At 32.3% G+C, this 72,089-nt stretch overlaps 4 protein-coding genes and 1 pseudogene across 10 annotated transcripts; 2 read left to right on the top strand and 3 right to left on the bottom strand.

Annotated features, from left to right (window-relative positions):
• The first annotated feature begins 8,707 nt into the window (after positions 1-8,707).
• Positions 8,708-11,063, top strand: LOC110655867 (transcription factor HHO5). Its single transcript, XM_021812339.2, has 5 exons — positions 8,708-9,141; positions 9,252-9,469; positions 9,557-9,911; positions 10,238-10,314; positions 10,419-11,063. The coding sequence occupies exons 1-5, from the start codon at positions 8,943-8,945 to the stop codon at positions 10,641-10,643; spliced, it is 1,074 nt and encodes a 357-aa protein (XP_021668031.2). The 5' UTR covers positions 8,708-8,942; the 3' UTR covers positions 10,644-11,063.
• Positions 11,064-16,912: 5,849 nt separating this feature from the next.
• Positions 16,913-35,733, top strand: LOC131181387 (uncharacterized; annotated as a pseudogene).
• Positions 35,566-37,732, bottom strand: LOC131181388 (uncharacterized). The gene is made up of 4 exons (XM_058149435.1): positions 37,027-37,732; positions 36,256-36,345; positions 36,040-36,168; positions 35,566-35,777 (listed from the first exon to the last, which is right to left on the bottom strand). The coding sequence occupies exons 1-4, from the start codon at positions 37,730-37,732 to the stop codon at positions 35,566-35,568; spliced, it is 1,137 nt and encodes a 378-aa protein (XP_058005418.1).
• Positions 37,733-41,645: 3,913 nt separating this feature from the next.
• On the bottom strand, positions 41,646-45,061 carry LOC110655868 (LOB domain-containing protein 36). 5 transcript variants are annotated; one of them, XM_021812343.2, is made up of 6 exons: positions 44,915-45,061; positions 44,684-44,791; positions 44,426-44,534; positions 44,173-44,282; positions 43,042-44,054; positions 41,646-41,975 (listed from the first exon to the last, which is right to left on the bottom strand). In XM_021812343.2, exon 5 carries the CDS (start codon positions 44,042-44,044, stop codon positions 43,103-43,105), a length of 942 nt encoding a protein of 313 aa, XP_021668035.2. In that variant the 5' UTR covers positions 44,045-44,054; positions 44,173-44,282; positions 44,426-44,534; positions 44,684-44,791; positions 44,915-45,061; the 3' UTR covers positions 41,646-41,975; positions 43,042-43,102. The 5 variants fall into 5 exon arrangements, with proteins under 5 accessions (XP_021668035.2, XP_058006144.1, XP_021668036.2 ...); XM_058150161.1 differs by lacking the exon at positions 44,173-44,282; XM_021812344.2 differs by lacking the exons at positions 44,173-44,282; positions 44,426-44,534.
• Positions 45,062-52,220: 7,159 nt separating this feature from the next.
• On the bottom strand, positions 52,221-55,979 carry LOC110655852 (LOB domain-containing protein 36-like). 3 transcript variants are annotated; one of them, XM_058150163.1, is made up of 3 exons: positions 55,270-55,423; positions 53,955-54,925; positions 52,221-52,589 (listed from the first exon to the last, which is right to left on the bottom strand). In XM_058150163.1, the coding sequence occupies exon 2, from the start codon at positions 54,913-54,915 to the stop codon at positions 54,016-54,018; it is 900 nt and encodes a 299-aa protein (XP_058006146.1). In that variant the 5' UTR covers positions 54,916-54,925; positions 55,270-55,423; the 3' UTR covers positions 52,221-52,589; positions 53,955-54,015. The 3 variants fall into 3 exon arrangements, with proteins under 3 accessions (XP_058006146.1, XP_058006145.1, XP_021668010.2); XM_058150162.1 differs by lacking the exon at positions 55,270-55,423 and adding an exon at positions 55,089-55,262; XM_021812318.2 differs by lacking the exon at positions 55,270-55,423 and adding an exon at positions 55,433-55,979 and having other exon boundaries at positions 52,224-52,589.
• Positions 55,980-72,089: the final 16,110 nt, after the last annotated feature.

The following is a 72,089-nucleotide window of genomic DNA, read 5'->3' on the forward strand; positions in this document are numbered from 1 at the left end:
TAGAATTTTTTTATATTACATTTTAGTCTCTAATTTTACACTATATTATATTTTAATTCTTGAATTTTGATGAATTAATTATTTAGTCCATTTAAGTTTACTATATAAAATAATTTATTCATTACAATTTTAATATTCACAATAATTTCATATATCGACAGAATGATTAAATTATTCTATATATTAAAATTATAGAGACTAAAGTATGATATAGTATAAAATTAAGGAACTAAATAATTAATTTCTCAAAATTCAGTAACTAAAATATAATATAGAGCGAAATCAGAGATCAAATTATAAGTTTCCAATTTTTTAAAAAGATAAGAAATGATAAAATATTTGTATTATCTTTAAAATGTAAATATCTAAAAAATATATAATGTCACGACCCAACCTATGAGCCAGACCGGTATTAGGACTTGGGCCAGCCTAAAGCCCTCGAGGCCCGTAGTAAGCCTAACTATTCATTAACCCAATTCTAAGGCCCATTTGGGCCCAATTTCAAGAAACCAACCGGACAGAGTCCGGCCATAAAGTGGACCTTTCAACGGGGAGTTTTTGACTCACCCGACCTGTAAACACAATAAACAATCAATTGGGGAGCTCAGCTCACCCTCCACATACTCATATCATCATAAAGATAAATGGGAGCTCAGCTCCCTCATCCAGTCCATCAAACATGCATATAATAATTTTACAGGTCTACATGACAATTTATATTACAGACCCGAATCATTTAAATATCTCTAACACATGCGGAAAGTCTAGGAGTAAATAAAATTACATAAATATTGATAAAACAACCTGCGAAGGAGAAAAGCAAGTTAACCACAATAAAATCCTCCTGTAGCCTGAAAAAATATTGAACAGGAGTGAGCGTTCGACTCAGAGAGTAAAATATCAATTTTAACCATAATCTCTATAACTATCTAAAACTAATGCACCCTGTAGAGTGAAATGCAACATCAACAACATTTTCACATCATAACATCAAAAAGGTAGTTTGGAGCACTCACACACCCTGTAATATCAATCATAATATATGGGAGCTGATCCCCTATACAGCTCTCTTAAATCCAACCTGGTGCAAGCGAAGAACTCAGCTCGGACTTCCACTTAATAACCAAATCAGGGTCCCAGCGAAGAACTCAAGCCGTGTCTACCCCGAAAGACCGGGTCCCAGCAAAGATCTCAAGCCGTGTCTACCCGTCCTATCCATAGTCCACACCTCATCACACGCACGCCAACGCACGCACACTACTCCAAATTACCACAACAACATACATGGCACTTTCACAGTTATGAATGCAACATAAATCGTGCCTAAAGTTTATCTACATAGATATATGCATATAAGTGATGCATGGGCATGCTTGAACATATAATAATAGTGAAATTACAATTAAAATTAATATTTTACTCACAGACTTAACAACGGTCACTGTGGCGGCTGGGCGGAGGAAGAAGGCTGTCCCGGCTCACCTGACAATTACATTACAATTATTTAATACAAATGACTCAATACAAATCAAGAAAAGACCAAGTACGTCCTAAGTCGTGCCGAAAATCCGGCAGAGTCTCCCCTATACCTAGGACCTACCCAACCTGCAAAATGGCTCAAAACACACTTCTATATTTACAATCCATATATCCACAGCTCAATCATATCACACAGCCCCTCCTGGGCCCATCAAATCAGTCATCCATCACAATATGTATAATTTCAATTTAGTCCTTATAATTAATCATTATTGCAAAAACTGCCCAAACAAGCTCTAAAAATTTTAAAACTTTGCCCCGCTGTCCTTAGCAATATTACTAGGCTATTGCAAAAAGAATAATAATTTTCTGAGCTACCACGAATATTTTATGGATTTTTAATCCTATTTAAGCACTAGAAAATTACGAAAAAGCAAGGTTCGGATTTACCTTTGCCGATTCCGACTTCGGGAACGCGCTCGTAACGTCTGACAATAGGAGGATAGCCAAAACCTTGATCCAATTCGGAGACTTTTCTAATAACGGGTCTGTCTGGCCGGAAATTCACAGACCCGGTCAACTGTCGAATTTCCGCGAATTGAGGATACCTACACGAAGCCCACAACACGGGGGTTAGTACATAAATTTTTCAGAATTTTCTAAGCTCATTTAATGCTAGGAAAAACACTGCGAAGTTCCGTGGGACCCATCGAAAAATGGTGTCGGAAAAATTCGAAATTTATGTCGCCGCGAAGCTCTCGACGAATGGAGCGCTCTGGTACTCTCGGTTTTCTTGTGGGATTCACGGTTTGTGAGAAATCTAGCCCAAAAGTCAAAATGGGCTAAAAACTTCCCGAGCAAAAATCGGACAAACCGCTCAATGGATTTCGGTGTTCTTGGTGTCTATGGAAAGCTTTCGTCGAGTAGATGAGTTTAGACACAAGACCCCGGTCCGATTGATGGCCGGATCGGCCGGATTTTGGCCGGGAAAGTCGAAAAGTCGCGCGCGCAGGGGAGGACGTCATGCGCGTTTCCGGGCATTTGAAATGGCCTACCGGGACTACCGGGAGAGGCGCCGCGAGCCGGGAGGCAGGGGAGGTGGCGGCGCGGCAAGGGGAGGAGGGAGGAGAGAGAAAAGAGAGAGAGAAGGGGGAGGAGGTCGACGAGCGCAGGAGGAAGAAAAAGGGAAGGGAGCCGGTCAGATTCGACCTGTCCGATCCGGTCCGGTTCGATTCGGCCGGTCCAATTCAAGATACAAAATTTTAAATTTTTACTCTGCCTCGGGACCGAAAACGAGGTCCAAAAATTTCGAAAAAATTTCAGAAAACTCAGAAAAATTCGTAGACTCCAAATATATTTTTAGTTTTGCCACGTGGTCTTTAAATTAATTTTTAAAAATCATCAAAGTTTATATTTTCGGAAAATCGGACCCGATTTTTAAAATCCGAAAAATCTCAAAAAAATTCCTAAAATTTAAATAAAATTAAAATACCAAAAATACTCATAAAATAATAAAATTTAAAATTTTGGGGTGTTACATATAATATTAATTTGGTTCATCACTTTTATTGTCAAACTATAATTATATTTAGTTCATACATTATCTTCAAAACTTTAAAATTTATTATTTGAGTTTCAATCACAATTAAGTAAATTATAAAATATATTAAACATTATAAATTACTTATCACAACCACTGAATTAAAATATTTCTTTTAAGAAAAATGAAAATATTATTATTTATGTTAATGAGTTTTAATTTTATTTAGAAGATATTTAACTTATAAAAATTAACTTACAAGAATTAATTTTAATTTATAAACATTTAAAATTTTAAATAGTTACGTGTTTGATTAAAGTGTTTATAAGTAATTAATAAATAATTAATGTGTTTATAAGTGATTGATAAACAGTTAATGTGTTTCGTAAAAAATAGTTTATAAGTATATTTATTATTATAATAACTAAAAAAGATATTAAATAAGATTTTTAATGAAATTTTAAAAATTAAATAAAGATAATATAATAAAAAATTTAATTAAATTAACTTATAAACATAAAAATAAAAAAATTAAGTTTTAATTTTTTTAACTTATAAATATAATTTATAAATTTAAAAATCATTTTAAATAAATAAATTAATTTATTATGAGTCAGCTTATAAGTTAAGAGAAATATTATTCTAATGGCTATGAAATCAGTAGAAGTCCCCATCAGAATTAAATTGTACAAAGGAAAAAAAGAATCCCTTGCTTATCTAAGCTGTTTTATTACCTTAATTTTGACCGTTGCTTTTCCTAACAATGGATGTCCACTTAAATTGTAATCATACTATAGGCCTATATTGTAATGTGGAGTGATAACGTGGAAACATAGTGATAATTTTTTTTTTTTTATAATTGTGTCTGACTAAAATTTAAATTTAAAATTTTAAAATTTTAAAAATAATTTTAATTAATTTAATAATATTAAAATCATCTTCATTTATTTAGATAATTTCAAGAAAATATGAAAAGAAAATCATCTTTTTCTATTTGGAAATAAAAGGCAGAAAGAAATTAAGTGTTATTTTCTTTTTATTAATTTTTTCCATTAATGAAAAAAATAATAAAAACCAAAAAATTTATTTTGTCATAAAAAAAAATTATAAAATTACCCTTTTATTTAATTTTTTAAAATATATATGATAAAATTATAAACTCTTCTTTGCTTTATTTAAATCAATTTTTTAAATAATAAAAAATGAAAAGAAACCAATGGTTAGAAATGAAAAGAAATTTGAAAACCATCCCAAAAAGAATCCTTATCTCCATCTCCATCCAAGATGGATACATACATCACTCTCTCTCTCTCTCTGTGTCACGTGTGAGAAAAAGATACGTGTCAGTTTCATAGGAAAGGGAATCTGGCAACAGGAAATCAAAACCCAGAATCCTAGCCTATTATGCTTGGTCTGTGTCGTGTGGTTTCTGGAAGAAACTATTCTCCAGTAACGGACGAGTTTTGCAGAGAAGAATCGAACCGTTGATTGCGAAGTTCAACTTTGCCGTGTGCTGATATTTGATTGGTGATTACATTAACATCTCTCTCTCTCTCTCTCCTTGGAGATTCTGATTTTTAATTTTTTTTTGGGGACAGTACAAAAGGTAACCACCATAGAAATAAAGGAATCTTTCACATGACTAAACATAGCTTGCCGTTTTGTTTTGACTATTTTGCCACTGTTCTTAGTGGAGCGCTTGAATTGACCCATTGGGGCAGCAGAGGATTCGTTAATGATTATATATATATATATATATATATATATATATATATATATTGATAATATTAAAAAATAATATATATTTTTTATAAAAAAATTAATTTTTTTATAAAAAAATAAATATTATTTTTTAATATTATCAATAAATAAATAAATATATATATATATTAAATATATCTAATAATTTATCTTAAAAAATTTTGAATTCATTGGTCAATTGGATAAAAATTCAAGCAACTTAACTTTCTTGCTATTAAAAAATCCACCCAATAATAAAAATGTTACTTCTGAAGTGAGGGTGTGAATAATTTTCCTTCTGATAGGCTGCCCAATGGATTGTTGATCTCTTCACACAAAAATCATCATCTATTTTTGTTGGCAAGTATGATTATTATTGAATTTATTTAACTTTATGAGTATTTTATATATATTTTTATAAAAATTATTAATTTTAAATTTATAATACTTATGAAATTAAATTAAAATTTAATATATTTTATAAAAAAAATTAAAATTTAATAATTTTTGTTAAAACACTCAAATGGCATCATGATAATTACACTTACTTTGCTTAAAGTATAAAATATCCATTGTGGCAGCTAGCACATCAATATTATATTATATTAGTTGTTTAAGAATTTGACATCTGCAAAGTTCAGATAAACATAAGCAATAAGCTGACTCAAATTTTCTTCCACAAGAATCTCCATCTTGTACCCTGTCTATCAAGTTAGCTATGGTATAATTTTTTCAAAAAATAATTTTTAAAAAATGAATAAGAATAGTTTAAAATTATAATTATATCATTAAACTTTAATCAATAACCACTAATATTTAATTATTAAGATTTCATTTATTTCACAAAAAAAATTTTTCAGAAAATAATTTTTCATATTTTTTAATATTTGTGATATTCAGAAAAATTAAGTACAGAAAATATTTTTTTAATCAAAAGAAAAACTAAGTTATTTTTAAGAAAAATAATTTTTACTTTTTAAAAATTTTTTTTTATATTTTTTAAATTTTGATAATATTATAAAAATGTGAATACAAGTTATTTTTTATAAAACAAATAGAACCCAGTAATTAATTATAATGGCTAAATTAAATTGCCCTCTAATTTTTTAAAAGGGTTAAGTTTGATCTTATATAAAAATAAATTTACTAGTTCTTGAATTAAATATTTATATTGAGATATATATTTTAAATATTAATTTTTAATATAAATATTTAATTTAAGGGATTTTAAATTCATTATTATGGAAAGTCTAAGTTTTGCATACATTATTTATGTGTTTGCCATTAAATTCACATAAAAATGTTTTAATTGATATTAATTTAAAAATAATAAAAAAGGAAGAAGGGTAGAATCGGAAAAGGGAGAAAAAGATGGGCACTAGCTTTGCAACCAAGGTGTCCATGAGTCAAACTGAGCTGTGATTCCTTTCTCACTTTGATACCTCATACCTCAACCTCACTTATTATTTTTTTTTAGAGATAGACACACATGCCTCAATAACGAAAATAGAGGCTTGTTAAAATTATTATAATTTTAAAAAGGTCCCTATTTTTATATATATACGCACATACGCACGCTGTCCACAACCAATATGGAATCCCGAAGGATCAACCTCTGAGCAAGCTCGATTCACTCGCGGACCTCAACCAAGGCTACATCAGGACACTTAGTCTTACCTTTTGTTTTCATACAAGGTCACATCTTTTTTTTTTTCTTTTGTCGAGAGATAGGCACACATATATACGGTTCAGTGACGAGAATGAACGCTTATTAAAATCATGACAATTTTAACTAGATAATTACTCTTATATAAGTCACACATATACGCTGTCCACAATCGATATGAGATTCCAAAGGACTATACCTCAACCTCACCTAATCAAAGGAATCTTGGAAAGCACATAAGTTTTGCTTTTTCTTTTTTAATTTAATTTCTTTTTTTTCCTTAACTCTTAAGGAGAAATTCTTACTACAATCCATAATTAATGGTAACCAACAGGAGTGTAAAAGAATCGATCAATCTAATTAATTTAAATAAATTTAAATTAAAATTAATAATTTATAAATTTAAAAAAATTATTTTTTATTCCAATTAATTATTTTAAATTTATATTTTTAAAAATATATTATTTAATTTTTATATTTTATTTCTATTAAACTATTTAATTTTTTTATAAAAATTTTTGTTATTCTTACTATTCAAACTATTATTTAATCTCTCTATTTTAAAGAAATTAATTAGTTAATTATGTATTTTAAAAAATACTATTATTTAGTATCTCTATTTTAGTAAAATTAATTATTTAGTTCATATATTTTAAAAATACAATATTTTAAAAAATATATCCTTGGATAAAAATAAAAATTTTTCTATGTAGAAATTAAATTTGAAATTTCTTCAAATATCTTTTTTTGTGTTTTTTTACTGAAAAATAATTTTCTTGATTATTTAAAAATTTAAGGAAATTAATTAACTTTTTTTAAACACTTTGCACCACTTTTATCAATAAATAAAAACAGAGAAAGAATGAGAGAAAAAAGAGTGTGAACGTAGAGGAGATAAACATGGAGAGAGAGAAATAAGAGAAGATAAGAGAGAAATAATAGAGAGGATTAGGATAGTTTATGTATAAAAGTAATTATGAGACTAAATAGTTAATATAATCAAATTATAGTCATTAGTTATTTTTTTTTTCAAAATATAGTGATTAACTAATAAGTTTCATTAAAATAAAAATACTAAGTAGTAGTTTGATTAGTATTAACTAACGGAAAAATTAACGAATAGACTAAACAGTTTAATAGAAAAAAAATGCAATGATTAAATAATATTTTTTTAAAATATAGAGATTAAATAATTAGTTTCGTAAAAATATAGAAATTAAATAATAATTTATCTAAATTTAAATATTAATTATAATTTAAAAATTATTATAAATTGAATTTTCAAATTGAGTTTTTAATTAACATCATTGAGAGAAAATATATATAAAAATAAAATAAAATAAAAATAAAAGCTGTTCAAATTGAATCTAATTTAGTTAATATCACTTAAGCTTTTGGGTCTAACTCAAAAGCCTACTTATGAGTTAGAAGTGCTCAGTTAGTATATAAGTCAGACTGACATAAGGTATTCAAGCTGTGTGAAATATTACTCTACATGCCCTTCACTCTCCCCGAGGAAAGAACTTGGGCTCTGACACCACTTAAGCCTTTGGGCGTAACCCAAAAGTCGAATTGTGAGTTATAAGTGCTTAGTTAGTATATAAGCCAGATTGGCATCAAGTGCAACTCATGGTTAATTGATTCTCCTTACTAAATTGGTATCAGGTATTAAAGCAATGTGAGATATTGCTCCACATGCTCTTCACCCTCCCCTCGAAAAGAACCTCTCAGAGCATTGGTTCAATCCAATCCTTAATGGTGCAATGACTTAAAGAAAATCAACAATCACTATGGTCTATGATACAGATCATCAGATATTTAAATATCAAGTCAAGTATGAAATTCTATCATTTTGTTCATCTATTGGGCTGGAGGAATATCAACATATCTCTACTCACCTCTCTTTAAACATTCTTTATGACAGACTCATCTAGCTCCTCTAAAACTCAAATTTCATAATTTTTTAACAAAAATATTTCTATCTAAATATACACTAACAATAATCCTGTCTCAAATTATTAAATTTATAAAAAATTATCTGTTTGATTTCCAAATCTTATCAATGTCTTATAATTTAATTAATTAATTTCGATTTAAATATTATAAAAATTGACCTTATCAATTTATTTTGCCAAAATACTTCCGTCCAAAATTGACCAATGTATAGCCCTGGTAACCAGTGCCACAATTCGCCGCGTGTATACGGTATCCAAAGATTCCCAAGCTATTAAACCCGGTAACTCGCCGATTCACACTGAAATTTTTAGTATTTTTTTACTCTTCTACGAGTCACCTATTCATCCGAGTTACACTCAAATATGCGACGACCCGAAATGTGAGAACCGAATCTTCGCGTCCCTGAATCTGAATTTTATCTTCTTTCCTCTATCTCTATATATGGACAGCTGTCTTCTCTTTCTTTATTCATTTCCTTGTTCATCTGGGCAATGTTAGAAACCAAAATAGGCAATAATTTAGGAGGAAATAAGAGATAGAAACAAAAAGGAAGGAAAGAAAATGGAGTTGAGCTTGGATTTGAGCTTGGTCTATGTACCCAAAACGATTAGTGAGTATCTTAGAGAGGTTTCCAAGGTTGAAGATAATAATCAGAAATTATCAAAGCTTGATGATTATGTGAAGAAATTAGAAGAGGAGATGAGAAAGATTGATGCTTTTAAACGTGAGCTGCCTCTTTGCATGCTTCTCTTGAACGATGGTATATGGTTTTTCTTTTAGCTTTTCTTTTTTTGTTTTTGTTTTGATTTTGCGTTCTCGGATATGGATTTTCTAGTTCTTATTTTTGGTGTTTGATTTGTGGGTTTGTAGCTATTGTGAGGTTGAAGGAGGAGGCAATGCAGTGTAGGGAATTAGAGGATCGAGCTGGGACAGTGGTGGTTGTACAGAATTCTGGAGCAGATACAGGGAGAAACATAGGAAATGATATGAGTGATAAGAAGAACTGGATGAGCTCTGTTCAACTTTGGAGTACTAACGATATTAACTCTGATTCTAAGCAGCATGACTCAAAATCAGAAACTAAACAGGTAAATCGAAATTATTGATTTTTTTTTTTTCTATAGTTGCCATTTTCTAATGATTTTGAAAGATGGGATTTTTTTTTTGGACGACAGAGAAGTGAAGAAGAAGATGATCGCTCGACTTGTGAGAACCCAATTCAGTTGTGTAATTACAGAAGCAAAGGAGGGGCATTTATGCCGTTTAAGTCACTTTCTGTGTTTGAAGGGACAGGAAGGAAGGAGGAGAAGGAGGTTGTCTCGCAAGGTACCGGACTCTCTATTCTGACTCCAGTATCTGAATTGGGTTCCGGTAATTTGATGTCAAAAAGCAACGGCAATATTCAAATGAAGATACAGAATAAACCCCAACCGCAGCAGCAGCCTTCTTACAAGAAACAGAGGCGGTGCTGGTCGCCGGAGCTTCACCGGCGCTTTGTTGATGCCCTTCAACAACTTGGTGGATCTCAAGGTTAGAAGCCTGTCGAAATTTTGTTTCTTTTGGCAATATAACAAAATTGATCCTCGAAAAATTGATATTTGGGTAGTTCCCGGAAATCTGTGAATTATAGGGGAAAACAATGAAATTGCCTGAAAGCTGCAATCTTTTTGTGTAAATTAAAATTATAGAGATCTGCTGATGTAAGAAGAGGAAGTGATTTGGATTTTCAGTTAAATTGATTCACTGGCTTGTGTCTTTATATGCTAAAATACTGGGTTTGAATAATTTTGTTGCTTTTATGTACTTAAATGTAGTTCTTTTTATGTTATCATTGTCTCACTCTGATTGGATTGCAGTGGCCACTCCCAAACAGATAAGAGAGCTTATGCAAGTGGATGGCCTCACCAATGACGAAGTTAAGAGTCACTTGCAAGTATGTTTTCCCATTCGGTTTCGGAAACCTCTTTTCTGTGCACTTCTTCTACTATGAAGAAATAATATGTAGTATAGTACTGATTATGTTTTGTTCTTGAGCAGAAATACAGGCTTCATATCCGTAAACTTCCTGCTTCTTCAGCTCCTCAAGCAAATGACTTATGGATGGCTCAAGATCAATGCAAAGATCCATCAAAATCAACTATTTCAGAGTCTAATTCTCCTAAAGGACCCTTCCATGGATCTGGATCTGCCAAAGATATCTCTAGTACTGGAGGCAACAGCATAGAAGTGGAAGATGATGACGAATCGGAGAGCCATAGTTGAACCGGTAGGCTGCAAAATGCAGGAGAAGTTGATGTATAGCAGTAACTAAACTGATTCTGATACCCATGAATTTTGCAGCTACAAGTATACATGGGCAATCAGGTTGTAAAAATAAGAATAATGAAGTTGACAGGTATAAGATTCAAGATTGGAGTTAAATTTTTTCTTCTTTAACTAAGAGATGATAGACTAAATCTCGAAAAAGGATCATGTAGTCGACCCCAACTAGGTTGGGATTAAGACTTCTTGTTGTTTTTTAACTAAGAGATGCTATATACATCAAAGAGGATATAATAGATTCTGCGGATATTTATGGGTGGGGTTTAGATTTTCTCCAATCTTGAGTTCTGTCTTCCTATCTGATCTTTGTTGTTCATCAGTTCATGTAATGCATATTAATGGATTCTAGGATGTTTCATCTTTGCTTATAAAATCACCATGTACTCTATACTAATTATTTACTAATGTAGCTAGGAAAATCAATTTAGAAGTTTTCTATTAAATTTGTTGAATTTGCTTCATTTTGCCAATGAACTTTCTGAAGAAGGCTTGTTAGCTACAAAATCACTTAGCAAGATTGCTAACATTTCTGGATTTGTTGTTCTGTCTATCTTCTTGCAAATTTTCATGCTTTTAATAACTGCTAACTGCTGCTAGTCTACATTTAAAGCATTCTTGTTCTTCTACTTAATTTCATAAGGCAAGAGGTGGAGGATGGCTCTATAAAAATCAAATTTGTCAGGATCTTGTACATAATAGTGACAGCTGAACTGCTTGAAACATTGTCTTCTCCATTTTTGTTTCCTTCTTTGCAACTTTTTTTTGTCCAGTGTAGAGGTTGATTCTTGAAGTAACTCATCTTCTTTCATTTTTACTCTCAAGTTTACATCTTCTCCCATGAAGTAGGATAGGTATCTTTAATTGCTCAGTCCTCTGCGTAGGATATGATCTGCTATGTTTTTTTTTTTTTTTTTCTGGTCCCCCATCTCTCTTTGAAGGAATCCCGGTAAACCCGAAGAACTATCACCAAGCAAGACCCAAATCTCAGATAACCCTGGATTTGCATAGAAAGCTTTAATCACAGTGAACTGTATCTGGTTTGTTATTGTATATTAACATATTGGCAATAGAGATTGGAGGTATACATGTGTGTGTGTGTGTGTTTGCAATCTTAACTGTTTCCCTTGTTTGGAAAGCAGTTCATGTACAATATATCATTGGAGGCTCAAGCAAAGCTTCTCTTGGTTGTTTCTAGTTACCGGAGATCTTATTTTCGTATTAACTCAAGATATGCTATGCATGAAATACGAACTAATGGGGAATAAAGGGAATTTTATACTCAAGTTAGAATTTACAACTAAAAGAGAATTGAGAAATTTCACCTAATGCAAACTTAAAAAATTTCGTTTAAAATAGCAAAACAAAGGATGACTTAATTAAGATAAAATATTTTTTAGGAGAAAGAATAATTTAATAATATTGTATTCTTTGAATGAAAGGTATGAAAACGTAAAATAAAATACAAAAATTATTTAAATATTCTTATCATATAAAAAGATGTTTATTTATTTAAATAAATTCTGAAATTTTTTAAATGTATATCTTCAATATACCTTCTCAACTCAAGAGTTAAGAAAGTGAAAGTTTTGAAGGTTTAAAAATTAAAAATTTTATTTATTTTAAATCTTACTCTTAAATAAATTATTCATATTACTTTAAAAATTCATATATTTTACCTTTCAAAAAAATTCTTCTCAAAATAGAATTTTATTGATTTGTTAAAATTATTCATAAGATTTGTTTAATTTGAACTTATAAGCATTTAAAATTTGAAGTAATTACGTATTTGATTAGAGTGTTTATAAATGAACAAAAAGATAAACCGTTGATGCATTTAGTTAAAAATAGTTTATAAGCACATTTATTATTAAAATGATAAAAAAGAATATTAAATGACATTTATGATGAAATTTTAAAATTTAAATGAAGATAATATAGTAAAATATTTAGTCAAACTAGTTTATAAACAGATAATTTATAAGCACCAAAATAAAAAATTGCATCACCGACTTTTTTTTTTTAGCTAATAAGTCTAAAAATTGTTATAAATAAATATATCAACTTATCTTTAGGCTTATAAGTTGGTTTGATCAATTTATAAATTAAGACAAACACTCTTTAATGCTTTTTAAAATTTTAAGTAGTTATATATTTAGTTAAAATATTTACAAGTGACTAATAGACAATTAATGTATTTAGTAAAACCTAGCTTATAAATGTATTTATTATTAAAATGACTAAAAATATTAAATGAGATTTATAATAAAATTTTAAAAATTAAATAAAAATAACGTAATAAAATATTTAGTCAAATTAACTTATAAGTATAAAACTTATAATTATCAAAATAAAAAAATTAAATCCTAACTTTTTTTAATTTATAAGTTTAATTTATATATTTAAAAATTATTATAAAAAAACAAATTAATCTATTTTTTTAAAATTTATAAATTAATTTAATTAATTTTTAAATTAAAACAAACACCCTCCTAAACACATATTTAGGCTTTTGTCAACTTCCACTCACAGGCAAGCCTTTGTGTGGAATGAAGGACAAAGGTGTCAATTTCAAGAGAAAATAACAAAATTATAGGAATCTAATTGAGGGGATATGGTGAGCCCACCCCAAGATTTTGCCTTTAACAATGAATGACTCAAAATGACGGTAATACCTTTGTTTTGTTGGAATCTTTTATGGTCATGAAACTATTTTCTTTTAATCTTATTTCCTCCTTTTCCTTGCTTGGAATACTTTCTTGGAATATTAAATATATTTTCTCCTCTATTTTCTTTTCTTGTTGGCACTATCAATGGCAGTAATATCACACATTTTATCATATGGAACAGTACAAAAAATTCTACACAAAATCAAAGATGATCTGACCAGCAGCCAGCCAAATCATTAGATTAATTGTTAATAATTGACTTTGTTATTCAAAATTAAATTATAATATTCTTATGATTATTTGACTGTCTTTTTTTATTTAATATTTCCTTCATTCATATTGAAAATTTTGTAATCAGAATATTCGTTCAAAATTTTTAAAAAATATCGATGGAGGATGAATAGGAAATAGACCTTCTTAATTTTTGTAAGAGATTTTTTCAAATATTATTATCTTTAAAGATTTTTTTGAGATCAATTCTGTAAGTGGATAATGGAGAGAATCACTCAAAGAAGTGTCAAATTAATAACTTTTGATTTTGTCCATCATCCTAAGAAAACCCCACTCTAATCGCTTGCTCTAAGCCAATAAGAAAATCCAACCCATTAAACACTTTTGCCTTCTTTTCCGACCTCATTCTTCTCCTAAAAACGGTACCTTTTTTTTTTTTTCAATTTGTTCATTTGCTTTGGTATGTTGGGTTTGGTATGTGTCTTAATTTCATTTTTAAAGGTTGCATCTGTGTTTGGTTTTTGAGAAAATCTGAAGAACTGGAAAAGAAAATTGATTTTCAGCAACCTAACACAATGAGGGTGGGGGGATAATCGTTTGGTTTTGGGGAGGAGAGAGAAAGAGGGTGAGAGTGGGGAGAGAGGAAACAATTTTTAAAAACTTAATTTTTATTTGATTTAATAAGAAAATTTTATTTTTACCCGATCTTATAACTACAAATAATTTTGCAATCTTGTAAAAAATTTACCCAAATTAAGTATTTGAGTAACATTGAGAAAGGGCAAAAAGTTGATGTTTTCATTAAGATTTTTATTATTCGGTTATAATTGAACAGATTCGATAATGGTAAATTTGGTTTGATTTGATTTTAAATTAATAATTTTAAATATTTTTAATTATTAATTCAGTTATTTTAAATTTGATAATTGAAAAAACGAATTTATACTAATTATAATTTTATTAATAATATATTTTTTTGTAGTTATTATTTTAATAATTTTATTTATTAATATTTAATTTATAATTATTTTTTATTCATAATAAATCATATTTATTATTTTTAATATTTTCAATTGTGGTTATTTTTTCTCAATTTCAGTTAGAATGATTATTATTTTTAGAGTCAATTAAAATTTTGACTAGCTTGAAATTTGATTTTGTTAACAGAATACTCATCTCTATTAAATATATTTATTAGATGTTATTAAAAATTAATTTGAAGTTAAATTTAATATATTTTAATAATAATAATAATTTTAAGGTAGTTAAATATTTCAATAACATTTAAAATAATATATTTTCAAAAAGCATAGATGAATCATAATCCTAAACAGACTTTGCTTTACTCTGTGGGGTAAATTACACTTTGCCTTAGGTTTGCTAAAAATTAAGAATTACTTACTTAAGTTCCTGAAATTTATTTCGTGAACTAAATAGTTTCTTCATTTAATTTTAATCAAAATTATCATCGTACACACAATTAGGTAAAAACAACTAAAAAAAATAAAATTTTAATTTTTAAAACATCCTTCTCCCACTGAATCTACTAAGGGTGTAAATGAACTGTTCATTTGTGAGTTACTCAAGGTTTGGATCGACTCGTTTGTTAAGGAGTTGAATTCAAACTTGATTTTTATACTTATTTAATAAATGAGATATATTTGAACTTAACACTACTTAGCTTGTTTCCACTCACAAGCTAACTCATTTATAGGCTTGTAAACCAACTCATTTATATATTAATTTTGTTTTATATATATATATATATATATATATATATATATATATATATATATATATATATATATATGATTATTACGTAACTTGAATTTTGGATATGTCTTTATGGACTCAAATTATGGCACGACTTAAAAGCTTCATGCTGCGACCTGATTAAAATAAAAAGTGAGGGTTGTGGTGGTAGCGAAGAGCACATGCCAATAGAGTTGTGAAATATTTAGAAACACACTTGGGGTTAGGGTTTGAGAGTTCTGAGTGATTATATCTTGCTCTTTTCATTTTCGTAAAACTTTTTCTCTTGTCTTGTATATGGACGTAAACCTTATGATCGAATCACGTAAATCCTATGCTATTCTTCTTCTCCTCTTTTCTTATGTTATATGATTGTATGATTTTGTTTATGCCTTAAATCTGCGTGCTTGCTATAACAGTGACTAATCACGAGATAATTAAATTATAAATAATATAATTATGAAATAAAAGTATAATTAAAATATAAAACTATATAAAATACATATAATTTATTATCATTATAATTTAATTATAACATCATTATAATTATCAATTGATTATTATGATTTATTAAACCTATAATTAAATGAGTTTTTAGATAATAATTAATGAAAATTATAATTTTTTTAATAATTTGGTTAATTAACTTGAAGAACCAAACTCAAACTCACAAACAATTTAAATACGAGTTAAATATGAGCTGAGCTTAAAATTTAATAAAATTTAGACAGTTGAGTTTGAGCATTGAAAATATAACAAGTAGGGTTGAGCTCTCAAAGATCGGCTTGTTTACAATTCGACCCCCTCATGGAATAATTGTATAGTATAACAGTGATTCCGTGTAAAATATATCCTACATGAAATGGCAAACAAATAAAAATTAGTTATATATAAATAAGTAAACCCTATAAAATTATAAGTAAGTATTTTTTTTTCAAATTTAATAACTGAAATTGCTTACATGTTTAACTCTTATTAACTTGTCATTTCATATAAACTGCCTACATGAAATCATAGTTTCATAATACAATTTCTCCCCCTCTTGACCTAACACTCTCTCCTTTGTAACTCGCGACCAACACCCACCTTACCCCTACCTTGCCCGCTATTCCTTATTTGTATATTTTTCTTTATTTGTATATTTTGTGAGATTGGTGAACAAAATCTCAGAAATTTCTATTTGAGAAACATAGGGTTATTGTTGTACAAGTGTTGGGATTAAAGGTTGGAAGTTGGTATGATTATATCAATAAGACTACAAAGAGAGAGAGAGAGAGAGAGAGAGAGAGAGAGAGAGCAGAACAAAGAGAGAAAAAGAATGAAATGAGAGGGAGATCGAGAGAGGAGAGGAGATATGGAGCAGAACAAGAGAGAGATGGAGTAGAATAATGCATTTAGTTTGTTATAATTATTATTCTATGAACGATTACATTTTCCTTGGTGTCATAGCATGCTAGACTTCCATGAATTCTACTTGCAACCACTTTACTTTCTATAATCATGGTTGACTTGCATACTTGCAATGGGGATACAATGCCTACATAAGTGGTACTTAACTATATGCAAGGCATCCTTACCAATACTCCTCACTTAGTTTTTATAGACAGTCAAGGTACTTGATTCATGGTCAACTAGATCTATTTGATATACTCATTTAGTTCAACTATGATCAAAATATGCGTGTTCTCCTGGAAGATTTTATATATGCTTATTCTTGTTTGAAGAATACTTACTAGCATTGTAGAAGATATGTTTTATTGTGGGTATTTTAATGGTTAATGTGAGAATTATCCATATGATATGTAGTGTTTGGGAGTTCATTGCCCAAGGACTATAGATGATTCCTTTCTGAAGAGATCATAGGCTTTACTTGGATCACAATTCTAACCAATTAATTAAAAGGATGTGTGCTACCTTCAAGCCTCCTTATTAGGAAACTTGGCAATGGATAAATTTATTAGGTGGATTCTCTTACATTGCAGGGTCCCTTGAATCTATGAGTTCACTTGGTACACTATATGATGAGGTTTCATGATGCGGAGTGCAAATAAAGACCAGACCCAAATACTTGTATTTTTCATATTTCACAAGGACTTCTAGTTTTAGATGGATTCTTTACTTTATTAGATAAGTTTTATTTATATTTTCTAGTTTATTTAGGACACTAAATATTAATTCTATTTGATTTACATTTTTAAATATGTTTTCTATTTAGATTAGGATTCTCTAACTCATTCCTATCTAGATTAAGATTTAGAATTCTATAAATACCCATTGTATTTTCATTATGTAAAACTTTTCTGAATTATATCAATAAAGTTTTCTTCTTCATAAAGCTGTTTTACTTTATTTTATCTTTAAACTTTGGATTAAGTCTTGTTTATTTTAAGATCTTGGATTAGATCTTATTTACTTTCAAAGGTTTGATCGTGTGTCGATCCTTTTTTGTGCTACACACTATGTCAGGTGGTATCATAGTAGGGATTTCACCCTCATTACAATGGGCAATACTGGTGGTGGTAGCAACAATCAACTTCCTCATAGGGATCAGAGGTTGCCAATTGTGTGGAGAGCAATCGAGGAATAGCGAAACAATATGGAACAATTTAGAACAAATTTGGAACACCAATTTCAGGAGCTTCGAGAACAATGGTGTGCCATGTTGAATATTGGTGAAAATAAGAATAAAAAACCTATTCAAGCTGGTGGAGCTAACCCTAGTAGAGTTGATCTTGATCTTGTTCTCTTCAACCCTAGAATAAGAGCTATGATGGAGGATGATACAAGTGATGATGAGGAGATGAACATTGGGTATGTTGCATGCCAAGGACAAGGAAGAGGTGGTTGAAATTTCCAACAACACCATAGGAGGGATGACGAGCTCAAATTGAAGATGGATATCCCTACCTTTAGTGGAGATCTTGACATTGAAGGTTTTCTTGATTGGTTGACCGAGGTGGACCATTTCTTCGAGTATGCTAAAATTCCGAAGGAACAAAAGCTAAAATTGGTGGCCTATAGATTAAAAGGAGGAGCTTTTGTATGAGGATCATTTGAAAGAGACAAGGAGGCGAGAAGGGTGCAATCCAGTCACCACATGGAGGAGGATGCATCAATTATTAAGAGGTAGATTTTTACCTCCTGATTATGAATAATATTTATTTGAAGCTTTCCAAAATTGTTTGTAGTAAGAATGTCAATGAATATACCGTTAAATTCTTGAGATTAGCAGTAAGAAATCACTTGTCTGAAAGTGATAATCAACCAGCAGCATGATATTTGAAGGGATTAAAACATTTAATTCGTGATAAAATTGGAACTCAGATGGTGATGAGTGCACAATAGTGTCATGACCCGATTCTACAGGCCAGATCGGCATTAGGACTTGGGTCGGTATAAAGCCTCCGAGGCCCGTAGTAAGCCTTATTATTCCCAAACTCATAACCATGGCCAAAATTAAGGCCCAACATGCAAATAAAATAAAATATTATATATTTTTTTTAGTCAACCCAACCCGATAACCATCAGAAACCAAAACTAGAAAGGCCCAGGTTAACCCTAATACCCATTATGTACAAACTATTTAATATCATAAAAATTTTCATTAATTAGTACTATAAATACATAATCTAATGTCATATCGGAGTTCTAATTATTAAACAAATAAATAAATAAATAGATACTAGAAACTATTAAACTAAACAACACAACCTGTGAAGGAAAAATGCAGGTTAGACTTGAAGAAATAAACTTGCTCCTCCTGCAACCTGGAAAAAAAATATTTGAACAGGAATGAGTGTTTGACTCAGAGAGTTTAGATATTAATTATAGATGCAATTTCTATAACTATCTAAAACTAGTGTAATCCTACCATGAAATGCACATCTATCACATATAACAAATAATTCACCCAATATTTACACGAGAAGTTAATTTGGAGCTACTCACACACCCAATTTATCACATTAATATATATATATATATATCTATGGGAGCTAATTCCTTATACAGCTTTCTTAATTCAATACATGCCAGTGAGGTCAACTCAAGTCGGATTTTCGCTTAATAATTCAAGCACGGGGCTTAGCGAGATCAACTTAAAGCCGTACTCACCCCGAATTATCCATATATAAGGATCAAGTCCCAGCGAGTCAAGCTTCAGCCATGACTACCCATCCTATCTATATCTATATCCACACCATACTCACACCAACACACCCACACAGCTCCAAATTATCCTCAGGGTGGCAATCACAAATAAGTAACAATAATTAATTATGTAGCAGCTAAAATGCCTATAATATATTAACTATACATGTGAATAATTAAACATTTATAAAATGCATGAGCATGTCATATATATAATTAATATTGAAATTGCAAAGATAATCAATATCTAACTCACAGATTGGTCGACCCGATTACAGCTGATCCGATTGGAAGGAGAAGAAAGACTAGCCGATACCAATTACCTAAATAGACACATTGACCTATATCAAATTTACTGACAGAATTAATTAATTAATTAAATCAAAGAAGCAAGAATAATTTTTTAAGGTCTTATTGAAATTTCGGCAGAGTTTTCCCTATAACTGGACCTAATCCCCTGCAAGAAAACTTAGCAACAACAACACACAGGGCCTCAAGCCCACCACAATAATTATAATGCCCATCCGGCCTATAAGAATTCTAATCTAGGTCTAATCCTTTATGCTCTGGCTCGAGTCTCTAACTCCTCTACAGTCTAAATAATTATTTTTAGCACTTTAAAAATTATAAAAATATTCTCAGAGGTCCTCTATATTGTCCTTATATCAATTAAAGTCATTTTACTTAATTTTACTAAGTCAATAATATTTTACAGATTTATTAGCTAGTTTAAATAAGGAACAAATTACACAATTTGAGTTAGCGACTACTTTTATAAATTCTACTACCTGGAATGTAATATTCTCAAATTTAATCTAAAAGTATTCATATAAATTATAAAATTAATTGTGTGTGAAATTGCCTTTATTCATGCCTAGAAATTTGGCCACTAAGAGTTAGAGGACCAAATAGAATTAATTGATAAGTTACGGGGCAAGCAAGGGATTGGAGAACTAACTTGAAGTAATTATTAAATTGAGGGGAAGATTTAGAAATGATAATAATATATATAAAAAAATGACCAATAGCAAATAGAAAGCACATCATGGACCGATGGGTAAAGGGTGAAGGACCAATGGGTAAAAACTAACAAGAATCACTTCATCTCTCTCTCCATGGAGTCGACCACTTATCCCATTTTCTCTCTCTTTTCTTTTTGCATTCAATAGCAAAATTCTCTCAAATTAGAGGAAGAGACACCAAGCAAAAAACTCTAGATCATACCATTTTTAGAGACCTAAGCAAAGGGAGCAAAAAGACTTCGTGATTCAAGCTTTAAGAAGCCTAATTCTTTGAAGGGTTTGGTAGAAACTTGAAGGAAGAGGGGCAGCAGCTAGTACTCAAGTAAGGTTAGTGCTATAACTTATATTTTTAATCATGTTTGAGTGGGGACTCCACTTGGCATAAGGGAGAAATACAAAGTAAGGAAAATAATAGTTTGTGTGTGTCTTGGAAGTTGGAAGTGCTAGTAGGCTGCAGGATCAGTCATATTTAAAAATTCATAACTTAAACTAAGAATGTTGGATTGCTGTGATCTTTATGTCTATGGAAACTTTAATGAATGTGCCAGACCTAATTCCCTTATTAAGATAGTGTTTGAAGGTAAAAACTTTTTACTGCTTAGATTTGGAAATTGACTTGATGATTTCTAGAAGCAGGGCAATCAACTTTAAAAAATTCATATCTTGTGTTAAAGCACTTGAAATAAGGTGATTCTTAAACCGTTGAAAAGCTCAATGAATGCCCTAAAACTTTGTAGTTATGGCCGAAAATTGATTTTGCTAGCTACATAGTGATATTTTTACATTTCCTGTTATTGCTCTGAATGTGATTGAAGTCTAAAACAGGTTGCACATTTTTATTCATAACTTGAAATATAGACCTGATTTTGATATGATTCAAATTGGAGATTTAAATAAACATATGAAAGTTGAGTTTTGAAAAATATGACAATAAAACCCTGTTTTTATGATTTTTGGTAGAATTTTAAATTACTACACTTGTTTACCTAAATTGACTGGAAAATGCAATTGTGTGATATTAGTGATATTGATTATGAATGAGTTGTGAATAAAGGGGAAATTGGTAAGCATGTCTTAATTGAATAAATTATATGTAATCTTGATAGTTTGTATACCCATTACAAGTCTAGAAATAGGTGGCATGAGGAAATTGACTAGTTAATAACTGAAATTGTGCATAATAACTTGGCTTATGCCATGATAAGGATACTTGGCTTATGCCATAATGAGGATATTTGGCACTTGAGTTATCTAGACATTGTAATTGGGCTAAGGAAATAAATAAAAAGGGGCAAATGAAAAAAGGTTATTCATGAAATGCTATGTACCTTGATTATAATTGTTATTAATCTGAACATTACAAAAATTGATGTAATTAAAAGCTATATCATGTCATGTTAAAATTGTATGGGATTATACGTTGTACTAATGAAATAAAATTGTTAGAAACATGTCTCATGAGATTATGCATAATTTGCTCACATACATATTTATGACATAATATCATTAAGTTATAGCACCACTAAGCAAGTTTATTTAGCGGAGAGTTGTTTGAACTTTTCGTACGCAATAAAAGTAAGGATAAAGAGCCGGTATGGGAGTGAAGGTGAATGGGGGACATTTTGCTCAAGACTTGAGAAAACACCATATTATTTTATACACATTAGGAGATTACATTGTATTAAACATTTATGTTATGAAATGTAATCCTTTAATATGTAACTATTTAAATTTTACAACTACATGGATGTTGAAGCAAGTTTTGTATTTTGTAAACGCTTTCATATGTATATATTGTAAATTTTCAAGTATTCAAATTTATTTTAATTAATGAGATGGTTGTATAATCATGGTTATTATGAGATGGGCTGTGAATGAAACCACATAGGTTTCATATATATCTTGGAGTAATGTGATAAATGTTGATAGGTATTTTAATAGGTTACTCCAAAATTTTAAGGGAAACTCCATCAGATTTATGCCTTGAATTTAAAACTAAATTTCATTATTTGAGAAATTCCAAATAGATAGAAAAATTATAAATTTTATTTCTTATGACTAAAATAGGTTTAAAATTTTTAAATCTTCGCTGTTTTTCCCTAAAATTAAGCATAATTAGAAATAAAGAAATCAATACTTGTAGGAGGAATTGTTAACCCTTGAGATATACTCTTAGGAGTGTCTCAAGGGCATGTACATACTACTCTAGCTGCAAATAGGATTTAAGTATTACATGGAATGCGTCTAAAACGTCTAAAAATGCTAAGAATGACTGTAAACACGACCCTTTTTCGGGACAGCCCACCTGACACCTAGACCAGGTTAAAAACTTAGTTTCAAGTGCCGATAAGCTGTCACCGATCCTATTGTATCTAAACAAAGTCCAAAAATTATTAATAATTATCATATAATTATATTTAATTTACAGGCATCCAAAAAGGTTGAAAATCTCACCAAGCAATTTGAATCATCTGATGATCGTCTTTTTTAAATAGTATCTAATCGAAGCAGGGTCAGTCTCATCTCGAAGGTTTCATTGTGCTGAGTTCATCGGTGGTCTCGGATTGTCGATCCAATGGTTGGATCATTCTAGATCTGATCGAAAAGCTTGAAAAACTCAAAACTTTTCTCTTTCATACTTTTTTCTCCAATCACCATTTGCTATAAAATTGGTATCAAAAGAAACCTCTCAGAATAAGCTTTCTAATGCCACCAAGAATGCCTTAATCGGACATTTGATGAAGTCAAAATTACGCTTGGAAATCGCTACCCTTGCTCACCCGTTGAAGGGGAAATTCCTCCATTCGCGCCACTACTGGCGTTGCTCCGACTGGCTGGTGGCTCGTCGGCATCGTGGGGTGGTGGGGCTCCCCTGTCAACCACTGCTAGTGGCCAGACTCTCACCAGTAACTACAAAAAAGGGTGGAGGGGGCGGGGACGGGCAAGGGGGAAGAGAGTGACGAGAGGGAGAGGGAGGTATGTGGGAGGGAGAAAGAGAGAGAGAGAAAAATGTAGCTGGAAAATTTTTTTTTTCTATTTCCTACACACACACTTCCCAAGGTCCTAACTTGTCACTATCACTACTTTTTCATTTCATTTCATTCATTTATCTCTTTTACATATATATATATATATATATATATATATATATATATATATATTAACATACTAATAAATTTAAAAATATCTCAATTAAATTTGTCAAGAAAATATATTTTTAATAATAATAATAATAATAATAATAATAATAATGCAAATAACAAATAAAATAATAATAGTAATAATAAAACATGTAAAAATGATGTTCATTTAACAAAAATACCATTGTGAAAATATTAATTTAAAACAATGAATAAAATATTAATAAATTATTAGCTTAATAAAAGAAAATATTTATTAAAAAAAATTAAGTTGTTACATTCTTCTCCCCTTAAGAAAATTCATTCCCGAATTTTAAATAAACAGGGGATATTGAAAAGAAGGTGATTGGAACAAGCCCGAGCATTTGTTCTTTGAGCTCTGCACAGATGATTGAAAACACTTTACTTGTATCTGCCCCTGCTGTAGCATGCTAGATATCATCCTCTGTCTAAAACTAAGCCATCACATCTAACTACTTGCAAATATTTTCTTGACATCTAAGGTACTCACTATGCTTCTATTGCACTCTGATGTGGTATCTTGCAACACTAGCCTTTGTTCTCTTCTATTACCAATCTCTGTGATGCAAAGATGTGACCCATGCTACTTGTTTTGCAAAGCCTCACCAAGTGTCTTTCTAAAATAACTACTTATACATGTACCTTACTTGAGATCATTTCTTATCCTATTTGGCCATTGGAGCTTTAGCAAGACTTTTCTCCGTGCTAAAAGCATCTGTACTTCTTAATTCCATGACATTGTGAACCTCCTAATTATTTTGTGCCACTAACAAGGTCCTTGTACCAACTCCTACCTATCTCATAGGTAATTAGATGTGTAGAGTTCCATCCAAAGCCAAACATTCCTTACACCATCTATTGATATCAGAAAGTGAACTGGTCTCTCCTTTGACATAACAAAAGTTTGTGTATTCTCGAGCCACCCAGTCAACACAATTTATCATATCCTTGTCCTTTCCTGAAAAAGGAGTTCCTTGACTTTTGCTTTAAATTTCTTACTATCTGACATACTTCCTGACACATTGGCACTTCGATAGAGGCTCCACCTCTCCCTGAACTTGTCATTTTACCATAACTTATCCTAAACATCTCTTAGGGTCCCTCTCATACCATTCCTTTTTATCTTTTCTCACTTTGTGCCTTTTCTTTAAAGATATCCATCCCATCAACGTTAACTTTAACCTTTTTATTATTTCTTAATCCTAACTTGATTGGTAACTCCATTACTTCTAAAATTCTAACTTTGCGATTGGTTTTTACTGGCACATACAACATATAGTATCACACGACAACACTAACCTACAACTCATTTTATGGAACTCAGGCAATCCACCATGGATGATCCTTCTTGTACCTCCTTCCTAACTTGACTATTAAAATATTATCGTTCCCTACTATCCTTTATAGGGAATTGCTCTTCATGGTTAGATAGGTATCCTTGTACCTGTAAGTTCCACCTAAGCTATCATGGTAGTAAGAAATGTGTATTGTACCACAATCCTAGAAGATACTTTATGCATTCATTTTTCTTGATATAGCCACATCTATGGCCTATAGCCTTTCAGACTTCAACCTCGAATCTACCCATGTCTCTTGATCCTCCTTTTCAATTTTTTTCATCATCTCTTCACAACTAATGTGTTTTATTGTAAGATATCAGCTGTACCTACACTTTGCTGTACTATTGTCCTACCTGACATATCATCTTAGAATTTATAGTCTCTTCTTATTCTCCATTTATCCTTTATACTTATAATCACTTGTCTAGTGCCCCATATACTCTGCTATATTCTGGAAGATAAAGCATTGATAGATTCTTTTAGAACTAACTCTAGTCTTGCCAACAATCACTCCTCTGATCCTTGTACTTTTTAATAACCTGTAATTACATCTATTCTATCTTGTCCTGTCCTATCCTCTACTAGTGTTCTGTTACATATTATCATGTTAGTCATATTTTCTTACAAAATTATCTTGTTGGTCACACTAAAAATACTTGCCTAATCCTATATTACAGAATCTAAGTCTCACCATTTGAATTCTAACATCAAATCTTTGTGCCATTATCCCTTTTTCTTTTCTCTCATTGTGCATGCTTGAATCCATTAGGTTGAGTTATATTCAATTTACAATCTACTGGCTTCGCTTTTTTGTCTAATAAGACAGTTTGAGTTACCGTTGCACACTTTCAGGTTACTACCCACTTTGGTTGCCTACATCACCTAACCTTCCTCATATTAATAACAATCTAAAAAGTCCTTGTCCCATTGCCACTCATTCTACCTTAGGGACAGAAAATAGATAAAGCTTATTCCAGATCTTACAACTCTAAGTTCTATGTTCTGGCTCCTAACACTACACTAATTATGACATGTTTTGAGTTCTGCATCTCTAGGTTCTATACCATGACAAATGTTCTCCCTAATGTCATCCTTTTCTATTTTATTCTTTGACCAACTCCTTTTATCTTACCCAAATCTGAACTTTGACTATTTATTCTTTAGCTCTATTCTCTTTCTTAACCTGACTGTCATGTTAGAAACTTATATCCCTTCACTATCTCTATCAAGTCATCAACACCTTGATGTTAATAAGAATTAGTCCTTAGACCACTCTAGCTAGCACTTTTACTGGCATTCAGGTCATACTGCATCAGTAACCAACTATCTAAATTTTTATTTCTATACTTCCTCTATTTACTGGCATTCTGTAATTTATCTTTACTGACTTACTGCCCTTAATATTATTCTATTCAGAGTATACTCTTGCCTTAAGCAATAAGAAGTTGAAAAGGAGCTTAGGGAATTGTAGCCATGCATTCATTGTGTGATCTCTATTTTTGTCCTTTAGAATGCATAATCCTCTACTACCTCGAGGAAGGGATCTGCAGGAATTCTATTTTCCCACTTCCACTTAAAAAGCCAAAACTTAAGATACTAAGTATCCAAACCTGTCATTAAATTGAAAGGCTTTATGTCCATCATGATCTGATTACTTATAATTTCTATAGTGGAAGTTGTATCCTCTCTAGGGAACCTGAGCCAACAACTCTCTACCACACTCCATAATCTCATTTGGGACACTATTCTGTAGGTTACCCTCAATAGTAGTAACCTTCTATCTCTCCTGAAAAGATAAAATCATACCTTACATCACAACTGACTACAACAGAGGTACTGCATCTGCCATCTTGTCATAACCATGTTAGGCTATTTGTTCTCTTATCATACTCCAAACCCCTCAAAGCATCGTTTCACAGGCTATGAACATTATTCATAGCATCCGGTCTCCTTTTAAGGAAGCAAAGTCGTACTCTGTGCTTTGCTGTCATATAAGGAAGAAACTATTTTACTAAACTTTAGGCAAATGTCCATTGTAATGCTAAAACTATCTAAGACCCCATATCAAAGACTAGATGGTCTCACTTTGTAAGTGTTATCTTTACTTTGTGACTATACTAAAACCTCTAGTCTTATGGCAACTCCTGATATAACTCTAGCTCATGCTAGGATAACCAAGCCACTGACTATAATTACTGCCCAACTGTGACCTTCGATATTCTAGCACAAGGGTATAAACCCCCAACTAGGAGTTCCAAACTCTTCTACAAAAATAGAACTCTGTTCTAGGATAACTATACTAAAACAGAAGCTGTCTGCAACCACCCTCATCATGGTGCACCACAGGGAAACAAGCAGCCCTACACAATAGTCCCATGCCAATACTGTAATCTACAACTTATAGCACAAGCATCGAGAATAGTATATAGTTACTACGGTATGTCCCAACAGACCAGGTTTCCAATCTTTTATCTCTCTTGAACCCACTAATATCATAAACTTACTCTGACTGGGCTATCCACTAGTGACTGCCAGTAGTGTTACCCTCACCCCTATCTAGGGCAACTATACTGCCATAACTCACCTTTATGTACTCATGCCTTGTGCTGGATAGGCACGCCACCTAGCCCCATACTAATAACAACACAGAACTTCTTGGAGAATGTATTCCCATGGAAGACCTCATTACGTCTGTTAACTCTAGTTCACATCACCATGTACTCTACGAAAATCAAGACACTAAACTAAAGCACTCTTATACTATCCAAGGAATAACGCAAAGTTTAAAAATAAGGAATTACATGAGAAAACAAAACAGGATCCTATAATCCACCTGTGACAACTCTAGGTACACACTTCCCATGAATTTAAAGTCTAAGCTCTGATACCAACTTTGTCACGATCCAATTTCATGGGCCAAATTAGCACTAGGACCTAGGCCGACATAAAGCCCCTGAGACTCGTAGTAAGTCTCACTATTTCCAAACCTATAACCAGGGCCAAAATTAAGACCAAATATGCATATAAAATATTATATTTTTATTTGGGCCAACCCAATCCGATAACCATCAGAAACTAAAGCTAGGGGAGCCCAGCTCAACCTTGAACCTATCATGTATAAACTATTTAATATCATAAAAATTTTTTATTAATTAATACCATAAATACATAACCTAATGTCATAGTGGAGTTTTAATTATTAAACAAATAAATAAGTAAATAAATAAATAAATAGATACTAGAAATTATTAAACTAAACAGCACAACCTATGGAAGAAAAATATAGGCTAGACTCAAAGAAATAAACTCGCCTCTCCTGTAACCTAGAAAAAATATTTGAACAGGAATGAGCATTCGACTCAGAAAGTTTAGATATTGATTATAGATGTAATTTCTATAACTATCTAAAACTAGTGCAATCCTACTATGAAATGCGCATCCATCACATATAACAAATAATTCACCCAATATTCGTATGAGAAGTTAATTTGGAGCTACTCATACACCCAGTTTATCACATCAATATATATATATGGGAGTTGATCCTCTATATAGCTATCTTAATCCAATACCGGCCAGCAAGGTCAACTCAAGCTAGACTTTCGCTTAATAATCCAAGTGCGGGAGTCAGCGAGATTAACTCAATGTCGTACTCACCCCGACTTATCCATATATGAGGATCGAGTCCCAGCGAGTCAAGCTCTACCCGCAACTACCCGTCCTACCCATACTCATGCTAACACACCCACACAGCTCCAAATTATCCTCAGGTCAGCAATCACAAATAAATAACAATAATTAAATATGGACCAACCAAAATGCCTCTAATATATTAACTATACATGTGCATAATTAAATATTTATAAAATGCATGAGCATGCTAGATATATAATTAATATTGAGATTGCAAAAATAATTAATATCCAACGCACAGATTGGTCGACCGGATTGTAGCTGGTTCGGTTGGAAGGAGAAGAAAGGTTAGCCAGTAACGATTACCTAAATAGACACATTGACCTTTATCAAATTTACTGACAAAATTAATTAATTAATTAATTTAATAAAAAAAGCAAGAATAATTTCCTAAGATCTAGCCTAAATTTTGGTACAGTTTTCCCTATATCTTGACCTTACCCCCCGTAAAAAAACTCAGCAATAGCAACACATAGTGCCTCAAGCTCACTACAATAATTATAATGCCCATCTGGGGCCTACAACAATTCTAATCTAGGTCTAATTCTCCACACTCTAGCTCGAATTTCTAACTCCTCTAAAGTCCAAATAATTATTTTTAGCACTTTAAAAATTATAAAAATATTTTTGGAGGTCCTCTACATCGTCCTTATATTAATAAAAGTCATTTTACTTAATTTTACTAAGCCAAGAATATTTTATAGATTTATTAGCTAGCTTAAATAAGGAATAAACTACACAATTTGAGTTAGGGACTATCTTTACAAATTCTGCTACCTGGAATGCTTTCAGAATGTGTGAAAATGTTAGGAATGAATGTAAACATGACACATTCCTTGTCACTATCACTTTTTTAGGACAGCCCGTCGGACACGTAGACCGGGTTAAAAACTCGGTCACAAGTGTCAGTGAGCTATCAATGATCCGATTGCACCTAAATAAAGCCCAAAAATTATTAATAATTATCATATAATTATATTTAATTTACAGGCATTGAAAAAAGTAAAAAATCTCACCAAGTAATCTAGACCGTTCGATGATCGTCTTTTTCAAACAGTGTCCGATCAGAGCGGAGTTAGTCCCATCTCGAAGGTTTCACCGTGCTGAGTTTATCTCGGATCATCGATCCAACAGTTGGATCGTCTTAGACCTGATCATAAATATTGAAAAATCTGAAATTTCTCTCTTTCATAACTTTTTCCTTCGACCACCATTTGCTACAAAAATTGTATCAAAAGAAAGCTCTTAGAATAAGCATTCCAATGCCACCAAGAATGCCTCGATCGGACATTGGATGAAGCCAAAATCATGGCTGAAAGTTGCTACCCCTGTACACGCGTTGAAGGAGGAAATTCCTCCATTTGTGCCATTGCTGGCATTGCTCCGGCTAGCTAGTGGCTCATTGGAGTCGTGGGGTGGTGGGGCTCCCCTGCCTACCGCTGCTAGTGGCGGGAGTCTCACCGGCAGCTGCAAAAAGAAGGAGGAGGGAAGAGTGACGAGAGGAGAGGGAGGTGTGTGGGAGGGAGAAAGAGAGAGAGAAAGAGAGAAAAAGGCAGCTAGATTTTTTTTTTCTATTTCCTGCACATACACACTTTCCAAGGTCCTCACTTGTCACTATCACTACTTTTTCATTTAATTAATTTAACTCTTATATATATATATATATTAACATACTAATAAATTTAAAATATCTTAATTAAATTTATCAAGGAAATATATTTTCAAAAATAATAATAATAATACAAATAACAAATAAAATAATAATAGTAGTAATAATAATACGTGTAAAAATAATATTCATTGAACAAAAATATCACTGTGAAAATATTAATTTAAGACAATGAATAAAATATCAATAAATTATTAGCTTAATAAAAAAAAATATTTATTAAAAAAAATTTAGGTTGTTACAACGAGGCAAGAAACTTAGCCTTGAAAGCTGAGATGATGTTACGAGAGAAAACTCGCCAGATTTATCATCCCACATATGATAAAAATGACCACCAAGCTAAAATTGAAAAGGAGGAAACATCACAAGATGTTTCTTTGGGTGGTAATGTGGAGATATCTAAGAATCCTGCAAGTGTCAACAATAAAGCCAGCAGTTCTAATCCTCCAAAGAGCAATAATCCTTATGCTAAGCCCGTTCCAATCAATTGTTATAGGTGTAATGAGATGGAGCACAGGTCTAATGAATGCCCAAAGAGGAAATTTGTCAACATCATTGAAAAACATGATGATGATGGTGCAATCTATTGTGGACTTGATGGAGATGATGAAGAGGAAGATTGTGAACAAGATGAATCAGCATGCTTAATGAGGAGGTCAATATTCATATAGAAGATTGAAAACAAGTCATTAAAAGATTTTGTAAAACAAAGGGATCATCTTGAATTTGAATTTGACACTCTTGCAATGCCTTTTGCTATGGTGGATAATGAAGAGTTTAAAGAGAGTATTATAGGGAAAGAAAAGCATCAAGCTATGGAGGTTCCAATGAAGATTGAAATTTTCTCTAACAATTTCCGTAGTGTTTTTAGTGATTTTATTTGTCTAAGTGAGTTTAAGCATACCAAGGAAGATGCAAAATTACTCAAATTAATTTTATTCAAGGTAATCTTATTGACACCATTCAAGAAGAAGATATCGTATAATCTTCCAATGAAAATTTGATTCATTAATACTTTAAAATTCGAGGCCAAATTTATCTCAGGTGGAGGAGAATGGTGTGGTAGACAGTCATTTAATTATTGTTCGGTCCAGAAATTAAAATTTGAGGTTGAATTTTCTCAAAAGTGTAGGTTAATGACGCGGTGCGCAGATCAAGACCAGATCCAAATACTTGCATTTTTCATATTTCGCAAGTACTTCTAGTTTTAGATGGATTTTTTTATTTTATTATATAAGTTTTATTTATATTTTCTAGTTTATTTAGGACACTAAACTATTAATTCTATTTAATTTGTATCTTTAAATATTTTTTCTATTTAGATTAGGATTCTCTAATTCATTTCTACCTAGATTAGGATTTAGAACTCTATAAATACCCATTGTATTTTCATTATATAAAAGTTTTCAGAATTATATTAATAAAGTTTTCTTATTCATAAAACTGTTTTGCTTTATTTTATCCTTAGACTTTGGATTAAATCATGTTTATTTTAATATCTTAGATTAGATCTTGTTTATTTTCAAAGATTTGATTATGTGTCGATTCTTTTCTGCACTACACATTGTGTCATTTCATCGGCACCATCAGAAATTACCAAATGGTCGGATGCTGACACCTCTAATATCAACTTGTACGTTAGCTGCTTCAATATAGACCCCAATGATTGAATATGAATGATCTTCCATGATAAGTTCAATGATGGTTCTCTATTAATTATAACGTACATTGTGCATGAGTTATTTCTAAACATTATGTACTTTGAACTGCTAAATTTGAATTTCTTGAAAATATGGTGTAAATATAAGTATAAAAGGGGGAAATTAAACAAAATGGAAGGAAGCATGTTTTAAATTGAGGTTGTGGCCATCATCCAATTTGAATTTCCCTAAGGAGAGCTTATTGGCGCTTGTTTATGATTCTTCTCCATGACCAGTAGTTTATAAAGCATTATTTATGACTGGATTCTCTCCCTCTCTTTCTCCCCCTCTCTCTTAATACTTCAACTGAAATTTGTTGTTTTGTTACTTGAGTTTTATCTACCTTTACTTATAATCTATTGTTTTTATGGTTTCTTACCGTTTGTCAAAACTGCAGCTGGAAAAATGAGTTTACATTTTTCTGTAGCTTAAAAACAAGTAAATTTTAGTCATCAACCCCCATGTTGCCTCTTTAATATGTTAGTGTAATAGACACATTTGTTTATCTAGTTATCTTATGTCGTCTTAGTTTGTGGTGGTGTCATAACGGCTTAATATCCAAGACCAATGCACAAGACAGGCAACATTTACCCATATGCATCTGCACCTCATAAGAAGAATTTGTTCTTGCAAAGTTTGCATGAAGAAGGTTTAGAGGATTTGAAGCTTACTGGGATCAACAAGAGGGATACTCAAAGAAATATTGGATCAGGACATAGTTGAATGTTTAGAAAATAGTGTCCAGGTTTGGACAGACTTCTCAAAAGTGCACCATTATTCGTAGAGTTTATATGAGCTATGTGGATTATAGATGGACACTGAGAAATTTGACAATTATTGATCTGGAAGGGATATCTTCTCGGGGGTTTACAAGGGGAAGAAATAAGTGAGAAGCTTTGTTTCTTCGTAGAAGAGTGGGGCTGTATTCAGGTATACTTGTAAGAAACTTTGATTGTTGGCAAGGGTTTGAAATTGAAAGTGCCTTTCTTTTTATAAAAAAAATTCTTTTCTTTTTTTGATGGTTGATTGTTGCTTCTTCTATCTCCATTGCAGTTTGTGTTGGCTGCTGAGTTTGTCAACCTGTCATGTGTAAGAAGGGTGAAGACAAGTGGAGAATTTGCTAATCATTTAATTAGTGAACTTTTATATTTTGATATCCATGACATGTTGATATAGAACTACTCGCTCTGTGGTAAGGTACTAGGCTAATTCTATGTTCTCCCTTTAATGGGGACAAAAAGCGAGAGTATGTGTGTTTTGATTTGATCCCTTGGTTCTGAGTTAGAGTCTCCAAATATACTTCTTTTGATTCTGATCCTCAATATGAAGTTTAATTGATCTTTGCATTTTCTTTGACACTGAATTATTGTTGAATTGGGTAGGGTTTTCAATTCATTGTTGATTTGCTTTGGCTGCAGATTTTTTTTGGATAGTATTGCATATGAGTACATGGTACACCAATTTTGCTCTATTCTGTGAGAGCTTCATGTTCTCACATGAACCTAAGAAGCCAGAAGCAAGCAATTTGTAGGCAATTTCATTTTTCAAAACTATCATCTTTCTGTAAATTAATCGTGTCAACTGGTTTATCCCTCCCGAGGCAAAAGTAGGCAGATTTGCATTTAGATGATTCTTTACGCTAACTCTAAATTTTATTTAATGCATTGTTGCTGTACATCTTCTGTTGAAAGAACTCTGTAAACTGGGTTGCTTTACCTGTTTCACTACATTTTACATGCTTCTGCTGAAGAAACAATTTACTCAATTTTCTTGACCGATAGCAGTGTTATTATTTGAAGTTCTTTTTTTTCCCTTAACTATTTTCTTGCCTGGTCATCTTCCCTTGATGTTGAAGGTAAAACTTCTACGTACATATGCAATGAAGATTAGAAGCCTTATCACAGTAGTTCAGTTTATACTGTGGCTTTACACTCCATTAGTCTCCCTTTCCACATGGAACCCACTTCGACCCACTGCAGACTCTTGTTATGTGTTACGATAATAAGGAGAATAGGAGTTGAGAGAATATAAGATAATATATTGTAGAAATAGGGAGCATTATAACTGATTTCAGTAGTCAAGAATTCAATAATACAACAATTCTCTCTCTCTACTTCTTTCTCCTTCTTTCTCTTTTCTTCCCTGTTCTTCTTTCTTTCCCCTGTTCCTCATCCTCTCGCTCCTTCTTCTTCTTCAATTCAGAATTTTGGAGACATTATAAACCTGCTACATAACATTATGTTTCTGGTGCTATTGATGTTCATGAGCTTGTGCAGGTTTTAACAGGGCATGATAGAATATGATCTGCAATGCTGACACATTATTTTATCAAGTATTTATGTAACTTTTTTTTTTCAATTAATCCCAGACCCTTATTATTGTCATTTTGATTGATTATTTGGCATGATAAAACCAAGGGAAACATGTTGATCAATCCTGTTCCTTGCTAAGGAATTTGCAGCCATCAACACCAGAGATAACAGAAGGGGAAAATTTACGGGCGATGGAGTCCATGAGCGTTCATGGAGCCCTTGGGTCAGGTATTGGTTATAATTTGTAAATATACTGCACAAAATGCTTTAAATTCTTTCTTGCAATGGCTAGATTTGGTTTGCATGCCGTGGTAAATTACAACATTTCTCTTCCTACTGACTTGGGCATGACCTCATATGCTTATTATGTACAGTTTTATGATGCACTAAATATAGAAATGGCATTGTCTTAATGATATTGTACTAATGATTTCTCATTGATGGAGTGGTTGATCTGTTGATGTTACGGTGTACAACTACAAGTTTGTTTTTATGTAAACGTGAGTTTACACAGGAGAAAGATTAAAGACAGGATTTTTTAGTATTACGGTCAAGATCTAAACACAAAGAAGAATAAACAAAGGGTTTAAAAAAATTCAGTAGCTTTCAGGTAAGAGGCTCCCTGGTAGTCTTTTTATCTGAGAGAAGCTTGTTAGCAAGCTGCATGACAATATTTTGTTCTCGTCCCATTCTACCACTCAATGAGGTCCATGTGAATTATGCTCTCTTTTTTTTTTTTTACCCCTGTACAGGAGGTTGCAAAGCTTCAGTGTCTAAAGTGACGGATACAGTTAATAAGTCTTATGAACATTCATTAGCACAGCCAAAGTTCTGCTTTCTATGGATTGCTGTTTGCCCTCTTCCCTTAACCTTGCCATTTCCTTCAATATTTGGGAATCTGGCTGGCCAACATGGTGAGATTTGAGCAGCCCAATTGATATGAACGAGTAGAAACAAACGCAGAGTAGTCCAAACTCAAAACAGAATGAAGGGAAGATTGTGCGGCGAAGGTCTGAGGCTTGAACATGCGTATGGGCATTTGAACTTCGTCGGCCAATCCAGATAGGAAGAAACTCAAGCCTTGATCCTTCCTAATACCCGTTTTTAGATAGAAAACGTCAAATGCATCCAAATATTCCTGCAGCAAACCCACCTGCTTCAGTTTTTTCAAGTAAGCCAATGGATCATCAAAGATATGTGATCCAAATTTTGCTCTAAACCCCTGCACACAACCTTCCCAATCCACGCAAGCCCTGCACCCTTGATCCTTACATACCCTTGATGCCACTGAACTACCTTCTCCTTTAAGTATAGTGCAGCCACTTTAACCCTATTCTCTAGTGGTGTATCAGTTACCTCAAAACAATATTCCGCTTTAACTAACCAGGATGTTAAAGCATCTCCATTAAAACGTAGAAAATCAACCCTAGGAAATGGATTTCACGCAATGACGGAGCCAAGAATTCAAATGAGAGGGCACAATTAAAATATATAATTTGTAAAAATAATATAAATAAACCAATATAAATTGACAAGAAGATTGTTTAGAAAATATTAATAAACTGTTATAATTAAATTACAATAATCCTCATCTATTTTTCATTGACTAAAATCTATTCATAGTAACTTCATTGTCAATACTTGCAAATAGATCCCTTTCAATGTAAGCCACCAAACAATCATTTAGTAGCTCGTCTCCCATTCTATTACGAAGTGAACTTTTAATGATATTCATTGCAGAAAAAGCTCTTTCCACTGTGGCTGTAGCAACTGGCAAGATTAATAATAATTTGATTAACAAATATACCAAAGGAAAAATAATATGCTTTTTTGTAGCAACTATCTTCTCAGCAAGACCTTCAATTCCACTAACTTTAGAAAATTTCTCATCCATACACATATCAAAGACAAAGTTCTGAAGTTGAGATTCAAGTTCAATTAGAGCAACTGTAGAAAATTCACATGGATAAAATATTGTGAGTTGAATCAATTTGCTCGTATCGAATGCAGAAAATGAGTCCTTAGGATCGAGACATGCCATGCATATAAGCAAATTTGTATTCACTTCATCAAATCAATTATTAAGTTCTTGAAAATGCATATCAATCATAGAATAAAACAACTCAACACGATAGTGATGAAGATTTGTCATTTCTTCACTTCTACGCCTTGATCTCCCTCTAGCTACATAGACATCCTCCATATCTAATACAGCTATATCATATTTATCACAAAATTCTAATACCTCAAGTAACAAAGCTTCCCAACCATTTTCTCTTATCACTTGCAAATGACATTTTGAGACTTTAACTAGATTCATAGCACTTACAATATCTTGATCCCTCTTCTGTAAAACTTGTGATAACTCATATATGATTCACAAAATGTTTTTCATAAGATGCAACACAAAGATAAATTCAAATCGATTCATAATATCTAGCAAATCAATTGCTTCAGCCTTTTGTGGATCATCACTATCATTTTCTCCAATATACTCAAGAACATCAATGACAGAAGGAAATAAATGTATCAAATTAATAAGCGTACCATAATGAAAACTCCAACAAGTATCTCTCGGTCTCTTCAATGCCATTTATTGATTTAGACCTTATCTAGTTTTAATTTCACCTTTTGCAATTCCTTTAAACACTTTCTCTAGTTGCTTTTCTCGAAGCATATCCCTGCATTTATAAGAACCTCCAATAATATGAACCAAACGAGTAACAGTATTGAAAAAAGAACCAATACTTGAATGCTTTTTAGCAACAGCAACAAGTGTGAGTTGGAGTTGATGAGCAAAACAATAGATATAATAAGCACTAGAATTATTCTTCAAAATCAAACTTTTAAGGCTATTAAATTCACTTCGCATATTACTAGCTCCATCACAACCTTGACCTCTCAAACTAAATATACTCAAGCCATAAGTAGAAAGCAAAGACTCAATACCTTTTTTAAGAGATGCTGCACTTGTATTATGGACATACACAAGACCAATAAATCTTTCAATGACACATCCAGATCCATTGACATATCTTATGGCAACTCTCATTTGCTCTTTAACTGATATATCTCGACATTCATCAACTAAAATAGAAAATAAATCATCTCCCAAGTCTGTAATGATAGCCTTTGTTGTCTCAGTTGCAACTGCATTAATGATATCTTTTTGAATATCAGGAGATGTGAGTCTGAGATTGTCAAGAGCATTCTTCAATATAACATTATTAATTTCTTCATTACATGAAGCTAGAACTTTTAATAATTCAAGAAAATTTCCTTGATTTAATGAATTTTTAGACTCATCATTCCCTTGAAAAGCCAATCTTTGCATCAAGAGATAACGAAGACATATAATGGATGCATTTAACCTGCAACGATACTTAATTTTTTACTGTTCTGATTGTTTTGAAAAAGAAACTTCAATGTATTGAGCTTGATTCATCAAATCTTCACAAGCTAACCGATATTTATTATAATCACTATTATGGTATCCTACATGTTCTCTCAATCTTTCTTTCTTTCGCTAATTAGTAAAACCTTCAGATACAAAAGCATCATTACCTCTTTCACTACGCCCAGTTGCAAAAAGATAACAATATAAACAATATACAACATATTTTTCAATACTATATTCCAACCAACTACTGAATTCATCAAACCAAGATGCAATAAATCTCTATTTTCGAGTTCCATCTACCTTTTGAGGAAATTTATGATGGTGTGGTTGACATGAACCTTTAAGTAAGTAAGCTTTACGTACCTGATTCCTAATATTAGGCGGATAGCTTATTATGTTAGGCCGCAGTCCTGGATCAGAAGGAATGTTTTTTATATTGACCTTAGCTTCCTCAACAATTACTTGCTTAGGTGGTGCTAGTTGAATAGGTTGATTTATTGATGATGATGATTCTACAGTGTTTGATTTTTTTCTTTAAAAAATCGCTCCATATCTATAAAAATTAAAAAACAGTTAATATTTATATAAAATTAAGATAACAATGTCAATGCAACTATGAAATAAATTTTATCAAATAAAATATATAAAAGATTTATATAGAAAAGATATAACAATATCAACAAATACAATGAGTAATTTTTATTATTAAAAAAAAATCAAATCAAATAATTATCAACAGCAAATCAAACAGATAATCTATGCAGAAAATCAAATAATTTTATATTTTTCTTAGTGAAGGAAAAGAAAATATGTGCAAATAGACTGTAAATTCTAAAATATTCTAGCATGATTGATTCCATTCATATCAAAATTCAGCTTCATACAATTTATTTATTGTGCAATATTTGGATACAATAATTTCAAATAAGATATTTGGATTTAATTTTAATCTCAAATTGTTTGGATGAAAGTTAATTTATTATAAAATGAGTTAGATTCATGAATAGCTCATTTGAAATAGATTTCAAATTTCAGATGATATATCCTCCAAAAAAATTATATGATATTTTAAATTCATATTAAAATAAAGTTTTTCTACATTCATCAACCTAACAAAGATTTTCAAATCAAATCAATCAAAAAAAGAAGAAAAATCTATGTACTATTAAAATCAAACCATATCTCATAATGCAAAAAGTCAAGAGTTTAAGCTTGGAAAAATAGAAATTACCCAACTAGAATTATCAAACAATAATTAACCAATAGAAAAAAAAATTAACAATAATTATAATAAAAAAATAAAATCAATTTTCAGATTTGCTGTATATTATTCTATGGCAGAAAATCAAACAATGAGAATCCAATTAAATAGATTTTATATAAGAAAAAAAGATAAAAATTAAATAAATAAAAATAAAAATTATAAAGTTGCAATGGGTTTAGAAGTTAGGACTTACATATAGAGCTAGGCAAAGGCAAATGATCCAAGAAATTGTGGAGTAAAATTGAAGAAATGAGTGGAATGAAAGTGAAGAGAGAAATTGCAAAAAGGGAATTCTTTTGTCGGCAGTAGAGAGGGGAGAATGGAGAAAAGAGGAGTGGTGATGCTGTTTACCAAAAGTTTTTAGGATTAAATAGGAAATTACCAATTTGCCTTTAAAATTTTAAAAAATTTAAGAGGCCTCGGTGCCCCCCTTGGCCCCCATCTTCCTCCGTCCCTAATTCCACGTGTGATTCATATTAGGAGATGCATCACCAGAAGAACTTCCCATTTGATTCTTATTGGAAGCAATTTCATGCAATTTCATTGTGCTGCATGCTTATATGGGAGATGGCTTCCATCCTTGCCCCTCAAAAGATTAGGGTAGAATAGGGGGGGGCGGATTCTGGGATTTTTATTTTTTTTTTCCAATATGTTATTATAAAATATAAATTTATTTATTAAAAAAATAAATTATTAGTTAAAAATATAAGTTTTAAACATCATTTTAATAATATATATATTTTTTAAAATTAATATGTAAAATTAAATTAATTTTTTAATAAAAATAGTAATATATTATTATTGAAGGAGTTGAGGATTCAGGGTATCTCGTTCTTACCCTGTATAAGATAAGTAAAGATAGAGAGAGAATAACAAAGAAAGATTTCAGAGAGAAGCAGCAAACTAGTTCATGAGTTCTCTTGTTATCCATCAACAGTTCTAGATATACAAGTATTTATACAAGAACTGTATCTAAGAATCAATAAGAGGTCATCTCCAACAAAAGGAAAGAGTCTGTTACAGATTTGTTACAGACTGTTGACTTCACGCCTTCTATTTTCTTGAATATAATCAACAGCTCCGCACACATCGTTTTACCATCTTCCCTTCCTTCTGTTTTCTCTGCACACCCTTTTATTAATCTTCCCTTCACTCTTTATCGAGTTTGGACTACTGCGCCCCTTTTCTTTCTGCTGGCTCATATCAGAAATCCCAGGATCCTCATAAAGGGCAGATTGCTTTTTTTATAAATATTTAACGCATTTTTATTTTTTTTAACACTTTTCTCTCTAATTATTTAAATAATTTCAAAGTTACTGCTTTTTTTCATTTTTGTAAAATTGACTTCCATTGATTGAAACTCGAAATTTCAAAATGACTTTTTACATTTTTTTTCCAAAACAATGACTTTTACATTTGAAATTAATGAAAATTTTAAAATAATATATATACAGATTAATAATAAAATAAGCCTGACCTTACTAAATTTTATTAAATTTTATAATTAATTTGGTCATTGTTATAGTTCAGTAGAAGGCAAAACTTCAATAACAATTTTTTTTTAGAAAAAAAATAGAACAATAAATAATTATCAAGAGAGAGAGAGAGAGAGAGAAAAGTAGCTGTCAGTTTATTACCTCTCTATTTTGTCTGGAATCGGCATTCCATGGTAGGTAAGAGTATTCTCTCTTTTTGTCTGTTTCGAGAAGCAATAAAATGTGCACTTGTCGCTTGCCTTTCAAAAATCATCACGTTTGCTTGCTTCCTTTTCCTTGAGCCTTCGAGACTGATTCTATCTTTAAAAAAATATATATACATATTTTAAATTTTATTTTTAAAAAAAAAAATTAAAAACACTTTTTCATTAAATTGTCACGCTATAATTAATTTTTTATTTTATGTATTAATCTTATGTGAAATAATAAAAATTTAATATAATTAAGAAATTATTCATATTATTATATATATATTAAAAATAAAGTAATATTTTAAATTTTTTTATTAATTATTTCAAATTTTCTTTTAAATTGATGACCGCCAGGCTATTACACTACCTCTCCCCAAGAATCAAATTTCAGTGAGAGTGAAGTAGATCTCCATGAGATCAATCTCTTAATAATTAATTAATGGAATTAATGGAAACACTTTTATTATTATTTTGGGTGCAAATTATTATATTAATTATTTACGACAGAAAGCACATGGTTGTCAAACTTAATTATGTATACGAAATCTATGAGCCGAACCATGATTGGATATTATTAAAATGATAATTGACCTAATTTACTGAATTTAGAATTAAAAAACATAATTGACCTAACTTTAAAAAAAAAAAAAATTCATCCCTTTCCTAAAATTATATATGCCTCTCATGCTATCAAATGAATTTGCCACTTCTCTTCACTCCATAATTTCTTCCCTTTCATTCCAAGAACACCTTAATTAAACTGAAATCAATATAATTATGACACCTAAGAAGTAATTTGACCGTAATTCATAATTTTAGTTTATGATAGAATAATGAAAAGCAAATATAAACAACAGGTAGTAATCAAAGCTAATAATGAGTGACAAGAACAGGAGTGACCAGAAAACTTGAAAGAGATTGTTGCTATGCAAATGCTTTAAAGAAACTTGTCAACTTCTAGTTTATGCATTGCATATATTTTGTAAGAAATTAAGAAGAGTGAACCATTTCATACCAAATGAAATAGAAAAGAAAAAGCTGTACTCGGAAATCAAATGCCGATCCTATATTTCAAAATGTTATCTCTCCATAAAAGTCGTCTATATTCTTCAATCACGAAAAACAATGCTTGCTTCATAGATCTTAAGTCTCTCCCACCAAAATTTCTTTCTCTATCACTCTATGCATATACATATTCGTGTTAACTCCTATCTGGCAGTTACGAGCTGCAAAAACATTAGAGGGAAAAAAAAAAATTGTTGTTAGGTATTCATGTCGATCAACATTTATAAAACTTTGCAATCTAATGATAATTCCCAAAACAGAATATTAGAAGGCAAACCCATTAAATTGTCATTTTGATATGTTCTATATACTTTTTTTTCAAAATAAAATAATAAAACCCAGGGCAAGGAAATGAATATTCATGATCCAACGCCTAGCTAATGATAGATGAAGAAACCATCTCACCCCTTTTTTTTTAGGATAGAAGTATATGCTGCGCAGTAATTGATAGCATATATAGCTTGTTTCATTAAAAATGTAGTCAAGAGAGAGAGAGAGAGAGAGAGAGAGAGAGAGAGAGAGAGGAGCTCTTAATCTTATACTCTCCCCGTGAAAGCTCTCTTTCTATGCAAGAAAGAGCACTTTCTAAGTGTGTATATACATATATGTGTGTGTGTACAAACAGAATAAACTATCAAAGGAACATCATTTTCAATGGAAAAAGAAGTTTCATTCATTAGGTAGAATAAACCATCCAAGAAGGACACTGTTGTAATGACACTAAGAAACCAAATTCTAATGCACAAAATCAGCATCATGCAATGAATTAGCACAACAAATTCACATATAATCCCTCTAGCTACCACAAGTTTTTTCTGTCACCCAAATGACAAAGAAACGAATTTTTTTTTCTCATATGTGCAATACAAATTCTCCTGCAACTATATGCTTCTATTAGTGCACATTATATCAATAATGTTTCAATAACTTTCCCTAAAAAATGTTTCAACGACTAAAAACAAAAGAAGAGAAAAGCAAAGGTGCCTGCTACTCATAAAAGTTGAAGGCCATATCCCCAGCAGCGAAAAGACAATACCTTGCTCTTTGCCGATTACCCGAAAAGCCTATCTCTCTATGCAATAAAGAGTAATTCTGGCTTTACCCCATTAATGAACGCCCTATCCAGATTACACAAAAGTGCATAAATATCATCCCTGTATGCCCTCACGTGCACAAGCATAAACCACTTGACTACAAACATTAACAAAGATACAAAAGAACACGTACCTATAATAGAAAATTGCTTCAATGGAACTAGCAAGGAGGTCAATATGACTAGCAAAAAACTTCAACAAGATGGACCGACGCTCCTGCCCTCTTCACTTCCAGACCTTTGCTGTTGCTGTTGGGTTTGTTGAAGAGGTTGCTGTTGTTGCGGTTGAAGGAAAAGCTGTGCCTGAAGCTGATGGTGATGGTGATGGTGATGGTGCTCCACTTGAGGTTGAATCTGGTAAGGGTTGTCATAGGTGGCCAGAGCCAAAGAAGGTGACATAGCAGAAGCGGCACTTAGCTGATTGTATCCAGTAGCAGTCACCGAACCAGTTGCGTCAAATCCACTGTTAAACCTCACAAGCTCTTGCTGATGTTGTGATTGATCTTGATGCTGCTGCTGATCATAAGTCCTAAACATCTCTTGCTGGTCTCTTACGGCTACAGCAGCAGCCAATTGCTGAGCCTCAAAAAATTGCTGCTGCTGCTGCTGCTGATGTGTTGGATGCTGGTGCGACTGCTGTGGATGCTCGCTTATCATCAATTGGCCGCCATCCGCTGGGCCAGTAGGAATACCCATCATCGGCAACATGTTATGGGGCATTACATTGGAAGCGGACGGATTACCCATATGCTGTTGGGGCATGAACGTCGAGGGTTGCAAGATGGGAAGCATTGCACTAGGCCCAATATACTCTGCCAGCTCTTTCTTGGCATGGTAGAGTTCACTCTGAAGTTGCTTGAGTCTTTTTTGAAGGATGGAGATTAGACCCACGCAGCCGTAGACAGGATCGCGTAAACGCTCCTCAGCTTCATAAGCGAGGGAATTGACGGCATCTTCTCGTTGGGCAGCGTTAAGATCGTTGAGAAGCTTAGAGACATTGCTGGCGCCAAATACCTTGTGGACACTGGCAAACTTTTGAGGCTGATCCGGTGGAAAATAAGGTGCAAAAACGCATTCTTGCGTGCATTTTCGCCTGAGTAACTTGCACGCCGCACATGGTGAGTTCGACGATGACATTTTCTCTTTCCTATACAAAACCATCAAAGAAAAGTAAATTAAAAAAAAAATTCAACAAAGTTACATACTCACGAAAGAAAGAAAAAAGCCACAGAGCAACGAGAGATTTTTTTTTTTTTTTTTTTTACCTCTTTTTATCACTAAGAAAAGGCCGAGATGCAAAGAATTACGAGAAAAACAACTACATAATCAAACAGTGCCTTGCAAGAAAGAAAGAAAAAGGGGGAAAAAAAGGTAACTGTAACAAGAAAGACAAAGAAGGAAACGAATCATCAGTTAAACCAACAAAAATGGGCGAGAGAGAATATAAATTCATATGTACAGATAGAGGATAGTATAAAAGAGCGAAGAGTGATCCGATAACTAATGGGTGCATATTACCAGAAAATGGAAATAATCAACGCGTCTCCTACAAGCTCTTGCCTCTCTCTCTTTCATTGTGAAATGCAAGAAACTGATGGTCTAAGGGATCCTTCGAGATCCATTTTCCCTAAGGAAAATTTCAAAAAATTTTCCTTTTCAAAACTGAATCTCAGAAAATCCCAATCTCCGTATCCAAACATCCCATGTTCTCCAGATTTTTTTTTAAATATATATATACTTGTAAAAGAAAAACAAAATGAATCATCAAAATCTCACCTCACAATACCTTCAATTTCTCAAAACAAAAAGAAAAGAAAAAGCATAAACTGTTCCTTCTCAGATCAATCTCTCTCCCTCGGAGTCGTCAACTTCCATGTAAAGCCCCTGCAGAATTCACACGCCAACCGTTGAAAAAAAATATATGAACAATGCAAAAAACGACACCGTTTGCAAGAAAACTTGTAACAAAATTTGAGAGAGAGAGAGAGAGAAAGAGAGAGAGAGAACTCTATGGTATAGGGTCCAACAGCTGCATCTCTCGATCCGATATTCGAGTTGCACGATCTCGATGGAGGAAAAAATAATAATGGAAAATGTAAAATTTTTTTTAATTAAAAAATAAAAGGAAAATATAAGAGAGAGGAGGTGAAAATAAAATAAATAAATAAAAAAAGAGAAGCGGAAATGAAAAGGGAGAGGCGTCAGCATGGCATGAACGTCATTTTCATGAGAGGTGAAATGCGTGCCGTTGAGATATGAAGTGGGAAGGTGATAGCCGTCAGATCATGATTTGAACTTTTATAATATGGAATTAACTCGTTTCTGAGCAGCAATTAAATGCGTCTCTGAGTTACTTGTTTGTCCCTGTACTGTCTTCATCAAATTCCCAAATTGCCCTTCCTTTTATGGATTTGGATTTTTCTCACCCTATTGGGTCAAAGGGCTGGAGTTTTGATATTTTGCCCAATTAATTTGTGTACTAGTAACTTAATTAATTAATTACAAAATAATCGCGTGCCGCAATTGATATAAATTTAAAAATTTATATGAGTTATTGAATAATTAAAAGTCTGAATTATTTTTAAAAATTAGGATAAATTTTAGAATTTTTTTAATGAGGAAAAAAAAAGTCAAGACTTTAATTTGAGAACGGAAAGCAATCCATCTTTTTTTGCATAACTATTATTTTCTGTGAATAAAATTCTGTCAGTATCCTAGTTCACTCCCAATAGGTCAAAAAAAGGTAAAAATTGGTGGGCAATTATGTAAAATGCACTGTGACTCCCTGGTGGCCAAAGGGCAAAGCGTCCTATTTCTCAGTAGCACGTCCGTGGGTGCTCTACGCGTTTACCCTAAACCCCAGTTGCACCACCACTCTTCTCTACTGTAGCCTATTGGCTCCTTCCTTCTTTCCTTCCTTTCCTTCCTTTCTATTTCATACTCAACCTTTTCCTGTATCAAAGCGCAGCGCACGACCTACGAGGGAAAGAGTATTCCCCTCCCTCCTCCTGTTATGGCTTAAGACCTGCTGCTATTCCCGTGTCAGCATCCGTATGATAAACACGAACTTTTCTCAACACCTGCAAACAGTCGTTTTAATTGACCACTTTGCCATCCTTGCATTCTCTCACTATCGACGTGACTAAACCTTAAGCTTCTCTCCATGAACTGACGGATTATGTGCCCGTCAGATCCTACACTATACTATTCTATTCCTTCTTCCACCGGCTATTGCCTTTCCCCAGTCAATATCCTCCTCGCCCGCCTATTAATCGCCGGCTTATTCCATATTTATTATTATTATGAACAGTCTGTTTTATCCTTACGAGGCTTAAAAAGAATTATATTAAAAACTTCAAGTGCATACAAGTCAGCGTGTGAGAATGGTACTGGCACGTGCGAGTTGTTTTACGGTGGTGGTGGTAAGGACTGAGAAGTTGTCGTCACTTGCAGCGGTTTTTGACGTATACGAGAAGAAAGGAAGGGACAAAATGGGGAATATGAAAGAAGTACAAAGCTTCGCTTGTCTTCAACGGAACGCGAGGGGGAGCAGTGACGCGAGGGAAAGAGAGAGAGTAAGAGAGAGAGAGAGAGAGAGAGAGAGAGAATGTCCTGAGGGAAAATGATAGGAGGACCCATGATGAGCAGAAGGGAGGGCGGGGGATGGTGGTGGAGGTGGTGCGACTGTACTGTATATTAACTACTGCACCAAACAGAAAAGGATACAAGAGTCCCAGTGTGTTGGTAAGCAATTGCGTGTACACACCTTCATTCCATTAAATGTTATATCAGTGTGGGTGGTCTGGTACATAACTTGTTCTTGTCAATCTCAAAAATTTTCAAAGCAAATAAATTACGGTTTCTCGGGTTTAACTCCCTGGTTAGCATCTAAGTGCTATTTTTAGGAAAAATTATTATTTAATTTTTATATTTAAAAAATATATTAATTAATTTTTATATTTTATTTTTATTAAATTATTAATCTTTTTATAAAATTTTTTAATTATTTATATTATTTAAATTATTATTTAATTTTTTATTTTAAAAAAATTAATTAATTAATTAATCAATCTCTATATTTTTTAAAAATATTATTAATACTTTTGTTTTAGTATAATTAATTAGTTGATTTATGCATTTTAAAAAATATATCCTTAGATGAAAATAAAAATTTTATTATGTGAATACTAAATATAAATTTATAATTTTTTTAATTTTTAATTTTTTAGACATCATCTTTATATTTTTTTAACTTAGTAATAATTTTTCTTGATTATTTTGAAATTTAAGAAAATCGATTAATTTTTTTGTGCAATTAGTTTATACTATTTTATCGACAGATGAAAACAAGGAAAGAATAAGGGAAAGAAAGGTGTGGGTAAAGAAAAAGGAACACAGAGAGAAATAAGGGAGCATAAGAAAGAAATAAGAATGACAAAATTAAATTAGTTTGGGTATAAAAAATAATTATGAAAATAAATAATTAACTAAGTCAAATCATAGAAGTTAACTAATATATTTTTTTTTAAATATAAAAAATAATTAATTAATTTTACTGAAATAGATAAATTAGGTAATAGGTTGACTAATATTAGTAATTGAAAAACTAATAAAAGAGTACGTAATTTAATGAAAATAAAATATAAACATTAAATAATATATTTTTTAAAATATAAAAATTAAATATTAATTTCTTTAAAATAATAGACTAAATAATAATTCATCCAATTTTTTTACAATATATATAATTGGAGTTTTTTTTATTATTAAAGAAAGTTTAAATTCACTTGTAAAGCAATATATGATTAATAATATTTTTTATAAGAAAAGGTTTTCACTAATTGAAATAATATGACTATGTTTTTATTAGAATAAATTCGATCACTTCTTAAAAAAATAATAAAAAAAGAAATATTTTAATTTAAAAGATCTAATAATATTTATAGAATATTAAACACACTGTATTTTTTTCTCTAAGAATATGAGTTTTATATTTTTAAAATTAAATTTAAAATTAATTTTTTAATTTATAAAAATATTATTTTTAATGCTCCAATGTATGCAATAACGAAGCGAGTTAAAGATGGTTACGAGGGACAAATGTTGGGTTTTGAAAAAGAGACCACCTCATCACAGAGCTCTGAAATAATCAAATCTAATCTTATGGCTCTGTTTGGATAGGCAGGTGCTGCTAATGGATGCAAGTCACCTCCATATTGTCTCTTCCATTCTTTCTATTTTTATTAATTTTTCATCATATTTTATAAAAAAAAAAAAGTATTTGAAAAAAATAAATTAAATGTGATATTGATTCAATTTTTTAATAAAATAATATTTCCAAATTTGTTTTCTCAGTCCTTTCTAGACAACCACTTAAACATCATTAATTATATTATCCTGACCAGTTGCGCAGGGAGGGGCAAGGGTTTATGGCCCCTTAGGTTTATTATAAAAAAAAATTAATATAGTTAAAAAAATTTTTAATATAATTTTATATGTTTAAAATTAAATTCACTCCTTAACTCAATGAAAATAAAATTAATATGATTCTCTATATATAAAATTAAATTGGCCTGTAAATTTAGAAATTTTTATATTTAATTAGGTTATTTATCTATTTGAATTTATAATATCTTGATAACTATAATTTAGAATGTAAATAGGCCAAATAATATAGTTAAATTAATTCATTTAAAAATATTTTTTTATATTAATTTTTGGAATTACATGTTACTCTAATTTTAAAGGATAATTATTAATAAGATGAAGTTGACTTATTCTTTTTAAATGATAACCTTGAGTTTAGGTTAATAATTATTCTCTTTCGAACGTGTTTGGTAATCCTTTATATTAAACACATCTTAAAGAGGGTATTATTAATATAATCTCTTAAGGTTAACGTTTAATCCCTCAAGAGGGTATTAACGAGGGATTAAAAATTAGAAGGTTAATAATTAATTCTTATTACAATCTTATACCAAACACCTCTTAAGGCAAAAGCTTTTTTTAAAAAAAATTAAAAACTCTTTTCCCTTATATTAAATATTAACTTTAATCAAGACATTTTTAAATTTTAACTATTAAAATTTTATCTCATGAAACAATAATAATTATTTAAAAATCTTTTTACTATATCTTTAAAAAATTTTAAAATTTTAAAATTTACAGTTCCATACATTATAAAACTCTACTCGTTTGTGTCTCCAAAAATCATTTTTTAATTAAATTTTCTGTTAACTTATAAATAAGGTGAATTATTTTTTGATATATATTTAAATAATTATTTACTAAAGAATTATTTATAAATTTAAATATTTATTTTAAAAAATAACGTAAATTTAAAATATAAGAATTTTAATGATGATACTTTAAAAATCGCCTGGCATATATATATATTTTTTTCTATTTTGTTTATCTTTTTTATTTTTATATGTTAAAAATAATAAAAATAATCTACTAATCAACAAATTTTCTTATTAATACTTGAAATAAAATTATAATTAATTAAAAATTTTATAATTAATAAAATTTTATAATATGATTATCAAATAAAAAATATAAAAAAATTATATTAAATTATATTATTAAAATAAAATAATAAATAATTTAAATAATATACGGGCAAAATAAATTGTTAGTTTGACTCTAAAATAATATCTGGGCTCTGCCATTGGATGTGGCAATATATAATTAATAATATAATTTTTTTTCTGAAATTATTTATTTAATTTTTTATTTTACATATTATTTATCATAATCTCTAAAGGTTTTTTTTTTATAAAGATATAAAATTTTATATTTATATTATTATTAATAAAATTAATATGACTAAAATATTTTATTTTGAAGTGTTAACAAAATAAAATAAAAATATCATTTCACCAATCAATTGAATCACAATCTCGAAAGCTTGAAATCTCAAATTGCTTACATACTTTCCCCTATTTTTGTAAGTGTTTTAATTCTCCACTTTTGCGGTTTTGCTCTTTTTTCCATAACCTTGACCTTTTGTTGTTGACTTTGATGGCTTAGTAGGAAGTTCGCACATGCATGGATTTCACTTGGAAATTATCAATATTTTTATTTTTTTTTATACATTATATTCATTCATTTGATACATTTCAATGTAAAATTTTATGGGGTCATCGAGAATACATAAATTTATTGTTCTCTCATTTACGTAAAATATATTCATTATATTCATTCTGTTAATACATTTTAATAGAAAATTTTGTTGATATAATTTCAGCATTCGTTAAAAATTTGAAGTCATAATATCAGCTTTAATACTAATTATACGAGCGCCTATCACTATACTAATAGCTTAAACTTTTAACACAATGATAAGCGCTCGGTTCTATACAAATTTCTCACTCATTATTCATCTTTTCATCCCATCCCCACTCATGATTTCATCATTGAAACTTTTCTAAATACACAGACATTAACCCACATTCTATTATTATTATTATTATTATTATTATTATTATTATTATAAAAACCTACAACAACCTTCATTGAAAGGGAGATGGAAATAGCTTAATTAAAAAGACAATATTTTTCTATTGCTAATATGGTCATTAATTCTATATGTTAGGTATAATCATGCATGAACAAGCTAGGAAGATAAGAAACAGTGATGAATGGAGGTAGCTTGTATTTATCCACAGCAGGCAAATGTAGAAAACTTACAAACCAGACAAAAAGGCTGTTTTCTAACCAACACATTCTGCTAATTTGACTGATCTGTTATATTATTCTGTTTTGATTATTAGGTATAAAGATGCAGTCACCTGATTGTGGATTTGACAAGATGTTCTCCACATTTCAATCCACCTTGGTAACTCTCCAAGAAAACAATTAGCGGTAAAGATTTGCAATTTCCATCGGAAAATTTCATATTCTGATCTTATCAGTTTGAAGGATTGAAATTCTCAAGCATGTATAACATATCATTTGCTTTGCTTTGCTTTTAGAGCTAGTACAGGAGATAAACAATTCATAATCTTTGATGCATGGCTTCTCATGAAGGCAAAGCAAGCCTTTGAGTATATATATATATATATATATATCATGGCTGCCTAGAAGAAAGTTACCTTACAATAATATATTTTTTACATTCAGTGGTAAATTACAAATTGATCAATTAATGTTACAATAACAACTATAATATTGAATGATCTTGAAGTCATATAGTTAAGACTATTAAAAATTTTGAATTTAAGTTCTAATTAAAGTTAATAATAATAATAATAATAATAATAATAATAATAATAATAATAATAATAATAATAACAATAATAATAATATACTAGTAATGAAATCTACGAGCCGAGTCGGGCCATGATTGAATATAACAATTAATTCTAGCATGATATAAATTAAGAAACGTGCATGGAAATTTTTCTGTTAGCCAAAAATCAAAAAATCAATTCATCAGTCAACTAAAAACTTGCACTGTGTTTGAATCGAGTGCAGCATAGTTTATTAATGTGTCACATCATATTATATTGTATTGTATGGTTTTTGTTGTTAACATATTTAAAAGATGGTATGATACAGAATAGTTTAATAATATTTTCTTATTTTGTTAAATAGCATAGTATGTTATAATAAATAAAAATATTACTAAAATACCCTTATTGTTATTTTAAATATATAAAGAGTTATTTTAAACTTTGCTTACACTGTTTGAAAAATGATGAATTTTTCCTAGAACTAAAGCATTCAGTATTGATTACCCCATTGACAAAATAGACAAAATAACCTAGGTATACAAAATGAAATCACTCACCAATAAACAAGAAAATAGATTCTAGTGCCAAGTAATAAAAGAATCAGAAAATCAAATCCAACAATCAAACATAAACAAAAAAAGATAATTATCAATAAAAACTTATACTAGTGATGAGTTTGGACTATATCCACACCCAAAATTGGTGGCTAGAGCAAGAGTAGAGAGGGGCTGTGATGGACCTGTGATGTGAGAGATAATAAAGGACTGATGTATATAAGAGATTAAAGATTTTTTGTTGAAGAGAAAGACTGAAGATGAGTGATAAGGAATATTTATAAATAAAAAGAATAGGGTATTAATTGAAATTTTATAAATTGTGTAAGTATAAAATTAGAATGCAAAAATTTTAAATCATTTAAAATCACCGATTTGTTGGTTTAAAAATATATGATAAAATTATGGTTAAGGAACCATCACTTTATAACTCAAACCACCATTTTCCAGGAATAATATTCACAAATAAGTAGTATTATCATACCATGCATTATGAAACCATGGAAAACCATCATCCAAACAAAGAGTTAGCAGGTAGCAATATATGGCAGTGTTGTTTAAGGCAAATTAGAATAATTAATAGGCTAATTAATGATAAATAGATTTAAGGTTTAGAAAGAACTTCACATCTTCTGATTTACATTATAGCATATTTTAATTTGTAATTAAGAAAAAAAAAAAAAAAGAAAAGATAACCATGTCTTGTCTCTACTAAATGAGAAGGAAAGAAAGCTGTACTTGAATATGAGTGCAGCTCCTACATTTCAAAATGTTTATCTTCTCTTCTTCTTCTTCTGCTTCAAACCACAAAAAACAAGGCTGATTTCAGAATTCAGATCTCAGATGTACATCTCTCTCCCTTTATGTTCACTTGTGTCTGGCATTTATGACCTGCGCAAAAGAGACAAATTGGTAGCTAAAAGTCTTCAGAAAATGCTTGCATTCTGATGATGAAATCAAATTATGGTGAATTAAGCATCCTAAGCTATTTATATATTTTTTTTAGGAATATATTCATTGTCTTTTTACATTATATATTCCATATTTGTTAAAAAAGAAAATTTAAAGCCAATATATTTATACTAAGATGTCTGAAATAAATGAATTCAATGAAATTTTGTGGAATTATTTGCAAATTTATACTTAACACAGTTTGATCTCATAAAAAAAAATCATTTGAAATGATAGATCTTTAAAGATTTTTCACACCTACCATAGGTTTATCATATACCCAAGGGATGTGTGGTGAGATCCATCTATTAAATATATAGATCTCTCATATTTATATCTTAGATCCACGATGGATCCAATCTAAAAAAGAATTTCTTGATGTTTAAATTCATCAAAATTGGTTTTATTAGAATTTGTGAATGAACTTTAAGATAATTATAGAGTTATGAAATTGTACCAAAATTGGATTATTTTTATTTTCAAGTGAATTTTATGTATTAACATATAAAAGAAACCAAACATTAAATTCTATACTTATATGGTTTTAAACACAATGCAAACGAATTTTCATGAAAATATTAGCAATAACAAAGCAATTATTTTGATTGACAAGCACGAAGAAAAAAAAAAATTCTAATTTTGTTCTCTCAACATCACAAAAGTTTTCAATACGAAAAAAGAAAATATAAAGTAAATTGGTAATACTATAAACAAACTTCTATAGCTTCAACATGGACTTAGCTTGGTTAAGCAGACGCAATTAGGACATTAGTTTGATTTAAATGGCCTATTTCTGAAAAGTCTTAACTGGGTTAAGGTAAGTTACTTACTACGAAGTGAAGAATTGAGAGCCTTAAATTCTCAGAAAGTTAAGGATTATGATGACTAACTAAATAAGAAAAATTTTAGCACTTAAACTTGAAGTTTGAGTTATCCCCAAGCCAAACAAGGCAAGCTGTGCACAGAAATGGGTTATATGCCTATCTGGTTTATGCAAGTAACTCTAGGTTCTAGGTACAATTGATGGTGAAGGGGAATGTATCCCTAGCAGTAAAAAGACAATAATTCTCTTTGCCAACCCTTTCTGCTCTATGGACTAAAGAGTAATATTGGTTTTCCACTACCCACCAGACAGTATTGCTTCATTTGTGAAAAACCAAACCAGATTGCACATAAAAGCATAGAAAGCAGTAAAAAAATGCAGAGCTCCTCTAGTGATCTGAGACCCTCATGTGCATGAGCACACAACGCCACCACCACACCAGTGGAAAATTTTTTAAAATAATAATAATAAAGAATACGTACCTATCTCGATTGTGAAATTGCATCAAGCAAGTAGAATTAGTGCATAAGGGCTCTGAAAAAATCAACAAGTTAGGCCTATGCTTCCGCCCTTATCACTTCCTGATGGTTGATGCTGCTGATGTGTTTGTTGAGAATGCTGTTGTTGTTCATGGGGCTGAGGCTGAAGAAAAAGCTGTGCTTGGAGCTGATGATGTTGGTGATGATCCACTTGCTGTGGTTGAACCTGGTAAGGAGTGTCAAAGCTACCAAGAGCCAGAGAAGGTGAAATAGCAGCAACAGTAATCTGATTAAATCCTGTGGTAGCAATCGAATCCACGGCATCAAAACCCCGATTAAACCTCACAATCTCTTGCTGCTGCTCATAAGCCCTAAACATATCCTGCTGCTCTCTTACAGCCAAAGCAGCAGCCAATTGCTGAGCCTCAAAGAATTGGTTTTGACGTTGTTGTTGTTGTTGCTGCTGCTGAGTCTCGCGTATCATCAATTGACCGCCGTTCGTTGGCCTACTAGGTATACCCATCATCGGCAACGCCCCATGTTGCATCAGAGACGAAGCATTTGGGTTACCCAGATGCGGTTGAGGCATATAAGTTGGGGATTGCAGAGTGGGAAGCATTGCTTGACTACCAATATACTGTGCCAGCTCTTTCTTGGCGTTAAAGAGATCACTCTGGAGTTCCTTGAGCCTATGTTGAAGGATCGAGATTAGGCCAACACAACCATAGACGGGATCATGGAGGCGAGCCTCGGCCTCATAAGCAAGGGAATTCACAGCATCTTCGCGTTGCACGGTGCTGAGCTCGTTGAGAAGCTTGGCGACGTTGCTGGCCCCAAATACCTTATGGACATTAGCGAATTTTTGAGGCTGATCCGGTGGAAAATACGGTGCAAAAACGCACTCTTGCGTGCATTTCCGTCTCAGAAACTTGCAGGCCGCACATGGCGAGTTCGGTGTTGACATTTTTTTTCCTCTGAAAACAAACAAACACAAATAAAAAAAAAAAATCAAATCTTGAGAAAAGATTAACCTCTTATAAATCTTGAATAGAAAGGATCTTGAAAATGCAACCAGTGATCGAAACAGAATTATATAATATATAAATACTTGAGAAAAAATGAATATTATAAACGCACATGGAAAGGTGGAATCATTGAGAAAGATGCATGGAGGATTCTGGGAACCTTCGTTCACCGATTCTAGGCTTTCTAGAAAAAAGGATACATTTTTCTACAAACAATCTAGAAGAAAAATATTGGATTTTGCTAAAGGAATATACAAATAACTATACACACAATTAAATCAATAGATGCTTACAGTGAAAGAGAGCAAGAAAAGAAAAACTAAAACAGAAAGATGAAATAGAATAAGATTTCCATCCGGGCTAAAAATATATCACAATATCATGAGCCCAACCAAATTGCCTGAAGAAGAAGACGAAGAAAACAATCCGATAACTACTGGATGGGTCTAAAATTACCAGAAGGTGTAAAGGAATAGAAATGTGATGTTATAATTGATCCTCTGTCTCTGTAGAATCCGTCGTCTTTACCGTCTCTGTCTATCTCTTGTTCATCATCATCATCGTGAAAATCAAGAAAATAAAAGAACCCTGGTGTAAAGAGATCTTTCAAAATCTATTTTTCTTGCTAAAAATACACAAATCCCTTAATTTCCGCGTATGAAACAGCAGCAAGATTCATCTTTCTATATAAATGCCAGCAGAAGCTTAGGGGCATAAGTGGGATTCTTGAGTGAAGGGACCCTAATATACAAGGAAAAATTACTCATAATACGAGTGTAAAAAGAGGCACGTAGATTATAATGCGCAGCAAATTATAGTGCATCAATTTTATGTGAGTGAAACACTGCTATATATTTTTTATAATTTACCAGTGATGGCTAGCAAATAGACAAGAATGACCCCAAGGAAAGGGTTATAAACTTTCATAGGCCTCCAAGAAGGAGACAAAAGGGAGGAAAAAGGAGGGGGTGGGCGATGGTTCTTGGAGGCGAAAGCGGGTTGTTGCTGGCCTCTAGTGCTGCACAGGATTGAAACATGAGAATGATTATGTTAGATCATGAAATGTCGGCATGCAAGCTCGAAGTTAAAAAATCACATGCAATGAACGAGCACTTCTTATTCCATTAATTGAGTTTCTTCTAGCATTCTCGAAATAATGCAAATGCGTTTATATTCATTTGATTAGTAAAAGCATATAATCATTGGTGTGAATTCGACATATGCAATAATTTTTTTTTTATTCTTATTCTTTATTTATTCATTTATATTTTTGAATTTCATAAAATTAATCTCCAATGGGATTTTTTTAATCTCAAATTTTAATTCTATTAAAAATCTAAAAATCAAGTGGATTTTTTTTTTTTTTTGCAGTCAGAGGTATATATTCAAGTCAATAGTATTTGGTCTTTTGTCCAATATTTATTTTATACATTTAAATAATCATTTTTCATATTTTATATTCTTAGATAAATTGTAATTTAGTCTCTAAGTTTTGATAAAACTTATAATTTAGTTCTTATATTTTCATACCAAAATAATTTAGTCTTTTAAATTTGATAAAATCTACAATTTAATTTTTATTGTTCCTATTAAGTTGCCCTCAATCAATCGTAGTAAAAATGATTAAAATGTCATTATCTTTATTTTCAATCTAAAATAAATTTATTCCTTGAGATTTTATTTTATTGACAATTTAATTTTTTAAGTTTTATTTTATTAACAATTTAATTCATGTATTTTTAAAATATGAATTTTATTAAATTAAAATATTTTAAATTTAAATTATTAAAGTATAAATTAATTACTTTAAATTTATTTAAAATTTTTATTAATTATAAAATCATCCATATATTTTATATATTGATCTTTACGTTAAATAAGCCCATATAATTTTATAAAATTCTATTTATGCTATTATTATTTCAATATATATATATATTAACTAACTATAATTCTAATGGTAGGGACTAACTCGATGATTTATTAAAATGTCAAAAAATAAATTACTAATAAAATAAAATCTTAGAGACTAAATTATTTTTAAATTGAAAATAAAGTTAATGATATTTTGATCATTTTTATTAAAATTAATAATAATTTAACTGAAATTTTAATGGTAAAAATTAAATTATAGGTTTTATCAAATTTTAAAAATCAAATTATTTAATTTTAAAAATATAAAAATTAAATTTTAGTTCTATCAAATTTTAAAGTCTAAATTATAATTTAATCTAATTTTTTTTTTAAAAAAAATCATAAATTTCAAGTTAATTTCACTCCAAGTCAGCAAAACAATCACATCTAACTGTTACTACGTCAATGAAAACTGTAAAATTATGAATTTATTTAAAAAAAAAAATAAAATAGAAATAATAGGTAACTCGTGTAATCATGTTCACCTTATATATATATATATCATTTTATTTTGTTTCGTGTGCCGATTGACTTCATCATCAATAATAATATGCTTGAACTTTGGTTAGACATTTTAGCTTTATTTTTAGACATTTTTACTTTCTTCTTGTATTTTGTCTCCTTACCCCGTGAGGTGGTCCAATTTAACCAATACCCAAAATAAAATATTATAATTAGAGAGTAGCAATCAGCATGCAAGTTAGTACAAGTAGAGTACGAATTTATGAAGCAAAAGGGACCCATCTTGATTTTTGAGACTTCAATTTTATAGCAACTGATTGATTGAATCTTGGGATTCGCTTTACTTCTTTTGTTGTGAAAATATAAATATTTACTTTAATAGTGATTAGAGTTTTCCTCATATAATTTCGTATTTACAGTATTTACATTCATTTTAATATCACTAAGTCCTTTCAATCAAGAGAGATAAATATAATTTTTAATATATTTTTAAATTTAATTAATTTAATTAAAATTTTATAATTTTAATAATATTGAATTAAAAATATATTTTATAAAAATTAAAACTTATTAATTATTTTAGTCAAATATATCATCATACACTTGAATTATTAGGCTTTTGTCTAATAAACATTTAAATTATTTTTTTTTCTTATTTTACACCTCAATTATAAAAAAAAAAAAAACACATTACTTAAACACAAATCATCAAAATCACACACACGTGATTTACATGCACAGTGACATGTCAAAATTCTTTGCCACCTATTGCTGACCGTACATAATTCCCCCTAAAATGACAAGATTGCCCTAACCTTCCGTTCTCTCAAGTCTCACCCCTCCCCTCAATGCCTCTGTTTCATTTTCAAGATTGGGAAACTAGTGGTGATCAGCAAGAAGGCTCTCAACATCGCTGCTAAGGAGGACCCAAAGGTTCGATTCTTTACACTATTAACTTGCCCAAAAAGTGACAAATTTCTGCCTAATGGGTGCCTTTCAAAAGCACAATTTCTTCTTTGTTAAATATTAGCGATAAATAAATTGATGTGGAAGTTCTATAAAGTTTTTTTTAAAAAAAAAAAAGCTTTATTTGAATGATGAACGAGAACCTAGGTAGATTAACAAATGATCCAGTAATTGTAGACACCATATTTTGACCGGATAATAAATCCATGCTTTATAGTTTAATCATGTAATTGTTTTCTTCCCACAAGCTGTGAAGTTATGTCGTGAAGATTTTAATTTTTTCTAAATTGAGGTTCGATCTCAATATTACTCGATCTCAATAAATTGCTCTTAAGACAGATCGATCTCAAGACTAACCAAACTCAATGATGTTCAGATGGTTGACCGAACTCAATGATGTTCGATGGTTGAACAAAACTCAATGATGTTCAAATGGTTGTCCGAACTCAAAATTTTCAAATTGTCTCCCGAACAACTAAATGTTTCCAAAAAAAAAAAAAAATCGAAGTTTAAAATTGTTCAATGCCTGATCATAAGATTATCCAATCTCAAACTTGATCCCATATACTTGTTCTAGTTTTAATGTTAATCGCAATTTTTGAATGCTTATTTTTTCTGATCTGCAAGTTCAAAGTTCAATTCCTGCTTGCATATTATCTGACCTCAATAATGTTTTGCTTATTTGGTTTCAAGTTTCAAATCTGGTCTTAAGGTTATCCGATCTCAACAAAGTTCAATAGCGTGTGCATACTTTAGTTGTGTTAGGTTTGGTTAGTTCGATCCCTAAAGCTTTTGGATGTATTGAACTTGCAAATAAATGACAGTCTCATGATAGCTCGATCTCAATGAGAACAGTACCAGAAGATTGATCTTTATAGAAAAAATATATTTCATTAATCATTCAAAATTTTACAAGGGTCACACAGCGGGCGAGCCCTCCCCAGCCCAATCATCAGGTATATTAACACTCCCCCCTCTTCCCCCGATTCACCATCACTCTCAGCATCAACACCCGGAGCAAGCTTCTCGAGCCAAGTGAAGTCCTCCTCAAGATAACGTTTGACCAGCTCAGGTAGGAGATCATCGTGGGCCTGCACATAAGTGCCAGCTTCCTTCTCCAAGGCCTCATTCTCTTTCGCCTTGATCTCCTCAAAAAATTTAGCTAGGTCGGTAGCTCGACTAGCTTTCAAATCCTTGAGTTCTTTTCGTAGCCGAGCTGTTTGTTCTTTAGAAAACCTCACTTGTTCCTTAAGCTCTAAGATCCGACCATTCACAACTGAGAGTTGACTCTTGGAAGCTATAGCCTCCTGAACCGCCTTTGAGATCTCCCTCCTCAGAAAGTTGACCTTTTGACCGATCATATGCTGAGTAGCGACCGCTTCTAAGCTCAGACTCATCGACTGGCTAAGGAGTTCTTCGATGCTCTCCAGGGCAATTTGGGTTCAGTCTTCAAGAAAGCAAATCGAAGTGACGGTAACTCGGGCCAGGTCTGTATTACCTCGTATGGTGCGATTCCTCTTCAATGAACTAATTAGCACCTGAGCACCTCGAGAGAGTGGTCGCTCGGATGGGACTGCTTACCCTAAAGACCTGCCTTTCAAAGTAGTAGAGATTGAAGGTCGAGTAGAAGGTTATTCTGGGTCAGGGATTGGCTCCTTGATAACAACTTCAGCTTGAGCTCAGGCTAGCTCGCTCGTCCCTTTCATGCGAGCTCATTTCTGGGCCTCGAGCTCGACTCTGGCGGTAGTGGTGGCAGCCTCCTTTTTCTCTAAAACTTTTCTAGCAAGCTCTCTTTTTCTCTTTTGAGCTGCCTTCTTGACATCTCCTTTAGCCATACCTGCGCACAAAGTGAAGTTAGTGAGTTCGTATTGTCAAGAGGTTTAAGACAAGGATTTTACCCTTTCCAGGCCCATGGTCAGAGAGTTGAAGCGGGACATTCTTTTGGGCGATCATATTAGTTAGCCACCATTTTAATTCTGCCTCGATCACATCTGAGCACAGGAATCTATGAGAGATCGCCTGGCTCTTCAGCTCCTTTACCATCGCATTGTCGACCTCATTGAGGTCGATCTTTTTTTTTGGCCTCTCGGCTAGGTAGTTCCAGCTCTGTGGAATACTCTTGAAGAGGCAAGGATGAAGAACCAATCTTTCTAATTTTTCAGCAAGGAGGAAAGATCGGTGAAGAGCTCACAGTTTGGCTTCGCTTTGAAAAATCAATATTTGTCATTCTTTCGACGGGCGAACCAGTGTAGTTCAGTGAAAACCTTCACTGTGGGCTCAAGGCCTTTGGCTCAGCACAAACCTTGGAAGGCCATGAGAGTTCGCCATGAGTTTGGATGTACTTGGGCAATACAAATGCGGTGGTACTTCAAGACATCCTTTGTGACACCCCTTATCCGTCTAGCCGAACAAGATATGCCACACTATATACCGGAACACCATATTTGATCTCAATTATTTTTATCCTTCCTTAATTTATTTTTTTATGATGATGAAATGCAATTTGGGAGATTTGACTCATTTAAGTCATTTATAGAAATTATAAATTCATTGAGGTTCCAAAAATTTTATAGAAAATCCGGCAGAGTACCGGCTAAAAATAGAGAAAACAGTTCTTTGGAACCTGTGAAAAACACTTCCAATAGTTGCTCAAATCCACAATCCCAAATATGTCATCAATTCCTAACAATTTCTCAAACTTTCCAATCATCCAATTCACATCATATTTATACTCAAATTATAAATAAATACTCAACTTTTATTTATGAACACAATTTACAGATAATTTTATTAATACATACTCGCATAAGTTTCAATATATATGACAAAATAAAAGTTTAAGTACAAAATTTACAAGGATACAAAACACAAAATACAAAATATAACCTAGCATCCTACCAATGCACTATAGCTGAGAGGTGACACGGGACACTAGTAGATCTGACTCTCACCCTGACTAGGGTCTACTGGGATTGCGCTTCGTATCTCCTGAACCTACGTGTGGCAAAAGCAACGCGCTAAGCAATAATGCTTAGTAGTGCCAATAATAAAATAAATAGAACTAAAAAGAAATAAATATGCAGTGTATATATTGATGTCTCATGCAGACAAATTTTTGGTAAATATTCGTAGTCTATTTATTTGGTACTTGTTATGTCAATTATTTCATTAAATTTATTAACTTCCATTTTTTTGTTGTCGAAGTAACGTATACTGGATGACTGGACTGGATAAATGGGTAAACTAGCACTGGATACCAAGTACCTCGGGCCGTTACACCATCGGTCACATAGTGTCTCCCGGTGTGCAACAGAATAGCTAATAAGTTGTAATAACATTAGGCACAAGGCCAAGTATCATCATAGTATCAGAATGGCTAAAAGCCATAAAATCACAGAATGGCATAATGCCATGTGCAGTACTGCTAACTGAATCTTATTGGCATGCCAACCTATCCAAACCAATCTTACTAGGTGTACTAGGGCACATTACCAAGTTATTGATTGAATTTTCATGCTTTACATATAAAATTACTATTCATTTTACTATTTAGGTCAAATTATTGACTTTCCAATGCATAATAGCTACATAACTCCTAATCACATAAATTTACCACATTTTGGTTCCCAAAAGTGTTGCCATTAATTGCCAATCCACACTTCTAACCAATGGTGAATAAATCAGAAATTTCAATTTTGGGTGCTAGAGTTCACTGTTCCATTAGGTCATTCTACAGTGAGAATTTGGCCAAATGTTCTTCATCAAAGTTGTTCCTTATTATGTCTAATTACATTTCATTTTTTGAATCACTCTATTTGGAGTTTTGTAGCTCAAGTTATGGCCTAAATACCATAACTGGCCGGATTACAATTTTTCCAGAAATTCTGGGCAGAATCAATTCTATAGTTTTTATACATTGACTGCAGGTCAGTTTTTGGACATGTTATGATCAAAATTTAGGTTTGTTTTCTTCATGAAAGTTATAGGGCTATGTCTCAACTTTCTACTGGTAAAAATTCAGGTCAATTGGACCTTTTTACACTAATTTATGACCAAATGAATGAACACTGTTCATTTGATCATTTTGCCTAGGCAAATGTAAGTCACCCATATTTGGTCAATTTTTAGGGCATCCTATGTTTAGTTTCTAGACAGAGTTCCTTCACCAAAATTGTATCATTATGTGTCTAATTTCATGTCCAATTAGCCTTGCACCAATTGAACCTACACAATCCAAGTTATAGCTGCCCAAACCTGCTGGACCCATACCTAGTCCTGCAAGTCACCAAGGGCAGCATACCTAACTTCAATTCCCATGGAACAAATCACTTCATCTCTTAATCACACATAACCAAATGGTCACTAATTGACCATCAAAACTTTCTTTCACCAATACATAAGCAAAACCCTGGGTTTTTCCCAAACCCTAACTCCAACAATTTCAATTCTTTATATACATACAATCCGTGAATTAAAACACCAAAACCATATTCAATGGTAGCCATACACAACTATTATGCAATCAAAATGGCACTAACCTTGTTGGAGCTAACTCCCAAGCTTGCAAAACCTTCCTTTTTCCTTGTTCTTTTTGCTAGCTAGAGAGAGTTTAAGGGGTGAGGAAAAATTTTAGTGAAGAGAGTGAGGGATTTTGAGGTGAAATGGTATGGGGTATAAAGCTTGATAAAGCTTTAATGGAGGTTTGGCGTTAGGGACGATTTTGGCTGGGTTGAGAGAGGTAGGGGATGAAATTTTTCTTTTTAATTTCTGTCCACTTAACTCTCTTTAAGTTGACTTATTATAGCTTGGTGAAATTTGGTTGGTGCAGGCTTTAATAATGACATCATATGATGTCAAAAGTCTCATTTTTCCTTTCTTTTCTTTCTATTCATTTTCAATTCAATTTTTTTAACAATATTTATTCACATTTAATGTCATATAATTTATTTATTTAATTGAACAAGTTGGTCAAAAATCATCTCTGAAGACGAAATACTAAAATGCCCTCCATTTGGCTTATCGAGCCAAAATCGTCTATACCGATCTAAAAATTTTTCTAAGCATTTTCTTGGCATTCAAATGCAATTGAAACCTTAATGACTCTTCTCTGGAGTCCCAAAAATTATTTCATGAATTTTCCCCTGGGTTTAGAGCTTCTAGCTGCGAAAACCGTAACTTTCCACTGGGTTACCCATCACTAGGGCACCGGCTCATTTAACTTAGTTGTATTTTATTTCTAAAATTTTTTCTAAATTTTTCTTATTAATATTTGAGTTAATTATGGCTCCTCACTTTAGTTTAAATATTTTTTAAACGTTCTAGCTGTCTGGACTGACACCGGTCACCTGAACAGTAGAATGTACAGAATTGCTACAGTGAGAGTGTTACAACTCTCCCCCTCTGATTTGAATTTTATCCTCGAAATTTACCTGATGCAAATAGTTGAGGGAACTGTTGCCTCATCATCTCTTCACTTTCTCAAGTTGCTTCCTCGATGTTGTGGTGCCTCCAAAGCACTTTCACCAGTGGAATCTGCTTATTCCTCAACTCTTTCACTTCCCGAGCTAGGATTCGTATGGGTTTTTCTTCATATGTCAAATCTGGTTATACTTCAATTTCTTCCATGGAGATGACATGTGAAGGATCTGAGCGGTATCTTCTCAGCATTGATACATGACACATTATAGATCTTATCCAGCTCTAGTAGTAAAGTTAGCCTGTAGGCCACTGGACCCACACGTTCAACGACTTCAAATGGGCTAATGAATCTAGAGCTTAACTTACCTTTTCTTCCAAACCTTAGTACCTTCTTCCACGGTGACACCTTGAGGAACACTTTGTCACCAACTGCATATTCTATTTCTTTTCTCTTTAGGTCGACATAGGATTTCTGTCTGTCAGAGGCAACCTTCAGATTGGCTTTGATTAACTTTACTTTCTCCTCAATCTGTTTCACCAGGTCTGGCCTTACCAATTTATCTTCGCCCAATTCAGTCTAACATACTAGGGTTCTATATTTCCTCCCATACAATGCTTCATACGGGGCCATTTGGATGCTAGCTTGGTAGCTGTTGTTTTATGCAAATTCTGCCAGTGGGAGGTATCTATCCCAACTTTCCTCAAACTCGATGACACAACTTCTTAGCATATCCTCAAGGGCCTAACATATATTTCATATTATTATTATCATTTGAGTTCAATATTTGTATTAGTTCAATTGGTTTCAATTGTTTACCTGGATTACTCTTTCTGATTGCCCATCCGTCTGAGGATGGAAAGCTGTGCTGAAGTGGAGTTGTGTACCCAAAGATTCATGCAACTTCTTCCAAAATCTCGATGTAAACCTTGGGTCTCGATCAGATATGATGGAAAGTGGAATTCCATGCAGTCTAACTAGCTCACTAATATATACAATTCTGCTAACTTCTCCAGTGAGTAGTCAGTCCTAACTGGCAGAAAGTGTGCTGATTTCGTCAATCTATCTACTATCACCCATACTGTATCATGCTTCTTCTGGGTGAAAGGTAGACCATTTACAAAATCCATGGTGACCTAATCCCATTTCCATTCAGGTATGCATATGGGTTGTAGCAAATCCGATGGAACTTGATGTTCTGCCTTGACTTGCTTACATGTCAAGCATTTAGTCACATAGTCAGCTATGTCCTTCTTCATACTAAGCCACCAATAATGAAGCTTCAGATCATGATACATTTTTGTACTTCCTGGGTGCATAGCATAAACACTGGTGTGTGCCTCTTTTAGAATACTGGCTTTCAATTCCCCATCATCTGGTATACACACTCTTCCTTTGTAGTATAGACACCCATCTGCTTTCACTTCATAGTCAGTTGCCTTCCCTTCTGAGATTTTACTTATAGTATCCATTAACTTCTCATCTACCTTCTGCCCATCTAAAATCTGTTAAAGTATATTTGGCCTCACTTGCAACTCAGCCAAAATAGCTCCATCTTGAGCTAAAGTCAAATGGGCATTCAGTGATCTCAAAGCTGTGATGGACTTTCTATTCAAAGCATCAGTAACTACATTTGCCTTCCTAGTATGGTAGTCAATCACACAATTATAGTCCTTTAGGAACTCAATCCATTACTTCTGTCTAAGGTTGAGCTCCTTCTGGGTTGGCAAATATTTTAGACTTTTGTGGTCTGTTTAAATGTAGTACTTTTCACCATACAAGTAGTGCCTCCATATCTTCAGTGCGAAGATAATTGCTGCAAGTTCTAGATAATGGGTAGGGTAGTTCTGTTCATGTGGCCTTAGCTGCCTAGAAGCATAAGCGACCACCTTCCCTTCTTGCATCAATACACACCCTAACCCATTATGCGAGGCATCACTGTAGACCACAAAGTCCTTTCTCGATACTAGCTGTGTTAAAACTGGTGCCTCTGTTAACATAGCCTTTAACTTCTCAAAACTGGCCTGACACTTGTCATTCCAGTCAAATTTGACATTCTAGTCAAATTTGACATTCTTGTGTAACAACTTGGTTATTGGAGCAGCTATTAAAGAAAATCCCTTTACAAATCTTCTGTAATACCCAGCTAGCCCCAAGAAACTTCTGACCTCAGTTGTATTTCTGGGAGGCTTCCATTCCATCACTGCTTCTATTTTCTTGGGATCCACTCTGATCCCATCAGCTGACACTATGTGTCCAAGGAATGCAATCTCATTCAACCAGAAGTCACACTTAGACAATTTAGCATACAGCTTCTTTTCTCTCAGGGTTTGCAGGACAATTCTCAAATGCTCATCATGTTCTTCCCTGGTTTTGGAATACACCAAAATATCATCAATAAAGACCACTATGAACCGATCTAGGTATAGATGGAAGATACGATTCATAAGGTCCATGAATGCTGCTGGTGCATTTGTTAGGCCAAAGGGCATCACCAGGAACTCATAATGTTCATACCGGGTCCTGAATGCAGTCTTTGGCACATCTGCATCTTTCACCCTCAGCTGATGATACCCTGATCTGAAATCAATTTTGGAAAATACTCCTGCTCCCTTCAACTGATCAAACAGATCATCAATTCTAGGCAATGGATATTTGTTCTTCACAATCACTTTATTCAACTGCCGGTAATCGATGCATAACCTCAAAGTCCCATCCTTCTTCTTTACAAATAGCACTGGAGCTCCCTATGGTGACACACTGGGGATTATGAACCCCTTATCCAATAACTCTTGCAACTGGATTTTCAGCTCCTTTAGCTCAGTAGGTGCCATCCTATAAGGAGCAATAGAGAGCAGTACTTCAATAGCAAATTCGCCTTTCTTTTCTGGTGGTAAACTAGGCAATTTTTCAGGGAACACATCTGAGAAGTCTCTTACCGTGGGTATGTCATACAGATCTAGCTTAGCCTGCCTAGTATCCACCACATGTGCTAGGTAGGCTTCACATCCTTTTCTCATCAGTTTTCTTATAACTGTGGCTGAGATGACATTGGACAAGAAATCTATCCTTTCCCCCACAACTGTAATCTCATTACCCTCACGAGTTTTCAAGGAAATCCTCTTCAATTTACAATTAACCATTGCCTGATGACGTGACAATGAGTCCATTCTCAAAATCATGTCAAACTCATAGAAAGGCAATTCAATCAGGTATACCAAGAATTCATACCCTTGAATCCTTAATGGGCAACCTTTATACACCTTGTTCACCACTACACTGTGGCCCAATGGATTAGTGACCAAAATGTCTTAGTCACTCTCCTCTACTAGTATCCCCCTTTCTTCGGGTAGGTTGATACAGATGTATGAATGAGTGGATCCTGAATCCAATAATGCATGCACAGATGTATTGTAGAGGGAGAACATACCCCTGATGACGTCTGGGGCATCTTGTTCCTCCTGAGCTCTTATGGCATAAGCTCTGGCAGGTGCTCTGGCCTCTGGCCTCTCGACTGGCTCAGATGCAGGTTTTTATGATGGACCAACTGCCTTAGATTTACCAGACTTCCTACCCCTTTGAGGTACAGGGGCAGGTCTATCTGTTTGTGCTGGAGCAGCTGTAACAATTTTGCGTGGACAGTTCCTTAACTGATGCTCTATTGACCCACACCTTAAGCAGGCACTCGTCACTATCCAACACTCCCCCTTATGCCATTTCAGGCAGTGTGGACAAGCAGAAGATGTCGGGGCTGGTCCCCTGAACACCGTCCTTGAAGAGCTGCCCACTGATGGTGTGGACTGGCCTCTCCTAAGTGTAAACTATGGCCTGGGCCCCTGGGACTGACCCTAACCTTGAGGCTGACCTGAACTCTAAGCAGGTGGACCTTTGAACTTCTTTACAGGTGCAAGAGATGAGCTAGACTAACCTGAACCCCTCTTCTGCTATCTCTCTCTTCTAGTCTACTCACTTATTCTGATTTTCTCAACTTTTATTGCAGCTTCGACTAACTTGGTGAAGTCTGTGATTCCCTGTGACACCCCTTACCCGTCTACAGTATATCTGAGTAAGATATGTCACACAGTGTACCGGAACACTCTATTTTATCTCAATCATTTTTATTCTTCCTTAATTTATTTTTATCATAGTTTTGAATATAATTTGTGAAATATAACTCATTTAAGTCATTTATTGAAATTATAATTTATTTGATGTTCCAAAAATTATTTTATAATTTTTTCTCTGGGTCTAGGGCTCCTAGTTGCGAGAACCGCAACTTCTCACTAGGTTACCCATCGTTAGGGCACCGGCTTATTTAACTTGGTTGTATTTTATTTCTAAAATTTTTTCTAAATTTTTCTTATTAATATTTGAGTTAATTATGGTTCCTCACTTTAGTTTAAATATTTTTCTGGACGTTCTAGCTATCTAGACCAACACTGGTCACCGAAACAGTAGAATGTACGGAGTTGCTACAGGGAGGGTGTTACATTCCCAAGGCAGTGATCATTATCTTTATATTATCATTTAGTCCCTCTTCAAATCTTTTACACCTTTCGGCCTCATTAGGGAATATTTCCCTTCCATAACGGCTTAGTCTAACAAATTCTTTTTCATACTCTGCCACTGTCAGCTGTCTCTGCCTCAGATTAATGAATTCTTTTCTTCTCTCTTCCAGATATACACTACCCATATACTTCTTTTTGAACTCTGAGAGGAAGAAGTCCCAGGTTATTTATTCTGGCTGCACTTCACTGGACACTGTATCCCACCATTGATAGGTATCATCTTGCAGTAGAGATACAGCAGCTTCTAAGTTTTGCTCTGGAGTGCAGTGGAGTTGTTTTAAAACTCTCCCTATTCTGTTCAACCAATTCTCTGCTGTAACAGAATCATCTTCTCTCTTGCCAAAAAAATCCACTGCTCCAAATTTTCTCAGTTTTTCCAGATGGGATTTCTGCTGTGGAGGTGGTGGTGGTGGCATTACCCCTGCCATTTGTTTGAAAAACTCGGCCATTTACTGGAACATGGCCTGTGGAGACTGAGCAGGCTCTGCTGGAGCTGGTGGAGCAGGTTCTCCCCTACCCCCAGTCTCAACTGCTGCAGGTGGAGCATGACTCTCCACTTCCTCCTCAACTGCCCTCTGTGACGTGGGGTCCATAGCCTAATCAAAATAAGAAAACCAAACAGATCTGCATTAGTTTCACCTCGACTCTTACAAATACAATGCATAGTATGGACTCGATCTATGCCTAGAAATGTCTAAACCGTGCTCTGATACTACTAAATGTGACACCCCTTACCCGTCTACAGTATAGCCAAGCAAGATATGCCACATTGTGTACCGGAACATCATATTTGATCTCAATTATTTTTATCCTTCCTTAATTTATTTTTTTTATGATGATGAAATGCAATTTGGGAGATTTGACTCATTTAAGTCATTTATAGAAATTATAAATTCATTGAGGTTCCAAAAATTTTATAGAAAATCCGGCAGAGTACCGGCTAAAAATGGAGAAAACAGTTCTTCGGAACCTGTGAAAAACACTTCCAATACTTGTTCAAATCCACAATCCCAAATATGTCATCAATTCTTAACAATTTCTCATCAATTTCTCAAACTTTTCAATCATCCAATTCACATCATATTTATACTCAAATTATAAATAAATACTCAACTTTTATTTATGAACACTATTTACAGATAATTTTATTAATACATACTCACATAAGTTTCAATATACATGACAAAATAAAAGTTTAATTACAAATTTACAAGGATACAAAACACAAAATACAAAATATAGCCTAGCATCCTACCAATGCACTGTAGCTGAGAGGTGACACGGGACACTAGCAGATCTGACTCTCACCCTGACTGGGGTTTACTGGGATTGCGCTCTGTATCTCCAGTACCTACGCGTGACAAAAGCAACGCGCTAAGCAATAATGCTTAGTGGTGCCAATAATAAAATAAAGAGAACTAAAAAGAAATAAACATGCAGTGTATATATTGATGTCTCATGCAGATAAATTTTTAGTAAATATTTGTAGTCTATTTATTTGATACTTGTTATGTCAATTATTTCATTAAATTTATCAATTTCCATTTTTTTGCTGCCCAAGTAACATATGCTGGATGACTGGACTGGATAAACAGGTAAACTGATACTGGGTACCAAGTACCTCGGACCGTCACACCATCGGTCACATAGTGTCTCCCGGTGTGCAACAGAACAGCTAATAAACTGTAATAACATTAAGCACAAGGCCAAGTATCATCATAATATCAGAATGGCTAAAAGCCATAAAATCACAGAATGGCATAATGCCATGTGCAGTACTGCTAACTGAACCCTATTGGCATGCTAACCTATCCAAACCAATCTTACTAGGTGTACTAGGTCACATTACCAAGTTATTGATTGAATTTTCATGCTTTACATGTAAAGTTACTATTCATTTTACTATTTAGGTCAAATTATTGACTTTCCAATGCATAATAGCTACGTAAGTCCTAATCACATAAATTTACCACATTTTGGTTCCCAAAAGTGTTGCCATTAGTTGCCAATCCATACTTCTAACCAATGGTGAATAAATCAGAAATTTCAGTTTTGGGTGCTAGAGTTCACTGTTCCATTAGGCCATTCTACAGTGAGAATTTGGCCAAATATTCTTCACCAAAGTTGTTCCTTATTGTGTCTAGTTATATTTCATTTTTTGAATCACTCCATTTGGAGTTTTGTAGCTCAAGTTATAGCCTAAATACCATAACTGGCCGGATTGTAATTTTTTCAGAAATTCTGTGCAGAATCAATTCTGCAGTTTTTGTACACTAATTGCAGGTCAATTTTTGGACATGTTATGGTCAAAATTTGGGTTTGTTTTCTGCATGAAAGTTATAAGGCTATGTCTCAGCTTTCTACTGGTAAAAATTCAGGTCAATTGGACCTTTCTATACTGAGTTATGACCAAATGAATGAACACTGTTTATTTGGTCATTTTACCCAGGCAGAATGTAAGTCACCCGGATTTGGTCAATTTTTAGGGCATCTTATGTTTAGTTTCTAGACAGAGTTCCTTCACCAAAATTGTGCTATTATGTGTCTAATTTCATTTCCAATTAACCTTGCACCAATTGAACCTACCTAATTCAAGTTAGAGCTACCCAAACCTGCTGGACCCATACCCAGTTCTGCAGGTCACCAAGGGCAGCATACCTAACTTCAATTCCCATGGAACAAATCACTTCATCTCTTAATCACACATAACCAAATGGTCACTAATTGACCATCAAAATTTTCTTTCACCAATACATAAGCAAAACCTTGGGTTTTTTTTTCCAAACCCTAACTTCAACAATTTCAATTCTCTATATACATATAATCTATGAATTAAAACACCAAAATCATGTTCAATGGCAGCCATACACAACTATTATGCAATCAAAATGGCACTAACCTTGTTAGAGCTAACTCCCAAGCTTGCAAAACCTTCCTTTTTCCTTCTTCTTTTTGCTAGCTAGAGAGAGTTTAAGGGGTGAGGAAAAATTTTAGTGAAGAGAGTGAGGGATTTTGAGGTGAAATGATGTGGGGTATAAAGCTTGATAAAGCTTTAATAGAGGTTTGGGGTTAGGGACGATTTTGGCTGGGATGAGAGAGGTAGGGGATGAAGATTTTTCTTTTTAATTTCTGCCCACTTAACTCTCTTTAAGTTGACTTATTATAGCTTGGTGAAATTTGATTGGTGGAGGCTTTAATAATGACATCATTTGATGTCAAAAGTCCCATTTTTCTTCATTTTTCCTTTCTTTTCTTTCTATTCATTTTCAATTCAATTTTTTTAACAATATTTATTTTCATTTTATGTCATATAATTTATTTACTTAATTGGAGAAGTTGGTCAAAAATCATCTCTGAACACGAAATGACCAAAATGCCCTTCGTTTGGCTTATTGAGCCAAATTGTCTATAATGATCTAAAAATTTTTCTAAGCATTTTCTTAGCATTCTAATGCCATTGAAACCTCAATGAATCTTCTCTGGAATCCTGAAAATTATTTCATGAATTTTCCCCTGGGTTCAGGGCTTCTAGCTGCGAAAATCGCAACTTTCCACTGGGTTACCCATCACTAGGGCATCGGCTCATTTAACTTAGTTGTATTTTATTTCTAAAATTTTCCTAAATTTTTCTTATTAATATTTGAGTTAATTATGGCTCCTCACTTTAGTTTAAATATTTTTTCAGACGTTCTAGCTGTCTAGACTGACACCGGTCACCTGAACAGTAGAATGCACAGAATTGCTACAGTGAGGGTGTTACATCCTTGTAAAATGGCTCCAAGGAAAA

Source organism: Hevea brasiliensis, chromosome 7, assembly GCF_030052815.1.
Source record: "Hevea brasiliensis isolate MT/VB/25A 57/8 chromosome 7, ASM3005281v1, whole genome shotgun sequence".
Lineage (NCBI taxonomy): Eukaryota > Viridiplantae > Streptophyta > Magnoliopsida > Malpighiales > Euphorbiaceae > Hevea > Hevea brasiliensis.

Bases quoted from the DNA above. Each gene is read 5' to 3' on its own strand.
- LOC110655867 (XM_021812339.2), top strand. From the start codon at position 8,943: ATGGAGTTGAGCTTGGATTTGAGCTTGGTCTATGTACCCAAAACGATT. The intron at 9,912-10,237 runs GTTAGAAGCCTG...ATTGGATTGCAG, and splicing joins ACAACTTGGTGGATCTCAAG to TGGCCACTCCCAAACAGATA. The intron at 10,315-10,418 runs GTATGTTTTCCC...GTTCTTGAGCAG, and splicing joins AAGTTAAGAGTCACTTGCAA to AAATACAGGCTTCATATCCG.
- LOC110655868 (XM_021812341.2), bottom strand. From the start codon at position 44,068: ATGGTTTTGTATAGGAAAGAGAAAATGTCATCGTCGAACTCACCATGT.
- LOC131181388 (XM_058149435.1), bottom strand. From the start codon at position 37,732: ATGCAAAGATTGGCTTTTCAAGGGAATGATGAGTCTAAAAATTCATTA. The intron at 36,346-37,026 runs GTGAAATTAAAA...AATTTTCTACAG, and splicing joins GTTTAAAGGAATTGCAAAAG to TTGCTCTAATTGAACTTGAA. The intron at 36,169-36,255 runs GTCTTGCTGAGA...TAATCTTGCCAG, and splicing joins TAAAGTTAGTGGAATTGAAG to TTGCTACAGCCACAGTGGAA.
- LOC110655852 (XM_058150163.1), bottom strand. From the start codon at position 54,915: ATGTCAACACCGAACTCGCCATGTGCGGCCTGCAAGTTTCTGAGACGG.